Genomic DNA, 72089 nt, shown 5'->3' on the forward strand with positions numbered 1-72089 from the left:
ATTTTGGTGTGCTTAAATGCGAAGCTAACAAGACTCATTATTCTTGGTGATATATAAGGGTCAAACAAAAGGAATTAGGAGTTATGACTAATCTTTCAATCCAGCAAAATCCTTTTTAGAAAAAGAACTTAATTACTACATGACACCTTCATTACCTATACATCAATCTTATTTGTCTCTTCACCAATTTTATTTTTCCACATGTTCATGTGTAGCAAAACTCACCCTTGTTGGGAATTATTGTAGTTACACCAAAATTCATTTATTCTTACTTATTTATTTATTAAAAATTTTATTGAATTAATTGTTCTATCTTCATACTCTTATTGCTATTTGTGATTTGATCACTATTATGGACTTCCTTTTAGGCTTGTCATGTGGTTCATGGCTTGTGATAAAGTTTAACAAATATTATATAAGGCATTTCATGACTATAGGTGTATAATTAACTATGCTTATTTTTTAAATTATCTTCTACACCCATTCATTTAAGTGTCAAAGTATTTGTGTATGTGTTTGTAGATTTCGTTGTTGCTCATTGAAGGTCGATGTTGTTTACTAGAGCCTTGTTGACCACGAGAAAAATTCACCACATTTAAAGGTACTAAAAATACATTCAAACAACAAGGAAATTACTATAAAAAATGATGGAAATTTTTTTGGTTAATTTTTCCTTTAAGAATTACCAGGTCAGTCCCATTTTGTGGTTAAGTTATACAACTAATTGGGACTTCATATATAAGATAATGATTAAATCTCGATCTTTAATTAATGAACACATGTATTGAACATTCAATAGTGATGAAATAAGTTGAGAAAGTATAATATTACTAATAGGAGACAAATTACCATTTACCTTTTTATTTATACCAATATATAAAGGGACTATCCCTCTTTTTAATCATTTTTTGTCTTTACTTTTAGTTAGACCATTACACTCTTCAATTGCTAAGAAAAAATTAGAAAATTGTACTGTGGTGGTCTCTTACCGACCAAGAGGTCTCCCAGGCGAATGTCGAGAACTATATATAGAGGATAATCGATCACTTAGACTTTTCACACTCTCACGCTCGAGCCTATAGAGCTATGTGTGATGCTAATCTTCTACCGACCAAGAGGTCTTCCAGGTGAATGCCAAGGACTATGTACGGAGGATAACCAATCACTTATACTCTTTGCACTCTTATGCTCGAACCTGGAAGGTTATGTACCATGCTAGTCTTCTACAAACCGAGAGGTCTCCCAAGCGAATGTCAAGGATTATGTATGGAGGATAACCAATCACTTATACTCTTTGCACTCTCATGCTCAAGCCTAGAGGGCTATGTACCATGCTAGTCTTCTACTGATCAAGAGGTCTCCCAAGTGAATAAAGAGAACTATGTACAAAGGAAACTAATCACTTAGACTCTTCACACTCTTGTGCTCGAGCCTAAAGGGCTATGTATCGTGCTAGTCTTCTACTGATCAAGAGGTCTCCTAAGTGAATGTTGAGGACTATGTTGAAGGATAATCGATCACTTAAACTCTTTGCACTATTGTGCTCAAGCTTGGAGGACTATGTACTGAGCTAGTAATCAAGAGGTCTCCTAGGGGAATGTCAAGGACTATGTATGAATATAACCAATCACTTATACTTTTTGCACTCTCATGCTCAAGCCTGGAGGACTATCTACTATGCTAGTCTTTTATTGGTCGAGAGGTCTCCCAAGTGATTATCGAGGACTATGTATGAAGGATAACTGATCACTTAGACTCTTCGCACTTTTGTGCTCAAGCCTAGAGGACTATGTACCGTGCTAAGCTCCCATATGTCAACTATTCATGCTAGTCTCCCATATGTCGATTATATCTAACAACCATTAATTGAGTCTCCAAAAGATCGATCTATACCTCAATCTTTCATAGGCCAACTATCTCTCACGCACTTGATGATCGAGAATTTGAGCGACCAATAATAAGATCTCATGATCCTTAGAACGAACAAGATAATGACCATAAATATCAAGATTTATGAGAATATTAATGACAATAATATTATTGCATGATTTGTGGGATTGTAGCAAGAAACATATGATTTGTGTCTATAACATCACATTAGTATAAATAAAGACGATTAGATCTAGGAAAAGCAATTTGGATACTCACTAATGTTCTGGATCTAGGCCGTAACTAAAGTCTTTTAGTAGTTGTCCTCCATACCAAAACAAAAATTAGGTGTTTTTAATTATTTTTCTCACAAAATTAGTAATTTTCTCACACTCGTTTAATAACTATTCACTTCATTATTTATTTTTTTTTAAATTCTAACCAATATATACCCACTTCATTAATATTATTTTTTTTTTTAAATTGAGACACTAAGTACATTTTCCCTGGTTACTAAGTACAGTAGTAATTACGTTATTATGGTTAATTCAATTTTAAAATTCATAAAATAAAAAATTTGTGGCATTTTTTTTTAACAATCTCATGTTGTATCTTGAATTTAAATTCCGGATGGCGGAATAAATGCAAATATTGTCATGATCAATAAACTTTTGATTGGAGTTTCGCTTAATAAAAAACAAAAAAAGGAATAATTATTGAAAACTATTCCTCTCGCAATATAATATGAAGCGGTAGTTTCATAGCAATACCTACAAAGACGAAACATTGAATCAAAGACTTAAAAATAAAAACAGTCATTTTTTTAGACCAAAATAAAAGTCAGATACAATGAATTTGTGGTCCAAATATATTCATAGAGTAATTCTTAGTTGTTCTTATCTATCTATATATATAATTTGAGTATTTCATCAAATTTTGTATTTACTTCATGTCATCGTCAGTTTATTTTAAACATAACATTTATATCAGCATAGAATATCATTTATTAAAGGAAATAATACCGAACGTTATGATTGTTTTCGTTAATATAACTTTTTAACAAAATTAAATTATTAAAATAAATATTTTGCATTTATACTAATATTATAATATGTTATATTTTTTAAACAATACTATAATGTTATATTAACTAGATAGGCACCCGTATCATGCATAAATTATTTTGATAATTCGTATAATATATATATATATATATATATATATATATATATATATATATACGAAAATAACAACTATAGTAGGGTTAAATTAATAAATATTTAAATAATTCTAATTAATTATCTTATCATTACATACTTAAAAAAAACAACTCTTCTTATTCTTATACCACATTCAAAAGTTTTTTCATTAAAAAGTAATATCTCGATATCGAAACAATTGTTAGAATTGTTGTAGTTGTAAAAATAGAAAAATACTTACTTTTTGTTATAAAAGAAAGTAAAATAGAAAGAATAAAGAAGACAATGTGAGATGGAGAAAAGAATCTGACTGGTGTATTATCTTTGGGAGAAGAGTAACCTATTTATAAGTACATGTGGTAACTGAACAATTACACAATAAAGAGAATAATACATAACAGAAATATAAATGGTAATGATTGATAATGAATATTGACATCTACTAATTAAGTCACTAATTATTATTCATAAAACTCCCCCTTGATGTCCAATATTTAGAATGTGCCTCGTTAAAACCTTACTAAGAAAAACCTTGTTGGATAAAAACCTAGTGAAGGAAAAAGAGTACATCATTCATAAATATTTATTTTTTCCCCTCATGCATACAATCTTTAAGACGACGGAGTCCAATCTTGTGTATCAATTGCTCAAAAACTTTTCTTGGAAGTGACTTTGTAAAGAGATCTGCTAGGTTGTCACTTAAGCGGACTTGTTGAATATTTATATCACCATTCTTTTGAAGATCATGAGTAAAAAAGAATTTTGGTAGAATATGCTTTGTTCTATCTCCCTTTATGTATCCATTTTTCAATTGTGCAATACATGCAGTATTATCTTCATATATAACTGTCGATGTCATTTTGCCAGAAGATAAATCACAAGTTTCCCGTATGTGTTGAATCACAGATCTTAGCCAAACACATTCACGACTTGCCTCATGTAATGCTAAAATTTTAGCATGATTAGATGAAGTGACTGATATGGTTTATTTTACAGATCGCCATGAAATGGTTGTACCACCATTTGTAAACAAATATCTTGTTTGTGATTTACCATTATGAGGATCTGACAAATAACCTGCATCTGCATAACCATTTAGTTCTGGTTTGGGAACATTTGAATATAATAACCCCATATCCATTGTACCTCTAAGATAACGACGGGTTTGTTTAACTCCATTTCAATGTCTTTGTGTAGGTGAAGAACTATATCTTGCTAACAAATTAACAGCAACTGCTATATCAAGTCGTGTATAATTAGCAAGGTACATTAGTGATCTTATAACACTAAGATATGGTACTTCGGGACCAAGTATTTCTTCATCCTTTTTCTTGGGGTCTAAATGGATCTTTGTTAACATCTAAAGATCTTACAACCATGGGAGAGAACAATGGATGTGATTTGTCCATATAAAACCTTTTAAGCACCTTTGTGATATAAACTTCTTGATGCACAAGAATTCCACTTTCTAAGTATTCAACTATTGCAGTCCTAGACAAAACTTTGTCATTCCTAGATCTTTCATTTCAAATTCTTTCTTTAAGCAATCTATTGCTTTTGAAAGCTCTTCAGGAGTTTCAATAATGTTTATGTCATCTACATAAACTACAATTATGGCAAATCCATTTTCAAATCTTTTTATAAATATACACAGACAAATTGGATCATTTTATATCCTTCTTGTAACAAGTATTCACTTATTCGATTATACCACATACGACCTGATTGCTTTCGCCCATATAGGGACTTATTCAATTTGATCGAATAATCTTCTCTAGAAATTGCATCGTTAGGCAAATTAAATCCTTCTAAGAGTTTCATATAAATGTCAGCATCAAGAGAGCCATATAAATATGTTGTAACTACATCCATTAGATGTAAATTAAGTTTTTTCATGTACAACCAAACTAATTAAATATCAAAAAGTGTTTACATCCACTACTGGTGAATATGTCTCTTCAAAATCAATACTAGGTCTTTGAGAAAAATCTTGAGCAACTAGTCTTGCTTTGTATCTCACAATTTCACCATTTTCATTTCGTTTTTGCACAAAAACTCATTTGTATCCAATTAGTTTTACACTTTTTGATGTACGAAGTACTGGTCCAAAAACTTTTCGCTTAGCAAGCAAGTCTAATTCTGCCTCAATTGCATCTTTCCATTTTGGCCAATCATTTCTTTGTCGACAATCGTTGATGGACTTTGATTCTTGATCCTCAATATCATTTATTTCATTTAGCGCTATATTATATGCAAACACCATCAATATTGACATTGTTTCGATTCCATCATATTTCATTCATGACATAATTTATTGAGATCTCTTCATTTTCAATAATTTCAGGTACCTGAGTTTCTTCTAGAACTGGAATATTAATTATGTCAGAGGAATCTTTTTGAGTTTTTACATCCTCAATTTGGTCATTTTGCTCTTTAGCTCCCTTTTTTATTCGAGGATTCTTATCCTTGGAATCAATTGGTCTACCACGCTTCAGGCGTATTTGTGACTCGTTTGTAGTATTAAATTATCCAACAGGGACTTCGACTCTTATTGGAGCATTAGCCGCTGGTACATATGACTTAGTCACCCTTTTTGGATCTGTGAATATATTTGGTAATTGGTTGACTAGATTTTGCAAATGAATTATCTTTTGAACTTATAATTCACATTGTTTTGTACGAGGATCAAAATGAGATAGTAATATTTCAACTAATATCTTTTTCTAGTTATTTGTGTTCTCCCCCAATGTTGGAAAAATCAACTCATTAAAAGAATGAGATGTGAATTCACCAGCATTATCTAAAAAAACTAATTAATTGAGCTGATAATCTCGCAAACGTCTGGTTGCGAATTGATAATAAACAAACATGTGACCATCTTGTTGATGCATCAATTAAAATCATAAAATATCTAAATGGTCGACATGGGGGGTGTATTGGTCCACAAATATCACCTTGTATCCGTTCTAAAAATAAGATAGATTCATCCCCAATTTTTGTTGGTGATGATCTGATTATTAACTTCCTTTGGGAACAAGCAGTACATGAGAAAATATTTAATTGAAGAATCTCCTGGTTCTTCAATAAATGTCCACATGAATTTTTAATTATTTTTCGCATCATAATAGTCTTAGGGTGACCCAACCGGTCATGCCAAACCTCAAATTTATTTTGATTTGTAAACTTCTGGTTTACAATAGTATGTGTTTCAACTATATTAATATACGTGTAATACAGTCCAGAGGAAAAAAAATCAATAATTTTTCCAATACTTCCTTTTTATTCAAGTGGAGTTTCGTGATATAAAGTTATTTTACATTTTTTTCATTGTTTGTTTCAATATGAATCTCATTTAAACGAATATCCTTGAAATTAAATAAGTTTCTGTAAGACTTAAAAAAATATAATGCATTTTTAATATGCAACTTCGTGTCTTTCAGTGATAATATATTAGCTCTTTTGAAGCCTTCAATTATATTTGTTGTATCATATAACATTAATTTCTCGCATTATTGAATATGAGAAGACAAAAATTAATACATTAAAACATTCACTTCAGGGAATGAAATAATGCTAGTTAAAATGGTCTCTTGCATAAAAAAATCTCAATATTTTGTTTTAGTCTTCAAGAGACAATAAACCAACTAAGAATATTTCTTAATCCTTTTTTATATATATATATATATAAATATTGCTACTTTTGGAGCAAAATAGATGTATGAAAAATATAATACATTTTTCAAATTGAGAAATCATTATAAAAATGACATTCTTGTTATGTATCTTTAGACATCAATTTAATATCAAAATCTACATTAATTTTTTTTTATATCATCTCATGTATATTATCTACAAATAAATGCTTCATACAAAATTAAATTTAAAAAAAAATCTCACTAACACTTTATTTTAGGAAATAAATGATACAACACAATCATATATTCATTTGAAAAAAAAATCATAACTTGTTTATGTCTTTCGTTATAAAAAAATGAATCTTTCTCAATATACTTATTAAAAAAAATCATTTAATAAAAGTATATTTATGTCATTGCTAGGTTGACTTTAAGGAGATAAAAAAAAATAATGCTAAAAATTAGGGAAATGATTCTCCTTATAAATGTTGTATCGAAAAATTAAGGAAATAAACATTGATCATAATTTCATTAAATTCTATATTTATGTACAAATCACAATCAAATTATAATTCAATGATATCTCCATTAATTAAAATAATAGACTCATAACATTATCAAAACAAATAATATCAATAGGATTTGAAACCAAACTCTTTAAAATTCAATAACGTAACACATGAGTTGAATTACATGAAAATTTGATTATTTTAATCAATTTAATCATGAACAATATCAAATTACAAATGTAGGAAAACTCATAATCCTTTCAAGAAATCACACAAAACCTAAATAGACTTAAGGACACGCTTCATTAGTCATAATATTTATAAGTGCCTCAAATATCATTCAATATTATAATTATGACATTTACAAAATTATTCCACTTCCGGTGATGACCTCATTTATATCAAAGGATCAAATACAATGTAATATATTTATATGAAAATTTTCACTTCTGGTGAAATTTATTTTATTTTTCGCTTTTCATATTATTTTCTCACTTCTAGTGAGAAAATTTATTCCTTCAATTTCATTTTTTTCCATCATTTTCCCACTTCTGGTGAGAAAAAAAACTAACAAAGTAAAAGAGGTTAAACATTCTTCTTTGATATTGTCTTCTAGACAGATTTCAAAAATGTATGAAAAATTTCTTTATTTAATAGTGTCTTCAGGACTACTATAATGTCTTCAAGAGTACTTTAATTCGTAACAATGTAAACAATACAAATATTTGATAAAATTATTATTGTGAAAAATGAATAGCTAACCTTGAAATATTTGTCTTGAAAAATATGACTTTCTTCAAGAAAATTCTTCACAGCTTTGTCTTGTAGTTGCAACACTAATAGATAAAAGATTATCGTGCTGATAACGTGTTATAAAAGAAAGTAAAATAGAGAGAACAAAGAAAACAATGTGAGATGGAAAAAAGAATCTGACTAGTGTATTATCTTTGGGAGAAAAATAACCTATTTATAAGTACATGTGGTAACTAAACAATTACACAATAAAGGGTATAATACATAACGGAAATATAAATGGTAATGATTGATAATGAATATTGGCATCCACTAAATAAGCCACTAATTATTATTCATAACACTTTTGTTTATATAAATAAAAAATAATAGAGACAACCATCATAAAATCAAAGGAAACCGAAAATGGAAGAATATAAATATGCTACAAAGGAAAATATATACCTATAGTATTAGACGAAATAATATATATATATATATATATATATATATATATATATATATATATATATAATTGAGTTTAGTTAAATAAGGGATTTGAAGAGGCTGAAATCATTGTTAGATTATAAAATTTTATAATAAAAAATAATATATTTTTTGACCTCATTAATTTTGTTGCTATATTAATATACTTTTTTAATATATCAATATATTCACATTATAATTAAGTAATTGCTTAATATAATAGTACAAAAAAATTGTTATGTAGTGATATACCTATAGTGAGACAATATTTGTCATTAAAAATTATTTTTACCTACATTATAAATTAATATATGTTGGTATATTATTAAAAAAATATAAGTATAAGATATAGTAATACACAATATATATTATTGGATCTTATTCAAAATCAATACTAAAATTGTTTGTAGTTATATGTCAAATTAATTTATACATACATATATCATATTTATAGTAATACTTTTGTATGTAATTTTATTAATAATTTTATAATATATTTTTATTTAGATTTTTTTACGGAATTTTTATTTAAAATTTAAATATAGTATTATTAGTAATTAATATTATGAGTATCAATAACTATTAGTTAATGAAAGTTAAATGTAGCAGTTATTAGTAATTATTACCATTAATTTATTTCAATTTTAAATTTAGTAGTTATTAATTAATATATTTTATTAATTTGTTTGGTTCATTTGTTAATAGGTTTTATATTTTCAGATGTTTGTTTAGTTTTAATAATTATTTAGTATCAACTTATTTTATAATAATATTTGTATATAAAAAGTTGGAGGAAAAATATACTGTAGAAGTTTTTTCGTTTATATTATTTATATAAAAATCTATTTTATAATAATATTTATATATAAAAATATTTAAGAGAGAATTATGGGAGGAAAGTTTTGAAGGGAAAAGAATTATTGGGAAATTTTTTCGAAGTGAATGAGTTATTCTCTTTATATATATATATATTATAGATTTTTTTTATCAATAATAAATTAATTTTTATCCAGTAAAATAAATTTCCTTTTATACTTTATATCATTTTAATAGATGATGCAATTATATAAACTTAATATCAAAAATTGAATTTGGTATAATATGTGCAAAATGTAGTAGTTATTAGTACTGATTTTATATGTTTTTGGGTAAATTGATTATTTTCCATATTATTTTATTTTATTTTTATAAAAAAACATTTATATAATTACATTTATATATATATATATATATATAAAAGTTTTGTTGGAGGAAGTTTTAGAGGAGAAAAAGTTGTTTCAAAACCTCTTTCTTTTATATTATTAATAATAAATTAATTTTTATCTAACAAAATAAATTTATTTTTATATTTTATATCAATTTTAATAGATGATGCAATCATATAAACTTAATAGCAAAAATTGTATTTGGTATAATATGTACAAAATGCAGTAGTTATTAGTATTGATTTTATATATTTTTGGATAAATTGATTATTTTTTATATTAGTTTATTTTATTTTTATAAACAAAACATTTATATAATTATATATATATATATATATATATATATATATATATATATATATATTTAGCCTGGAGAAAGTTTTTGAGGGAAGGGAGTTGAGAGTTATGACGAGAAAAAATTTGTTTCAGAAAAAAATTTGTTTCAGAAATTCTTCCCTTTATATTATTAATATATATATATATATGAATTTAATTTACTAAAATTGTTAGCACATGCGCCATTTGTGTTTTTTAAATAAAGAATATGATTTGATTTTTGTCTTGGACACAAAGCCCCCCCCCCCCCCCCACACACACACAAAAGAATTTTGAGTAAAAAACGACACCATTTTGCAAGGTTAGAAAATATCATCAATTTTAATAAATTTTTTTGATAAAATTTATACATTGTCTATGAACAATATACATCATGTAATTAATATAGATTTATAATATTTATACTAACAATTTATAATTTCGCCAAACAAATATAATATTGATGAAAGAGTGCATTGAAAAAATTTAAGTCTCACATTGATTAGACATTAGACAAAATATATAAATGGAGACAATTCTAACCTTACAAGCTAGTAAAGGCTAATTTTATATGTTGAATTAGGTCATAATCCACATTCTAAGAGTTAGCCTATTCAAGTGTGTGCTTTGTCTCCCTCCAAGATGTCATGAAGAGGGCTAGTCCTTCTACCAAGAGTTAGTTAGTTGCAATTGACCTTTGAAGAAATATCTTATCATCATCATTACCATATTTGTCATATTTCTTAGGTCAAGCTTGATAATCAAATTTAACCAACAAGCTTGCCCATAAAAGGTCGATTCTAGATCAATCTAAGGAAGTTGGTTTTAACTTGACCAAAAGGAGTTGACTTAAGTTTGATATATATATATAAGAACTTAACCTAAAACCTCAAAGTATACAACCCTCCATCCTCAAGCCAAATGGACGAATGAAGCAAAAAATCAAGTTACTGTATAGATAAAGGTCAACCTAAAAACTTAAAGAATACACAAATTTTCAATCTTAAGCCAAATAGACAAATGAGTAAAATTTAAGTTATTGTTAAGATGAAAATCAACTTAATTAAAGACTTTGTAGAGTGCACAACCCTCCAACCTTGAGACAAACAAGTGAATAAAACTAAAATTTGAGTCATTGTTATGATGAAAATTAACCTAAAGACTTGATGTTGACGTTTATATTTGACGAGAGATATAATTTAAACCTACACTCAAATATATTCATTGTAAATGTTTCAAGGAAGCAAACATTCTCATTTGATGAAATGTAATTTAATTCCTTCACTTAGATACTTTCACTACAAATGTTTCAAAGAGGTCTTATGATATAATATTAGAGTTGTCTTTGTACACATTTTTTTAATTGTGATTTGATATAAAAAAAATCAAATTTCTTTAAAATATTTGTTTTGTATACCTTTTCTTTAAAATATTAATAACCACATTTTTTAATAGTCATTATATTAGTATGTTAAATAGTCACATTTCATTTAATGGAAGAGATTAAACATACTTAAATTCAATTATATTTGAGATAAATTATATGTTAAAATAAAAACTCAAAACTAAGTTGATTCTTAATTTATGTTTTACATAGAAAACTTCTTTTCAAAATTGAATTAATTTTCATCTCCTACATCTTAACATAAATAAATATTTTTAACAGTGTTATAAAACTCAATTCAAATTGGTTGATTCAATCGATTGATCTAAGAACCTACCATTTAATTGGTTCAAGCTAGTCAATGGATTAGAGATGCTTTCAACTCGGTGCAATTTGGTTTGACTTAGTGGATATGACAAAAAACTGACGACATGATAGGTTTGATCGACCTAACTAAGTTAATGCATTTTTTATTTTTTATGTTAACAGTACAATGTTCGCAACTCTCCTATATTTGTTCATTTCCTTCGTTCATTGCTCTTCTTTGTCACATTGATCTAATTGTATTGCACAACATTTATCGTCTCTCCTCTCTCACAATCGCACACTCCGACAATAATGTTGCAACTTTGCTAGTGTGGTGAATTCATCATCTCATCACGTACAATGACATAACCTTCAACATTTGTCATTATTCATCATCTATACTCACCATACAATAATGTGCATCTGCTCATTATATGACAACACAATCTTGTTCTAGTGTGTAAGTCGTTAACTACATTTTTTTTCTTGTGTTTACTAGTTGGACTAGGTGGAGGTTGCTCCATTTCTACTTGTTTGTGCACGAGTTTTTAATATTTTTTTAAAATTTTGTTTATCATGTTACTTAATTACCCTCATTTTAATTTGATGAATGTCTATAATCTTAAAAATTTTAATATTTCTATTCCCGAAAACTTTATAATATGTTTTGAAGTATAAATCTTACATATTGTGAATTATTTATAATTTTTTATTATAAATGAAATCATGCAAGTTAATCGACAACTTAATGGTTCAAATTTCATCTATTGACTTAGTACATGATAGAGTCCTGTGTACAGTCAAGTACGATAACATTCATTTTAAATGAAAGCCACACTTATCAACGACTTACGAAATAGTAGTCGTATACAAATTAAAACAGGGGTAGGTTAAAAAAAAAAAAAGTCAGCAACAAGATAAGGTATATATGAGCATATATTTTCTTCTGTTTTTTTTTTTTTTTAAGTTTGTACGACAAGTAAGACTATGAGTGAGAGTACGGTTCTACTATTATTTAATTTTTTGGGTGTTCTTGTAAGAGAGTAAAGTACCTACTTTACTCGGAGTCGGAGAAGAACCTTCTATTAAATTCGACATGCTATTCAATTCCATACATATCTTTCTGGTGGCTGTTGTTAACCCTGAAACCGAGTGGCACTGTTACATGCAGGTCCCACGTAAGGGTCATCATGTAATTATAACCATTTCATAGGGTCAATTCTCACCATGCATTTGTTTATTATAAATATATGTCATATGGTGATATGATGTAATATTAATGAAACATTAAAAATCAGAACAACGCTCACTGGTTACCAATCTATCGTTTTTGGACTCTGCATTCGTTCTGCAAAACCGCTCTCTTCCTTCCCACCAATCTCTGCCACACAACACATAACTCAACCTATGAATCTGAGCCTCACCCTCTACAAAAGGTATGTTCTGTCGTTTAAGGTTCATGAGATGGGTCATGAGAGGTTTTGTGTTGTTTGAAGACCATGTTTGACTAGAATTTATCTGGGTTTGTGTTAGAAACTTCAGTTTCTATTTTCATAAAAGGTCAAAATTTTCGGGTCTGATTTGTTGCGTGAAGATAGCTTTCCGTTTCTCAAGCTTGTTGGTTCCATTTCTTGGACATAAGAGTTGGTGGGGGTGCTTGGACCGTGTTTGGATTGGTGTTGTTCTAGCATCTGGCTTTTAGAGCATTGTTATCTGTGTTTGAGTATTTTACGGTTCTTTCTTGCCGACTTTGTTAAAGAAAAACTACTTTATTTTGGCAGTTACTTAACTTTTTCCGAAAACGTTCTAGAATTTGCATTTTTTTCGGAATATATGATTTTCTTAATTCATCTCTAGCAATAATTATGCTTGTCTAGCATTTCCTTTGTTTCTTTTTTACTGGTCATTTTCTTTAGGCTTTCAATTTTGAGTCTTTCCCCTCAGTAAAATGGATTATGTGCTATGCTAGCTAGCCTATTTGTTGAATAGTAATTTCTCAGGAGTGAGGAATCAATATTTGTTTTTGCTCCTTGCTTTGTAATCTGTTCTTTTGGTTGCCAAGGTCCTCTCTGATCTCTATTTAGATAAACTATTATTAGTTTTACTAGTGGATGATTTTTTTAAAAAGTATTGCTGATTTAAATCTTTAAGTTATTAGAGGTTTGACAACACCACCTTCCTGTTTCATGAAAGAAATCCTAATTTGAGTGCGTATCTGCTTGTTCTTATCTTTCCCCTTTCTTTTGACCCTTTCTAAATTTGACTCTTATTGTGTTTGCATCTCGTGATTTCTAGAGCAATTGAATGTTCTTTTTCTTGCCCTTTTTAATTCTATTTGCCTTGTGGTAGAGAACTTCTAAAACAAATAAAATATAGTCTTTTTTTTTTTTTCTTATACACCTATATGGAAATTGGGCTCCCTTCCAAGTCACCATGATCATCATGCTGGGATATGTTGCCTGCATAGTATAATTGCTATCTTGTGGTGTATTGTATAACATGATTCTTTACAAACAAACATATCTTTTCATTCTAGTGTTCTATTTCTGCCTTAAGGGTTGGTGCTGGTGGATCCTAGCATGATTTTAATTTTTTTCTCTACATGGAAACATTTACATTAGAACCTCCTCAGTGACCTGAAATCTTTGTGTTATAGATTGCATCAGCATCATATTTCCAAGTTTTAATGTGCTTTTCTTTAGTACATCGTCATTTTATCATATCTTGCTTTGGCAAGCTGTTAAAATTGATTTCTTGCTTTACTTAATCAACATTGAACTTCCTTTGACACTTACCTCATTATGCAGGTTTTGACTCTTTTAGCATATTGGTGAACGGTTGTCGACAACAATTTTTGCTGATATTTAAAGCGTCTAGCAGTTTATCAAAATGAAGATTGACCATCAAGCAAAACGGTATTATGGAGCTTTGTGCATTTGATGAACGGGTGATCTGGAACAGTTAGGAAGGATTTGTACAATTACAGAGTTTCACCACTCATTATTGTGATCACTTTCTCTCTTCCGAGTAAATATTTTCTTTCTAGATGCAAACGTCCCAGAAACACTCAACTTCAGCTGGTATCCATTTATACCACCAGCCTGTGCAAGACATTGATCCCTACACTCATTACCAAATATTACAAAGCAATTCATGCCATGAAATCCATGATAGCAGCAGCCAGGGAACCACAATTTCTTTTGAACCCTGCAAGGAGCAATACTTTACCCTTGAATCATCCCCAGCAATCAATGACCTCATAGGTTGTGATTCTCCTTCATATGCTAGCGAATCATCCAATTCCAATAGAAGGAGTCATTTTTCTCCACAGGCTTCTCATTCATACCACTCAGACCAGCATCAGTCTTCTGACAACACTTATGAATCACCAACAAGTGTGCACTCTAGTGCTGATGATAGCTACGAATTGAAGCACAAGCTTAGAGAACTGGAGATTTCATTGTTGGGGACTGATTCAGATATTGTTGACAGTTGTCACTGCTGCTACAAGGGTGGCCATCACGGAGCACCTCCAATGGCTAAATATGATTGGGATCAGATTGTGGAAATGATTCCAAAATTAGACTTGAAAGAAGTCCTAATTCGGTGTGCACAAGCTGTGTCTGATGATGATATTGAAACAGCAGTGGGATTTATGAATAATGTTTTGCCAAAGATGGTATCAGTTGTGGGTGATCCGAGCCAGAGGTTAGGTGCTTATATGTTGGAGGGTCTAAGAGCAAGGTTGGGGTCTTCAGGGAGCCACATCTACAAAGCATTGAAATGTGAACAACCAGCAAGCAAAGATCTCATGAGTTACATGCACATTCTGTATCAGATTTGCCCATATTGGAAGTTTGCTTACATATCTGCAAATGTTGTCATTGGAGAAGCAATGCTAAATGAATCAAGAATTCACATAATTGACTTCCAAATTGCACAGGGAACTCAGTGGATGTTGCTTATTCAAGCTCTTGCATGTCGTCCTGGAGGACCACCTTTCATTCGTGTAACTGGTGTTGATGATTCCCAATCATTTCATGCAAGGGGTGGAGGACTTCACATTGTAGGGAAACGGCTCTCAGATTATGCCAAGTCATGTGGAGTTCCATTTGAGTTCCACAGTGCTGCAATGTCTGGATCTGAGGTTGAACTAGAAAACCTTGTGATTCAACCAGGGGAAGCTCTGGCTGTGAACTTCCCTTATATTTTGCACCACATGCCAGATGAGAGTGTGAGCACTGAGAACCATAGGGACAGGCTATTAAGATTGGTGAAGAGCTTGTCACCCAAGGTTGTGACCCTTGTTGAGCAAGAATCCAACACCAACACTTCTCCCTTTTTCCAAAGGTTTGTTGAGACCTTCAGTTATTACACTGCTATGTTTGAGTCAATAGATGTGGCCCTCCCCAGAGATGATAAGCAAAGGATCAGTGCAGAACAACATTGTGTTGCTCGTGACATTGTCAACATGATAGCTTGTGAGGGGGCTGAGAGGGTGGAAAGGCATGAACCCTGGGGGAAGTGGAGGTCAAGATTTTCAATGGCTGGTTTTGCACCATGCCCTTTGAGTTCCTCAGTCATGAGTGCAGTTAGAGGTATGTTAAATGAATTCAACGAAAATTATAGGCTTGAACATAGAGAAGGTGCTCTCTTTCTAGGATGGAAGAACAGAGCTATGTTCACCTCTTCTGCTTGGAGATGTTATTGATCACTTGCTGTCATAGGAGAAATTATCAAATAGTTGAGGACCACCAAATGTCCATAGTCTCGCCAATCTTTATATGTCATATATTTAAAATTTTCAATTTACAAGAAAAATTTAATAGTACTTAATTATATGTCATGTAAAGAGTAGTTATGGAACATGTCTCCTCTCATAGATGTATGTATATTTTCCCCTTGTTCCTTTTTTTTTTGACATTTGGTCATCGTTTAGGATCGTATCTGTAGTTTCTCAACAGGACTAGAGACTTAAGCTCTCTTGCAACCTTTATCCTTTTACCTTTTGTGGGTCATACAGCTGTCTTTGAACTTGTTGTACATGTCAATACTAGAAAGAACGAAAGAGAAACCTCATAGTTATTGACGTGCCCTCTTTAGCAGTTTTTTTAGAGTTTAATATATAGTAGTTACTTTGAGATGAGTTGGTTGCTTCTTTTACTCACGACTTTATTTCCTTTTCCTTCGTTTATATCTTTAGAAGCTAAAGTTTTTAATTCATGCACATGCATGGACCAGAAGGGTTTGGTCTACTATTTTTCTTTCTATTTTGAAATCAAAAGACAGCGGGTATAATATAATTGGGTTCCATGTGAGATAATCCCTTCATTTTATTTTGTTTGATGTTTTGATAACTTTTGTATGATTGAATTTGATTGTGGTTTTATAATATCAATGTAACATTAAATTTTTTTTTCTTTCTATTGTAGCATTAACTATTATTAATGTATTCTTTAATTAATGTATTTTTTCTTTTCAATGGTGTGAATCCAAAAGGATATATAATTCTTTAATTAATGTATTTTTCAATACCTATTTTAATTAATGTATATTTGAAAGTTATATAACTTTTTTTTTTGTCAGGTATATTAATTATATTTCTTAAATTTTATGTCAAAATTTTAAACGTGAAATAAAATAGAATGAATGGAGTATTAATAAATGAAGTATTCATTAATGTACTGGTTACAATAATGTAAATTGTCCTCAATATATGTTGAAAAACATGACATTGTCAGATTCCAAAGAGAAAATGTATATTAAGAGATATTGAGAAAAGTCGGTAATTTCTATTATCGATTGAAATGATAAAAAAAAAAAAATGAAAGATGAGTACGAGGCTAGATTAACCTTATATACAAGGTGTAAGTCTAAAATCAACCAATTTTTTAATCTTCTAATTTTTGTAATTTTTGTAAGAAGATACTCGTGTGGAAAACTTGTCAGATTCGGGGGAAAACATTTTCACAATAGTTCTTAATTCCTATATGCAAAGGCAAAACTCATGAAAAGCTAGTTAATATCATAAGTCGTGCGTGATATACTACCTCAAGATAATAATATACCTAACCTAACTTTTCCACAGTTTTAACAATTTTCATTTTATTATATATTAGTAAGATCAAGGCACTTCATGTCTCTATTAAAAATTAAATAAAAATAAAAATTAAATAATAAAAATATGTTGTTATATAATTAATATTTTTTCTATTTTTTTAAATGATATAATGATAAAAAAAAAATAGAGACCAAGTAATTACTGAAAAAGATATCCTCTTTATATATTAATATAGACAAGATAATATTCTTTCAGGAAAAAATACATTAAATAATAACCGATGATAAATAACTTCATGCAAAAAATGTAAAAGATGTCGTTATTCGTTTCGTGCAATGTAAAACGATTTTAAATAATCTCCCTCTTTTTTCGAGATTGCTACTAAATTTAAACAAATAACAGTCGCATTGATTACAAGTTAAGAGAGGCATGTTGGACCTTGTATATAGTTTCAGATTCAGGTTTAGATGTCAATCACTGATTTGGAAAACTCCATTGAACGGTTATTATGGGATTCAGAAGCAAGGGAGGTCCACGAACCTTGTCATGCAAATCTCAAGCAAAAAAAAAAAACAAGAAGAAATTTTTTTAAAAATATTTTTATCATTCATATCCCATGTTTCATTTCATTTTAATGCCTTATACGTACACATGCAGATTGCTTCGCTGTGTCTCCTCAGTATTCATATTCGCAGTGGCAGGTAAAATGTCTTGCGTCCCAATCTACATTGTCAAGTATATTATTTATTAACCTTTAAGAAAATAATCCTTGAAACTTCATTGTTAAATTTTCATGGATGAACCTCTTGTTATTTCATATGTGATGGTATCAATTTTAGTTTAATCATCATGATTAATTGATTATCATCCATGACTTTTGCCAGATTTCCATGAATTCTATTTTTATTAGATATGGATGCCATCCATGTGAAATATGCATGCATCATACATATAATATAAGTTTCATCTAGATTCAAAATTCTTGTTTCTTGTTTTTTGGTTAGGGAAATACATTACCATCAATGATTTGCTGAGGATCAACCCTTGTTACTTATCCAAAAAGAGAAAAGAAAAATATGTGGGGTGCTAAGAAGAGTGATAATTATAAGGGTGAGTGAGCATATATGGAGTTTCCAGAGAGAGGAGATTTAAGAAGAATGCAGAGAGAGCAAGAGAGGGAGAGGAGGCGCATCCGTGACAGGCAGAGGAGACAATCAATGACTCAAGAACAAAGGGAAAGACATCTTGCAAGACGCCGCAGAAACTATCAGCTAAGAAGACAGAGAGCTGCAAATGCTCATGCTCCATATACTCCTTTTCCACATCTTCAACCTCTAGAATCAAGTGCAGGTGAAGCTAGTACTAGTGATGAGTTTCAAGGTGTCACTTCTACCTTTCTAGACTATGGAGTCCTCTCCCAAGGCATTGTTTTCCCTCATCATGGCCTCAACCAAGGACAAGAAACATTAAATTTTGGAGCCAAAGTTGGTGAAGGTATTCTTATTTTTATTCGTACACTAACTCCTCTTAACTGTTTAGAAGATATAACACTGACATTGTTTAAGCATTACATTAATTCTCCTTAATTGTTTTAAAAGCATTGCAATGTATTTCCTATTAAGAAAGTTGTTGTAAACATTAAAAGACAGAAAAAATATGTCAATTTCACAAAATCTCAGGAGTATTATTATAATTTACTAATTCTAATTATGTCCACAATCATAACACAATACATTCCTTATTTATTTAAAAATGAAACAAATTTATGGTTCATTTTCTTTTATGCTGTAATTTAACCAGTAGGATCATCAGTTCCCTTGGAAACTCTAGTTTATAAACCAGCAAATTCAACGCGGAGGATGCGTCTGAATCATATTAAATGTCTTGCGAGAAGCCTGACACATTCGATAGTTGACCCTGCTGGTACTCACCAGGTTGCAGCAGAGTTGATAGCTAAGGAACAACAAGATGTCTCAATTGGTAATTTTGGTGAGATGTTATTTGATTAAAGAGAAATGGCTAAACAAAAATGTTTTTAGTGTCTTTCGTTATTATTAGTTTGGTTGTTCTAAAAAATTTCAGGTAGCACAACAAAATCATTGCGTTTGAATTGTGTGAAACGCCTTGCCAGATCAAAAACTTCTCCCATAGAGAGTGCAGGTCAAAAGGACCTTAAATTGCAACCAGAAGAGATTCAATTACTAGGAAATGAGAGCTTCATAGCCTCTAGCTAACTTTCTGAGATAAAAGCAAATAGTGAACTCAAAGGTAAATAAATTACAAACAATTGCATATCTATGAATGTAATTGATACATAGTTAAAGTAGTTACCTTTGTGGATTAAGTAATGTTTAGTTCTTGTTAAAATTATAATATAATGGATTTCAGGTAAAAGTTTATCATTTCCTTTGAGGAGAGAATGCGGTAGCAATTCTCAGTTGACACTAACATATTCTTATTTAATAAATGTGAGTTTGCATTGAGCTAATATTTTTTTTTTCTTTTCTGATTTATCTCCATTTTTATTATGATATTGAATGAATTTTGTGGTTGATTTTGATAGCATACACACAAAGTTGACATTGGAAGGAATTGACTGCAGCATGGTGGAGAGAATAGTGATAATCAACGTCATTCTTTTATATTTTATTGGTCTAGCTGGTAGATGGTGATAGATCTTGGTAGACTGATTTTTTCTTTTTCTTTACATGTTAGTATAATATTGGATAAGTATATGATGAATTGCTTTCTTTGTATTTTCTTTTTACTTTTCCTTTTTCATAAAGTTGAGATTGATTCGAATTCTCGTGTTCACGGTGAAGAATTTCACCAATTGAACAAATTAACATCTTTTCACATTATTATATAAATATACTTTACACCCTGTTAATGTTATGAATCTTATTCTTTTTCTCTTTTTTTCAGTTACGTACTATCCAGCAATTGCATTATGCATGTATTTACCTAGTTCTTACTACATTTTTGTCCCTAATGAATAAAATGAAAAAGGCAAATGGGTAGCAATAAGAGCTTGAAAATTGATTTGTTGAAGAATAATACCTGGTGAACGGGATGGGAAAGCAATTTTTCTAACACTTAGTCTAAAAATAGCCTATAACTAAGATCTTAAAATACATAGTTTAACTTTAACAGCAAAATCTAATTATTTATTTATATGCTAAAATTTCTATTTCTATTTCTCAATCTAATATTTCATTTTACTGTCTATTTGTTTTTTCCTCATTTTGTTGTACAGGACTATAGTTAATGATTTGTTGTTATTTTTTTATAATTAGTAACGTGAAAATAGTTAGATATAAGTAACAATTCTTTGTTTCATTTGTTGTTTAAGTCGTTATATAAAAAATAAAAATTTTACAACTTCTAATACAAATTACATAAACTTTATTAAAAGTGGTCGGTTAAAGATTTAAATAAAAATTTATTCATTAATAAAATGAGTCGATTACTACTAACAAGGAAAAAAAATTATTAAGTCTTAAAACTATTTAAATTTGACCTATATATCATAAACTTTGTTTCAAGATTTCTCCTAGTGGGTATTAAAAAAATTAAAAGTCTTCATAAATAAAAGTTATAGTTTTAAACCTATAATTTTTTTCCCAACATATATTATCTAGGTTAACGTAACTCTCCTTCTTCTCCTGGATGAAAGTTTGATTCACTTAACACCACTAAAATTTTGAACAACTATGAGTCACCGTAAGTGCAATTGCTTTGTTTGAGTTTGAATTTTGTGAGTGACAAAAATATAATTGAGAAAAAAGATTCATTAAAGGTCTAGATTTTTAATAGATATTAATTATGAGTAAAGTTACATACAACAACTTCAATAATATTATTTTTAAGTCTATTTTTTTATCACTTCATTTATTATAATTAAAGAGATATATTATTAATGATGAAGAGATAGACACAAAAGTGATGTTGAACAAATTTTGTTGTATGCGTAACATTCTTCATTAATTATTGAGAAAGTTAAAGATAGTATTGTATAAGCACTATATTTTCTTTATATTCATCATTAATTTGTTGTAGTAATCTATAAATTTAAATAATTATTGTAATATTTTGAATTTTTTACTAATATAATTGTTTAACTATTATTTATTTTTATGTTTATTAAGATTATTTTTTTATAATTGTTTTAATTAATTAAAAGAGCTTTATAAAATATTTTATAGACTTTTAATAATTATGAGTGTTTTTAATAAATGTTTGCAAAATTATTTTGTATGATATTTATTAGATATATATATATATATATATGATTTTGTTATTGGAGAAAAATATGTATTTTTATTATAATTATAGTTGTTTTATGTAATTTATTTTAATTATAATTTTGTGGGGAAAAATATATTTAATTTATATATTAGTTATAAGTTTTAATAATTGGGAGAAGGGAAGTGTAACCATGGTTAAAATATTTTTCTAAAAGTTTGTTAGAATAACTTGTTTAGGAAACTTCTTAATATTTAAATGTTTTGTTGTACTTTTTTATTGTATTTTCCTTAATGCTATAGCTTAGGCTTTTTAGCCACTTTAGTTTTTTTGTATTTTTTGAACAACATCTCTATTTATAATAGAAATATGTATGAGAGATACTGTTTTACCAATCTCCTTCAATATTCAAGTAGCTTAAACGTGAATTAGGAAGTTTTTAAAAGAGAAGCTTTAAGAGTGGGGAGTCTTCTCCATTCTTTTTTACACTTCGTGTTCTAAAGAACGGGGAGAAAAACCAAAGATCGTTGGAGATTATTCTAGAGATTTGTACCCTTTGTCTAGCCTTCATCGAAGTAAGGGAGAGTGAATATTTTCACTTTGGACGTAACATGTATGTTGGATAGTAGGATTGATCTCCAATCATGTTTCTTTATTGTATGTTTATGTATGAAAGGGGTTTTCTCAAATATTTTTTGCTCTTGAATTTTAGTCTCCCTTATGATTATCTATGGTTAATTTTGTGTAGTGATACTTGTTATACATTTGGGTAAATTGTATGAGGAGATGTTATGAGTATTCAAATATGGAAAATTGAGATTGAATTTGAGTAACCAATGGTATAATAAAGTAATATTAGACTTTATGATTTTACCAATTAGATCGAGAGAATAGAGTTTGGATGTAAATTGTGTTTGATTCTGAAAATTCAGGTATGAATATACATTGGTATTTATGTGATTTTTCTGTGTGTGATTAATGAAATTGAGTTCTAATTGTTGGGTTAGAAAGTAGATATTTAGAGCTACAATTTAAACCTAAGAATCATATAAAAATATTAAGGAATGACTGAGTTATGTGAGTTAAAAGATAAATTTCATGTTTTGTGCATGAATGTAGTAGGCGTACGTTGTAAGCCTTTCGAGTAGACTTAAATGTCAAATTAGGTTTTGTAATCTTCATAAAGGTTGTAGTCATGGATGTTAACTTTCAAATCTCGTTGGAATCACCTAAAAAGAAGGTTTAGAATAATAAATGGTATAACTAACTCTTGAGGTCAATATAGAAGTTAGAGATAATTATCATGGTTTTCTAAGAAAATTAAGATCAACTTGATAATATAGTTATAACTCTTGATAAGGTGTTTGGACTACTCGATGTCTTAAAATATTGTTATGAAAATGTAGTTTGTGGATGGTGATGATGAATAATTTTACCCTCTAAGTGTTTGATCTTATGATTACTTTGAGGTATCTATATTAGTAATTAGGAAGGAGAAATCATGAGAAAGGACAATTGAAAATATGTTATGATATGAGTTAATTATTAACAACATGAAGTGTTTTGGTGATAGCATTGCCAAAAGACTTAATGTGTGATAGTGACAAAGTTGTGAGACTAGTTAAGTTATTGATTTAAATTCTTAGTGACATTGATCTCTTAGTGACTATGGTTGAAGTGCTAACATATGATTAGACAATCTCATAATGATTCATTCTTGACATGTATTGGATGATGTTATGTAATCATTGTACTACTGAATGTTGATCTCTGGTTGTAGTGTGTGAGCATGTCATTGATATGATTATTGTGTTGCATATGAGTTGATTGATATGCTTTGACATCGATACAATTAATGTGTATAAATCCTGTGAGAGTCATATGATGAGAAGTCTAAGCAAGACTTACCATGATATGATATGATAAGACGTGTGATATATGAATTAATGAGAACATATTAAAGGTTATGCATAGAGTCTATTTGACATGCATTATATGCATAAAAGTATTTTAAGGATACAATATGATAAGACATGTGATATGTGAATTAATGAGATTACGTGAAATATTATGCACAAAGTCTGTTTAACATGTATCACATGCATGCATAAAAGGGTTTTTAAGGATACGATATGGAATACACCACCAGGGAGGTTCCCTTGTGTAACAACTTGTGGATCAATTCTTGGGGATAACTTGGTTTGAAAGTTTCAATCTCGCCCATTGTGTACATGAAATGCATCTTGTGTGACTCAACTATTCCGATCAAACCCTGGTAGTATATTCTCTTAGTGAGAGTACATTGAAGGTGTGATCCGACATATACTCCTAAGAAACTCTACGTGTATTGTTAGCAGTGATGCACAAGTGTGATGTGTGATATTTTTACTGGCACTACATGCATGATAACACGTAATCTGTGTCCACTGCATAATGCATCTTCATGTTATGTGGTATTTAATTGTTACATTGTGAATGAATGAAATATGTTATATGATCGATAAACTTATACTATGTTGATATATGTTTTGTTTGTGTTTGATTGTCCAACTACATTTTTTATTGTGCGTTTGAGTGAGATATTTCTCTCTCCCCTTGTCTTGTGTTGTTCTTCTTATATGTTGTTGCAAGTGATCTTCAACATAATTTTGAGGATGTCGATGACGAGGATTAGTCATCATAGAAGGGTTATGCTCTGATATAATGTGACATTGAAACTTAGTTAGGAATTGCCTTTTTTTATTATGTTTTGAGATAATTGATAATTTTCTTGTATTAGTTATTATTTGATTTTGATTTTGTTAAAAATGTGGTACCTTCTATATTGAACATATTAGATTTTATTTAGGAAAGACTTCTCTATTCAATTTTATTTATTCTAGTACTTATACTATGTAAGGTAGAGGATGTTACACCTATAAATTTATTTTTTATATAATTAATGTGGGAGTTATTTTTTCCTTTATGATGAAAGAAATATGTTTTTAAAATAAAAACAATTTATTACAAAATACAATATAAAATGGTTGTATTATTAATATTTGTTACTAAAACCATGAATATATCTTAATTATATTCAAATGCAAATATATTTATACAGATAATTTTAAAAAATAGACATGTATATAAATCAAAACAATATAGAACTTATTTGAATATATATTAATATTTATAACTATGTAAATATATTTATACTTGTATAAAATTCATAAATACATTAAAAACTTACGATGGTATAAAAATTTGAAGGTGAATCACAATCAAATTAAGAATTCAAGTAAAATATGTAGTTTTCTTTTTGTATGCTTAGATAATTTTTCTTTGGGAAAGGTACTTTTATAAAAAAATAATAATAATAAACATGATTTCAATCCCTTAAATTTAGAATAAATTTATTTTTGTCTTTCAAATTTAAAATTATTTCTTTTAATTTTCTAATTTTTTAAAAAATTATTTTAGTCTCTTAATTATATAAGTAACAAATTCAGATAGTTATATAACATCAACGAAATTTAATATAATACTTTTATTAGCTAGGACACTAATAGATCGATTTTGTGTAATAATCATTGATAAATTCTAAAAAAATGAGTATAAGAATTAAATTTTTTTTTTAAAATTAAAGACTAAACAGACCAATTTTAAATTTGAAAAATTAAAAATAAATATACTTTAAATAAATCTAAAATGATTTGATACTTCATTTTTATAAAACAAAATTGACGTAATATATACATTTTAAATATAATAAAATATGAACACTTTGATTACCTTCGAGTTGTTGTTCAATTTTAATAAAATTTAATATACAGATATAAAGTGATATGAACTTTCAATCTAATGGTTGAATTTATAAAATTCATTTAATATAAAGTTATTAAACGGTGTAATACTTAGTAAAAATTACACCAATATCATTTGAACCCTCCTCATATATGAAAGTGAAAAATTCAAATAATTATATAACATGAACAAAATTTAATATAATATTTTTAATAACTAAGACACTAATAGATCGATTTGTATAATAATTATTGATAAATTCTATAAAAAAATGAGTATAAAAATTAAAATAATTTTTAGAAAAAATTAAAGACTAAACAAATCAATTTTAAATTTGAGAAATTAAAAATAAATTTAGAGATTAAAAACACAAGGAAAAAAATAAAATTACATTTGTAAGTTTTTTATTTTATTATTATATGATCTTCATTGAACAGATCAAAGGAACAAACAAGGAGGCCCATAGGCCCAAATCGGCAAATACGCATAGCAAGAGAAACCCTATTTTAAATGACATTAATAGCTTATAAATAAACCTCCCTCTCTTCCCCTAAACTTATAAACACTCTGTCAACCTAAACCTAGTTTTCTCTTTGGCGCCGCTTCTCTGTTCTCAAATCCTTCCTTTGTTTCTGTGTATTTCTGAAATCAAAATTAAGCCAATGATGATATCAGTTACCAAATACCATCTTTCGGGACTGAATGGCTTCTTTTGCCTTGCTGTTATTCTGCAATTCTGAGGCTGCTTATTATTGTTTCATTATATGTTAGTATTTGATGTTGTGAAAATGACTGCTTTTGATTTGTGACTGAAATGGTTCTGAATTTTGTTGAAAGCAAACTTAATTGAAATTGTTTGTCATTTGACTTAGATGCTGTTATGAGGATGCTACATGTACCAAGGGAAGGATGTTGGCAAAAAAAAAAAAGCTATATCCTTCATCTTGAATGTGCCATAGCGGCTGTAGCTATAGCAATTCCGTTTGAGAAGCTATCTGGCCGGTTGTTGTGATCTCTGTCAACTAATCTGCTTACCGAGCTTTTCACATTTTCTGTCTATTTTATAAAGTTTAATTTTTTATTTTTTGTTTGACCATTCTGGAATTGTCATGAGAAGGGGAGAAGAGGAAAATTAGCATGATTTAGCTTTTTTCCGAGGACCCTTCTATCACGTTGAACACTTAAGGGTCACTTTCTAGGCATTTTGTTTTGATTTTCTCGAACATACTGTTTTATGTTTTCCTCTATAAAATTGAATTTTCCTGTGATTGCTTCATTATGTTGCAATGTGTAATAACAATAAGATCGCTTTTGGTTGCAAATACATTGTCTGAAACAAAGGGATCTCGCTACTTTTTTCTTTTGCTCTTCAAAACTTACTGTTTAAGCTGTGTCAGATGGTTAGGGACGGATGACCTAAAATATGGCATTTGTTGTAAGCTTTATTTTCTTGATTGGAATTTGGTAGTATGCATTTGTTTGCTTCTACTTTTAACTTGTCGATCCTAATTACGGTATAGCCACCAACCGATGAGGATATCATTTACCAAACACACCATCTTTCGGGACTGAATGGCTTTGTTAGGCCTTGATGTTAATTCTGCAATTCTGAGGCCGTGGCTATACAGTTTAATTTTATTTTAGTTCTCCCTCTTGTGCCATTTTATTTACAAAGATTGTTATTTTTGTTAAGGTATGAAGATTCCTCGAGATATCATTTTTATTTTTGTTTGCATAATATTGTATTATGTATGCATATGTGGTTTGCCATGATAGGAGGTGCCTCGAGAATGTATGGAAGGGAAAGGAAGAAAAGCTAATTTTATTTTTAAATTAAGAGAATAACATATGCAAAATAAATACATTAAAATGTAAGATGTTACATTATATGGATGCTTTCATATCCGGCAAAATTAATATTGGTGAAAAAATTTATGAACCTTAAAATGAACTGACGATAAAAAAAAAAAACATGAAATCAAACTTAAATTAGAGACAAAAACATTTCTGTATTCAAAGCGTTTCTCGCTCAAACCTTTTAAAGTCTCTTAATAGTGTTGAACAGTTATCTTGAAATCTGACAGTCGGGCAGAGAAGACGCTGAAACGACATAGAACACTATGTCCTTGTTTGTTCACCCTGTTTATTTCTTGCACTTTTAATTTAATTTAATACAAACAAGCCCCAAAAAATGATACTCAAATAGTGGTTAGCAAAACAAACTACTATTGGCAACATTGAAGACGTTATACTAATGGTTTAATTCATGCTTGTAAATAAATAATCTAACATTCTCAAATAGAGTTTTTTTTTCTTCTTTTTTTAGATTTGCAGTTCTTTCTCAACGTGTACAAAAAACCAGCATATCAATGACTTCTTCCAAGCATGAACTGATTCAGAGAAGACCTGTTATCTTCCTTGAACTTATTTCTTCGGCAAATCTCGGATGGTACAAGAAACGAGAAAAGGCACCTTCATGTTTCCAAGAAAGCCATACAAAAGTGATTCAATCAAATACTGAAAATCAAAACAATTAATTCTTTTTTATTTTATAGTTTTATTTAATTATTGATTACCATACCAATGTCAGCACCCCCTTCCCCTCCTCGCATTGTCTTATCCAATTATGTTGGACTATTTTAATTTCAAACGTTAATCTATATTTATCTCATTTTTCTACATTACTTTTTTATTTATTTACACTCAGATAACAAGTTTATATCTAAATTGAGATAAAATTAAGTATATTGCATGTTTTAAAAGATAAAAATAGGTCAATTTTTCAACAAAAAAAAAGATTTAATCCAAACTAAATCAACCTATTATCGATTGAGTTGACCTAATTTGGATTGCAGATTTTTTTATATTTATAAATCCAATCCAAATCAAATCAAATAAAATTGGTTTGTTCAAATATTATTTTATCATAAATTCGAACTAAGCTGGTCCACAAAACACCATAACAAATGCAGCAATATAGTCATAGATGGCAATGTCAAATTGGAAACTTGGCTAGCAGTAGCAATTGAGTGGCAGAGCATAATCTCGATTGCTAACTCATGAATTCGCAAGCTCTTTTTCACAAATAGGTGCGTCATGAATTAACTGGAATCGGATTAATCTTGCAAAGCTTATTGACAACGCCATTATATAAAAACACCATTATAATTAGTATATTCAGGGTGGGTAATCCACTTTTATATGGTCCCAAGCTGCACCAATCTCAATCTAAACACAACATATATGAATGGTTTTATCTTAAAATTATAACGGTGTAGAAGGATTATACTCCACGGACTCCCCTCTTCTCTGTACTGTTTGAAAGTCTAGTCCATATAAGATGAAGCAAATTCAATAGTAACTTTCCATTTAGAATAAAACGTTGAAACTATATTGACAAGCTTACTTGAAAAAAGAACCTACACAACAGTTCCTAACAATATGTAGATATGGCACAACCACGATTAAATTAAACACTAAGCAGCCATGCAACCGTTAAGAAATGTAGAACAATTTATGTATGGGAACCACATTCAACCTTCTGAGATTCAAGGACAAGTCTTGCAGTTTCCATGGCTACCTGGCCACTGACATAGTGCTGCCGACACACTGGCATGTAGACATCAACTCCCCCAATCAACTCAATCTGTGTCTCTTGTGTCTTCCTCAGGGTAAAGGAAGCACGCTTCGCACAGATTTCACATCTAGCAGTTAACTTGGTAACAGAGTCGGCAAGGGGAATTATATCAAGGACAGAACCAAAGCTCCTCCTGCCAGTAAATGTAGAAAGCCATCAACATGGACTTGACAGTTAAAATTCAACCATAAACTACTGATAAAACACCTAGTAACACAAGTTGTGTTGAATACACGTACAAACCAACAGAACTTATATTGAACAACATCAACTTGCTCTTTAATAGGAACCCAGCTTAAGAGAAGAAAACTAATTAATATTACCTCAAATAGTTACCATCTAGTCCTGCAACTATTACTGTCTTTCCATCATTATCAGCAGCTTGACGGCAGAATTCATAAAGGTCGTCAAAAAATTGAGCTTCATCGATACCAATCACATCCAACTGTCATCATCTATCAGTTGTGAGAGTAAAACAAAATGCAGACAGTAAACTATGATACATGGAAGGGAAGGGAGAAAAGTAACAACAGCCATGCAACTCACTAACCAAACCAATCATATAATTATCAATTAGAATCCATGTACACAACTACACATTGAATTTTCTGCTGTATAAATAATTAGATACATGTTACAGAACTTCAAACTATGATACCTGCTCATAAGCATCAACTCCAAACTTCTGCTTGAACAATGATAAGTTTGACAGTGCCCAACATGGTAACTTTGCACCATCATGTGTAACAATTGAGTCTAACCCGTATCTTGTATCTTTGCTTGACTTAATTATTGCCACATTTCTGCATCAAAGAAACATAAAATTTAAATATGTACCTCATGAATCATGTTATTGTTAAGCCATTCAATGAGTTTCCTGAAAGACAAATGAGTATAACAATGAGGAACTTGCTATACATCCAGAGTCATCACAGCAACATAAGCTTCACATATTATTTTATCAGTGTTACCATCCAGAATCAACTTCCCTTTCTTTCCAAAAAGATGAAACTATGAAACCATTTTGTTTCCGACCACTTGGCTCAATTGGAAAATTGAACTCAAGGTAAGTAGACTTTAGATACAGTGTAGGAATTCAAAATCCACCCAAGCATTTTATGCTCAGAACCAAGCCATCATTCCTATGCTCAAGACGAGATTAGACTCGTACCCAAAGGAAGTGAGAGGGCCCCATTGTCTTCCCCAAAAAACAAAAACTTTTTTCCACAAGGGAAACTATATCCAGGGACTCCATTTTTGTGGGAGGGAAGCAGCAAAAGCAACCATGACAATGAGGTTCACCATTCATGTAAATATAGGATACAGAAAATCTTTTATAAAAGTCAAAATTTTGATAAAAAGCCATATTAAAGGATTTAAAAAGAAAATTGTAGATAATCTAGCAAAAATTAGGTCAACAATCAAATCAATGCCCAACCTTCAACGGGAAAATGTTGTTTTTGTAAAAAAGAAGGCTAGCAACACTCTCATGATTTAGTGATGAGACTCACCAAAATTTGTGGTTTCCCATAAATTTCAACTAATAATAGAATGTTAGAGAGAGTATCGCTAGTATTCCTCTTTTGTAAAATATAACATTTGACAAATATCATACAATGAATCTTAAAAATGTCTGCTTAAAAAATAGTGGGTGTTTGGGACATAAAATCTGAATTTTGTGATAGAATGGAAAATTTAAGAAAACAAAGGGAATTTTGGCTAGACATCATATGATATTAACTTCCCTTTATTTGAACTTGCAATATTTATTACAAATGTTCAAGGATGATAAATGCAATATATATATATATATATATATATATATATATATATATATATATATATATATATATATATATATATATATATATATTTTACTCCAGGAGTAAGTCTATCTAGAAAATTTGAAAATCATTTGATACTTCGTTTCATTAATTTGAATCAACGTATAAAATGACTTTATGATTATCCGTCAATTTGAATTAATGAAACGAAGTATCAAATGATTTTCAAATTTTTTAAAAATTTGCAGATTTGATCTATGCATTAAGAACTTTAAATTGAACAGTTGGATCGTTGAAATTTGGTGTAGAACATGAGTTATTGAACGGAGTAAGTTTAGGTAGACTTACTCCTAAAGTAAAAGGATTCCTCCTCTCTCTCTCTCTCTCTATATATATATATATATATAGAGGAGGATTATATATATATATACAACTTGAAGGTAATCAAAGTGTTCATATTTTAGTATATTTTGAAATGTATATATGACGTCAATTTTATTTTATGAGAATGAAGTATCAAATCATCTTAGATTAATGTAAAATTTGGTATGTATGATCTAAGAGATATTAACTTTTAATCTAACGGTTGAATTTTCAAAATTCACATTTAATATAAAGTTATTGAACGGTGTAAAACTTAGTAAAAGTTACACTGGTGTCGTTTGAACCATCTTCATATATATATATATATATATATAATGGAAGATTGTACTTTTTCAACAGGTATGAAAACAGGTAATTATATTTGACACGGTTATGTTATATTTGTATACTCACCTGATAGTTGACACCTTGTTTTATACTGTCAATTTTTAGTTATAAATACTACCAAAATTAAAGTAGTTTTATTACAGATTGACAGAATGATCTTGAGAGGGGAAGAGAGAGAGAGAGAGAGAGCAAATTATTGATGATGAGTAATAAACTATCTCAAACATTTACATAATCATTCTCTTGCATGTTTAATTTATTTTTCCCTTTCAAGCAGGGGAAATAGCATAGAAGCATGAAAGATAAAACACTAGACCATCAAAAAGAGAGTATAAAATGATTATGATCTGATAAATATGGAGAACTTTGAGCATAAAGAACTGGATCATGCTACTGGCATGCATACCCTAGATCTATTCATAAATTTTGCGTACTGATTCTTAGGAGAGAAAAAATAACAAGTTGGCTATCACCTAACAGTTTGCCAAATCCTAACATTGGAGGCAAATTGTTCCTATGTTACTGAAGAATGTATGTACTAGTATAGCTCAAAGTCCCATAGGTTTCACTGTTCCACTTCAAATCTACAACCTATAAATCAGAAGCTTTCCTTGCACAGAACTCTCAAGACCTTACTCAAGTTTTGCCAGGCTTGACCTCAAAGCTGAGAATTTCTGACCAGTGATCATTGAAACCAATATGGCATTCCAAAAAACAAGTCTCCCCCATTCAAGTACAAAACACGCAAAGACTTTGGACATCAAAACTTTTGTACCACTAGTTGCAAGCATGATACACCTATACGGCTATAACTGTAAATGAAGATAGCCATGACAAACTACATTCAAAAATCAATAATTCAAGCAGAGAAACAAAGATAAACAATAAAGAAACAAACAAAAAAAAAATTAATAATGAAACTAAAGACAGAGAGGAGATGAGTTGACCTGCCGTTGGCGGTTTCCGATTGAATCCGACGAAGGAGCGAAGTGGTTTTTCCGGCGAACATGGGGCCCACTATGACGTGAATCTCGCCGGAGCGAGGTGGCGAGGGCTCCGTTTGCAAGTTTGGATCTTGAGAGGTGCAAATGAAATTATTAAACGAAAAGGGAGGTGGGTTGAGGCGGAGACGATGATTGGGGATTCGAGGGCGAAAAGAGAAACTAGTTGTCGATTGAGAAGGCAGTGAGAAAAGAGCGAAAGGAGAGGCTTTGGGAGAAAAAGGTGAGAACTTGGGGTTGAGGAGGGACTTCATAGCGTGCAAGGGTTTAAGGGTTTTGCAACTGTGAACACAGATTTCGCATTTTATGCACTTTGAGTTGTGGAGGGAAATCTCAGGGCAGGCAGAATAGTTATCAAAATATAAGAATAAAGCACTTAGATTCTAAGGAAAGTGATAACATGTTCTTGAAAGTCCTCCCAGCGATAACTCACCCTAAAATTTAATGCGGCTGCATACACAAGACAAGATTCGAATCTCTAATCTTACTTAAACATGGATCAACCGTTATCGTTGAACCACACGCTTGAAATTATATTTCTTAGGTTTTAATTTCAAAGCAAATAGAATTTGTTTGTAAATTAGATTAAAGAAAATGTTATAATTCATTTCACTAATTTTCCTTTCATGCATCTACTAATTATTCAAATTTAATATTATATTATTGTTAATCTAATAAGTCACGAATATATTATAGCCCTAATCTATTATATGAGAAATTTTAAACTTTTAAACTAAAGTTTCAATTTCTTGATAAAGTTAATTAAGTGAATTTCATTAAAATTTGGGATTTTAACATTAACTAATAATTTTGATATTATTCTTAACAATAAGTGTTATTAGGGCTCCTTTTCTAGGTTGTAATTTCAAAAGTGTTTTCTAATATCAATCAATTCTACAAGATCATGCATTGGACAATCAAGTCAAAACAAACATTAAGAGTATGAAAGAAAGCAACTAACTAAAGAAAACACTTTATCAAATAATATGAAAGTTTACATGGAGTAGAGTCAACTACATCAATCTCCAACATGGGTGAATTAGTTGCTCATGGATAATTTAACAAATAGAAAAATGGAAAAAAGGTCCTTGAGAAAACTTTCATATGTTCTTCAAGGTAGACCTAATTTTCTCTCTCTATAAGTTATGAATAAAAATTTATTTTGGGGCCTTTTATATGTCCTAAGACATGGGCCTCTAAGCGTTACTCACTTAAGCAACAAAAAATGACTGATAAGTGTCTAATTAGTTTGATGAAATTTAAATTTGAGACACTTATCTAGCACACTTTTTGTATATATTGATATAATTTTGGCAAATACATTAAGAATCAAAGAGGGGCTCTTAATTTACATTATTACATGGAGTGATGAGTTTTTTATCAGATTTTCCTCTTATTTTGTAGTTTTTGAAATCTGGAGGCAAACGGCTGAGCGCCTTGAAACGGCTGAGCGCTTTCAAGGTTAAAATCAAGTTTTTGAAATCTGGAGGCAAACGGCTGAGCGCCTTGAAACGGCTGAGCGCTTTCAAGCTAGAGAGCTCAACAAATGCAGCAAAGGAGAGGCGCTCAGCCACTCTAAGGCGCTGAGCGAATTTGGCCCTGGAAGAAGGAGTGCTCTCTGTCTCCTAGGCGCTCATCGGATATGAAGCACCCAGCCCCTTGTCCTTGCTTAACAGTGAAGAATCTCCAAGGCGCTCAGCAGATTTGAACGGCTCAGCCCTTTAGGTTACTTCATGGTGAAGGATTCTTCAATCCGCTCAGCCGTTTCAAGGCGCTGAGCGGATTCATCTCTTTCCTGTTCACTCTGTTTTAATTTTATCACATATATAAGGGCAGAGGAGAGAGAAAAGACGAGCATCTGGAGCTGTACGAAGAGGAAACAGAGAAAGGGGAGAAACAAAGCACTTTGGAGCTCGTGGGGACGCGATTCTTCGAAGGATTTCTTTCTTCTTCCACCTTTCATCTTGTTATTGGGTGATTTCTTGTATTATGGAGAGCTAAGCTCTAGGGTTGGGATTGATGTAATCGTCGAACTCCTTTGTATTCCTTTTTGATTCATATATATATCATCTATTACTCTATGTCATTGATTTGTTTCTGTTCTTAATGCTTTGATAAACTGATCACTTATCTCTGATTTTGAGTTTAGAATTTGGTTGGGAAACGTTTTCTAACTCTAGACTTGGAACGAATCACCTATTAGTTTTGAGAGCCAGGGATGGTCTTGAAATTAATAGTTGCAACAAGTTCTGATTCTTAATGCAGGATATTGAACTGAATGAAGTGAGGAATCATTCATTGAGTTAAATATCTCATAATTTCTTATGCCAAGGGATTGGGTTTGAATGAAAATAAAGAACTCAATGGCAATGAGTAATGGAATCTTTAGAAAGAATCAATAGGAATGCATAGGAGGGAGATTGATGAAGTCAATTCCCGACTGTTTCTCATATCTGTTTTTCCACAAATTAAATTATCTTTTGGTTACTTAAGTTGATCAATCATCCATATCAAAATTGAATATGTGTAATTATCCAAGTTTTACATTCATAAGCATCAATTATTATAATAGAAGTCATATCTTATTACACAAGTCCCTGAGGTTCGACAACCTTTAAATTATACTACAGAGACTTGGGTGCGCTTGCCTATAAAATCAACAATGACTTGCTTAAGCTAGCCTTCATATTTTATCATAAAAGCTCTTCGATCACTCTCACTTAGACAAAAGGTGTGGCTCGCTTCAAGCGAGCTATTCACAAATTTTATAGAGCTTTTGATCTTGCTCACTTAAGTGAGAAGATAACCTTGCTTAAGTGAGCCTTCATTGTGTGGTTTGGTATGCTCTTTGTCAGGTGAAACATAGACTGGTAGCCTTCATTCTTCACTAGCATAACAATGTTAATATTAATTTTTAAGGATAAAATATTGAGTAAATATCAAACTTGGTCCTTGAAAGATGGTAGAGGTGGCCAATAGGTCCTTGAAAAATTTTGTGACATCTAGGTCCTTAAATTTTAATTTCATTATGCATGTTAGTCCTTCTATTATACTTAGTTACTAACTTTGTTAATTTTCTTGAACAGTCAGTTAAGTATTAAGTTGGTTCCTATTATCTCTTCCAGTTGGTTGTTCTCTTTTCTAATCACCTAATATAAACCATTATGTAATGTTTTAATACTTCCTAATCAACAACAAATACTTTGTGGTATTTAAATATTCTAGCTATGAGTGCTTTAGTTAAAATGGTAGGTTAAGTTTTGTAGAGTTTTCTATAGTTGAATTTTCTTGTAGGGTTTAGGATTTTAACTTGCATAACAAAGTTAAAATTTAGGAACTTATATGGTATAAAAAAACATTTTAAGGGCCTATTAGGCACGTACACCATCTTTTAGAGACCAAATTGGATGCTTACTCATAAAATTTTATAATCTTTATCATGAAGTTGGTGTGAAAATTCTACAAGTGTATAAATTTCGTCGAGTTCTAAAATTATTGAATTCATAGGAGCTACGTCTTTGGCTTATGTATTATCGCTATTTAAATAAAAATTAAAAAATTGAGAAAAGGATAATTCAAAATTAAATTTTTAACACAACTAAAGAAGATAATTCAAGAAAGTAATTAAAAATAATTCAAGATCAAGAAAAAAAGATTTAGATAATATTTTTAAGATATTCCATGACTTAAACTGGCATAGTAGTTATGTTCAATTAGACTCATTCAATTTTATCCTTTTTACCCTCTTAGAATTAATTCTACTATCGTGAATTAAATTAAGACTTGGATTCCTTAATTATATGACCAGCATGTTAGGTTCTCCTTTCAATTCTTCCTTATACATTTCTAACTATGTTAAATGGTAGCTAATCGTTAACATATATAAAGTAATAATGAAAAATCAAGGATACGCTAAAGAACCTCAAAAAAACTTAAATTAAAATAATCATTGTCAATGACTAAGACCCAATCCTACAATAAAGAACTATTCACACATGTTCATGAGCAATTCTCACAAAATACATAAAAAAAAGAAAGTAAACAAATTAGGAGAGAGAAAGACAAAAATGAATCATAGGCTACTCCAAATCTCAAACATAAATGGCTTGATGGCTTTTTCAGCCTTTATGTTTAAAACTTAGGAACTACTAAAATTTAGTGAAAAGATAGAAACATTAAAATTTGAAAATTAGAAACAAGCTAATTGGCATGCCCATGCCATTTGCAGCATTGGGTTCCTCTTATAAATCGATCTGCATGCTTGTGTTATTTGCCTTTAGTATAATATTTCTATTTTTCATTTGGGATTGAAATCACTTGTCCCATTTTCCTATCTTTAACCTTATCTCCCCAATCAAATTATGACAAATCAATTAAAATGTCTAACTCCTGTGAAAAAAATTTAACTGAATATTATCCTCATTAGGGTAACATCCTTTCATAGCTTTCTATATTCTCTCTGCATGTTGAAAGACTTGATTTATCATCTTATGTTTGCTTTTCATGAAATAATACCAATGAAAGTGGAGGGTTTCTTCAAACAACAAGGAGTTTGGTCAATTATTCAATCAAATGATATTAAGCATGTTTCCCATCTCTTCTTGAGAAGTAAGCGGGCTATTTCTTTGCAAAATTGTGCTCAATTTCATATGTGGCAATTTTGTCAAGATCTCTTCGTTAGTTGGGGAAAGAATTCGCACGAATCGAATTTTTTTGAGGAATATGTCAGGGATAAGTGGATTTGGTTAAACAATGTGTGGTTGATAAACAAGGATCAGCTCCACCATTAACATGTTATCAATCTCATACACCACACTAGAGTACTCATCTATGAATCAGAGATAGTTAATATTCATCAATATTCATATTATTCCTATTTTGCTTCCTATTTTTGTTGTTTAACATTTCACCATACCACTTTTGAAATTACTAGGATAGTCAGATGACATGACAAAGTGGAGCATGATGAATTCTCTATACTTTAATTTCGCATTTCAATTTCTTACAATGTTAACTCAAAATTGCAATTATTTCTTGGGTTTTATTGTTGATAAATATGGTTATCTATTGGATTTTCATTAATGTCTAAGATTTTGGATATTATGGTGTCACTATTTGTTTGGAAATTTCCTAGTGGATAATCAGGTTTGGCATGTGGGTGCATTCTGGTGTGACACATGATATCAAGAATATGTTATGGTGGAGAAGGTGACAATAGGAGGAAAACGAAGAAGTTACACAAACTATGCATTAATTTTTAGTAAATTATTTTCACACATGAGCTGAATATTTTAATTGATGTGTCATAATTTTATTGAGGGACAAGGTTAGAGATAGAAAAATGAGACAGGTGATTTGAATTCGCTTTCAAATAAGTCTCAAAGGTTAATATGCACTAAAAAAACACCATTTAGTACCAACATCAACCATTATAACATATGCACATAAAAAATACTTATGACATTAAAAGTTCAACAAAAGAGAAATATGCAATGAAAAGAATCAAAATAAAGACCTAAGCAATTATTTGTGTAAGTAGGTCTAATTAAAATGCTTTCTAATTATCAACTAAATATAATTCATTATAAGTTGTGAGCTTTTTATTTGAAGAGTCAAATTTTAGTTTATTTATGGTTAAACTACTTTTTAGTTTCTCAATTTATTTTATTTATTCAATTTGGTTTATCTATTGTTAAAAGAATCTAATTTGGTCCCTTAATTTTTTTAAAATAATGCAATGTGATCATTTTTATTGATATGAGACTAATAATGTTAAATTTTTATACATGTAGTGATATGTATTATTTCCTTATTGTACCACATGTACAAGAAGTTAGCACCATTAAAATTAATTAAACAAAAAAAATCACATTACACTATTTTAAAAAATTAAAAGATCAAATTGAATATTTTAATAATAAAAGAAATATATTAAACAAATTACATAAAATAAAGGAAGAAATGAGTAATTTAACCTTTATTTATCTTTTTTAAGATGTTGCTCTTACATCCTTTCCGAGTATTTATTATTGGTTGTTTCTATTAGTGATCTCCACTTTTTTTTTTTGTTTTGGTTGTGACAACTATTATACACAAAGAACAGAAGGAAAAGAAAAAAAAAGGAGTTGAATTTATTGACTGGTATCCGGAATAAAAATGATTGATTTTTATCATAGTTTAACTGGACTTGGGCCAAGCATATAAATCAAATCAAATTGATTTGAATTGACTTATTAAACTCATTGAATTGGTTTCATAAACAATGATCCTACTTACAAAGTTATCTTTTCTAAAAGAGAAGTGATAGCTACACCGTCTCAATTATACATTATACATTATATATTATCTTCTGACGTTTAAATTAACGATAATATCAAATTAATTTTTTTTAATATTAAATCAATCTATACAAATATAACTTTCAATGTTTTGAGGATTTTTCAGACCATCACTTTCGAAGGATTAAGCATTTTCCTTTCTAAACACACAACAACAAATCAAGCAAATTGTTTTTTTTTATTTCTTCATATGGAACAATGAGGCACAGCTCCTTAAAAATTCGGCTATTTTTTTTATTTTTTATTTTAAAACCATTCAAGTGGTAGGACCAAACTTTTTTATTAAAGTTCAAATTCAATTTTTTTGTCTAATTGTGTATAAATGTAAGTAATTTTGCTAGGTAATAAACTGTTTTTTTTTTTGTGTGTGTATATATATATATATATTTGTCTAAACATTTTTTATTTTTTGAAAATTGTAGAATGTTTTTTTGACAGGAAAAAAAAATCAAATCAAATAATAATAGTTAAATTTGCTCTTTTAGTAATTAAAAGTCAAATACATTTTTACTGTGTTTTTTTTTTATAAATAGTAAAAAAGGATGAAGAAAAAGTGTCTTTCATTTTACTACCAAGGAAAATCACTAGTCATATAGTAATGATGAATAAAATGCAGAATAAGAAAACTAAGCTAATATTATTTATCTATATAATTGGATGCTGAAGAAGTATATAAAGTAATAAATGTTTGATAATGGAGAGAGAAAAATAATAGTAGACCGAAACTAAATAGAATGGAGCAGAGTTGTTTTAATAACAGCATTTATGCTATGCACAAGTAACGTTATCTCTAACTTTTGCTGAGTTAATGGGATGGATTGTCATCATAGTTGGCTTATGGCTGTTTCCAATCATTTAGCCCATATTATAATCACTCTAACCACAATTTTTGTTATTCTTATTTAATTTGGTTAACATAACATTCATATATGCCTAAACTAAGCACCATCTTATCACAAAGCTAGGAATCCAGGAAACATTTGACCCCATCACACATTATTACCGGCACGTGGGAATCAATTATGCAAAAACCTCTATAGCTGGAAAAAAGAAACCAATTATGCAAAAATTAAAAATAAAAAATTTGAATCCAAACCATAGCAACCACCCATTTTACCAAGGCAGTTATCTATTCACGAGGTAAGCTTCAACATCAATTTCACCAATTAACTCCCCTCATGCTTTGCCTTGAAAGGAACTCCTTTGTCACCTTCCACTGATTTTTATTTTATTATTTTTCAATTATAATATTAATATAAAACATTCACAATTAAAAATGATGATTAGTTTTTGTTAAAAATAAATAAATATTCTCTATCTTAACATAATTTATTTCATATATAAAATTAAGGTTTGAATTCTAAATAATTTAGTTAAGAGATAGCATCAATGATCACTTTTGGATAATGGGAGTGTGAAAATTAAGATTACAACCGCAGTGTGTTGTTGTGTTGTATGTAACTTTACTGCATCTCTCACCACTCACCACTCACCACTCACCATTGACCAACCTTCCTTACCCACAAGGGATTGCTTGTCTTTGGTGTGCCAGTGGTGCAATATCCTTTATCCGCATAGTTTGTGGAAGCAACAAATTACCAAATAAGTTTTAGTTTTTTTATTCGGGAAGAACAAGCAGAACGGACCAACATTATAAAATGTAAAAAAGAAGAAAATAATAATAATAAAATAAAGATCATAGAAGGGGGGGATTTCTCTTACCTTATCAACTTGGGTACCATGATTGTAAATTTTAATGGTTGACGTTTGATGCGTGTTCCTCTGCAACTTGTCTACTACCCTTACCTTACCCATTTTGGGTGCAAATCAAAGCACTAAGCAAACACACAAGGGCTTCAGGTTGAAATTTGGACCCGGTTGGTGTTGTGTTAGCTAGGAGAGTTGCCCTAAATCACACTCAATCATATATATTCATTGTTTTCTTTTGATCTATTTGCTTGGTTCATTTGAATAACGAGACTTCAATTTCTTGTTTGTGTTTAAAACTTGTTCGTTTATATGTAAAATAAAGCAAAAGTGGTCATTTTACTTTGTTCTTTAGGTTAAAAAAAACATATGCAAGAGAGATAAAAGTGAAGGACGATTTGGAAAGTCAAAATATGTTGCCAATTTTTAAAAGACAAGACTGAGATGTGTCGTAAATTTAAGACTTACCCTTTCGCAATTCGTAAAAGTCTAACCTATTCCACAACCTTTTTTTTTTTTTTTTCTTCTTCTTCTCTCTCTTAATTAAAGTATACACTATCCAGGCTATCCACAAATAACCTAATTCGTTGGGGAAATGTTGTTACTAGAATGCACCAAATCCTTCCTTCAATTTCGCAAATTGTTTTCTGGTTAATCTTTTTTTCCTTTTATTACAATTATTGTTCAATTTTCTGACACTGTTAAAAGAAACAGGACCAGTGAAAGAACCATGTTCTGGGTAGTGGGGAACAACATCTTTTATTATTATTATTTTTTTCACCATAATCATAATTTATCATTTTAAATTTTAGTCCTTATTTCAGTTGAGATTCTTTTGAGGATAAGTTTAGTTTTGAGACTGTCTCCTTTGATTTTTTATTTTTTTTATAATTATAATTTATTTCATACTTTAGATAATTTAGTTAAAAGACATAGGTTATTAACACTTGTGTCATGTTAGTAATCGAATATATTTTTTCACACAAAATCTAACCTCTATAATTTGTTAAAATATAAGAGGAGCCAAATAAATTCTATTGCCAATGAAAAGAAAAGGTGAATAAACAAATGAGAAGAATCATATGAGAGTTAAAGATGTGTCCATGAATTTGTAAAGCTAGCAATGCCAATGAGGTTATGCACATGATGCATTGTGCACAAATGTATGTTCCTCTTCATCTACCTATTGTATTCTTCGGATGAGTGGGTGCACAAGCAATCCCTTCTGTCATTGGCACATAACCCTGCTTATTTTTTCATTTTTATATTTTAAAGTTGATGGAAAGGTGATTATTTTGTACAGCAACCACTCTTATTTTATATTAATATTTGTGCATATTCCTCCTAGTTGCTTGATTTTGCCGGTTCACCTCGAAACTCATGACACTTCCAAATTTCTTCCAATTTATCATCATCTAATTGCTCATTTTATTACATTCTATCACCATCGTCCAATTCATATGATCTTTGGTTTCTTTGACCCCAAGCAATGGTTACAGAATATCTGTTTCATTGTTTGGTTCCAAGTTCCAACCCACTTTACCTCATTTTATCAGCATTGCCATTAGAGAGAAACAACAAGTATTAGAAATAAAAAAAAAAATTAAACAAAGCATAAAACGCTGACCTTTTTTTATTTTTGGATCGGAGAATATTTATTATAATGTAACATATCATTTGAAGCATATATTATATGGATGATTCACATTGATGAGAAACTCACAAGAATGTCACTATATAAGTCTTTTAGTTTAATTTATATGCACTTTTAATAAATAAAAAAACTTGTATATAAAAAATCTAATTACCCTATCATATTAGCTAATAAATTGGATTACTAAACATACATATCAATTGATATAGAATTATTTAAGTTTGATTAGTAATATCGAACTCATGTATTAAATACATAATTATATTAAATGTTTTAAAAAAAAATCACACGTAGTAATCTTGTTTTTTTACACCACTCGTAATAATCTTATCTCAATTATATAAAATTACCTTTAGAAAAGAATACCAATAATTAAATAATCAAATCTAAGATATCTAACTAAAAAAAAAAATTACACTCAAAATATATGTTGACATAAAGTTTTGAATTGTCGAAATGGGTCAATTGGGATTGGAGAAACATCCCAAAACAATAGGGTGTGGGAGACTATCAATCATTTTCTGAAAACAAAAGGGTAAAAGAAATTTTCTTTTTTCTCTGATTTTAAAAACTTAAACTTGGAAAATGGCCAATGGGCAGTCACCGTCTTCTCTCTCCTTTGGTGTAACTTTCATACACACAAGAGGATAGATAGGAGAACCTCTCTCTCTCTGTTTCTCTCTCTAAATAAATATAAAAATAAAAAAAATGTGTATATAATTATATATACCTTGCCTGATGCAAATTCCTTTTTCTCATACACATCCATCGCTCTGTGTGATACACAACTTTCCTTCATTATATATATTTATCTGTTTGAATCAACCATAATTGTAAAGACAAAAGAAACAAAGGGAACCAAAAAAAAAAAAAAAAGAGGGCCTCTCGCCCTCTCTGCTTATTATGCCTTCTCTCAGATCTTAGATTTCATCAATTTCTCATCTGGGTTGTTGTCTTCATTTGGTAAGTTTTCTCTTCCAATGCTTTTTTGCTTTTCTTCTCCAATGACTTTCCTGCTCACTGCACTCCTTCCATGTTGATTGAAGTTTGATACTTTTTGCAATTTTGGATTATGGGTTGATCCACTTTGGATTCATTTCAGCTCCCATCCTATTAGAATTGTCTCTTTCTCACGTCTCCAACGTCATGGTTTTCTGTGAAGCCATCTGAAAAACGTAGATTTACTTTTCTGCATGTTCTGTTCCAATCAGCATTATGATGATGTGTTGTGATGTTTATTGTTTCATTGAATTATGTGTCCTATTGCTGATTAAGAAACGGGTACGAGGTTTTGTGTTGTGCTGTTCACTTGTGCCTGTGGAGATTGTTTGACAACGTGAGTTACTGATTGGATCCGATGTGTTTCTTTTTTCTGTTTCTACTTTTGGTGTATGTTTCAACGGTTGTTGGAGAAGAATTGTGCAGTTTTGAGATTTATGTTTTGGATTAAACTAAATTGTGGTTGGAAATAGGATTGATTGGAGTGTGGGGAAGTGCGGAATGGAAATGGACCCTGGCAAGCTTTTCATTGGCGGGATTTCATGGGACACAAATGAAGACCGACTCAGACAGTATTTCCAGAATTTTGGAGATGTAGTTGAAGCTGTGATCATGAAGGATCGCATCACGGGGCGTGCCCGTGGATTCGGATTTATTGTTTTTGCTGATCCTTCTGTTGCTGAGCGAGTTGTTATGGAGAAGCATGTCATAGATGGTAGAACTGTAAGTTTGTCTATAATTCTTTATGTTTATATTTCTTTGAGATATCCATGCTAGACCCTCAATCAAGAGCACTGTTCCCCAACAAAAAAGATTGAAGCAAGTGAATTCAGAAGCGTTTTGTTGTAATCTTTGCTGCATTATGTTGCAACTTTAGTTTTAGAATTAGGGACACCAATGGTTACAAATACAACATTGATTTGGCTCGGTAGAACTTTCATTACTCTCGGTTTTGGTTTACTTGCATGTTACAATTGAGTTTTAAAACTTATGGATGAGATTCAATGTAATGTGTTCTGGTGATGCAAGTTTGAGTCGTTGAGGCAACTTAAAGGTTAGTTGGAATGATAGCAATGGTTAGACAAATATGTTAGACACGAATAATTGATGCCAGAAGTTTATGGGCTTATGCAGTACGTGGCACTTCATTCTTTGAAGAGCACAAATATCATAGTTGCAAAAACCAGAGAAGTAAGAAATTTTGACCAGATACAAACTACAATTGTTATTTCAAATCACTAAGAGATTGTAATGGAAAATATGTGTTGTGGCGCATTTGGACAAGGGAAGTCTTTATTTACGGTATTATGTTTCTGTAAGCTGACAGCTACACCAAAGTCTTTATTGAAGACATACTTCCCTTGTGATTCCTAATCAAGGGTCACCAGATATTTGAGCTGCTGAATCATTTTGTGAGAAATTTTAGGGCGAAAATAGTGGAATTAATAGGAAAGGAGATAATGAAGAAATTGTGAAATTTTTTTCTCCTTCCCTTTCTTCTCCACTTCAAAAGATCAATACTTACAAGTAGAACAGAAGTAGCCTGTTAGCTTAATTTCGGGGTATAGGGATTAATATGATGAAGAAACATGGAAAAGAATATAATTTGAGTCTCAACTCTCTAATAGTGAAGTTGTTAACAAAATGTTGTGTATATGTGTTGTCCTAAGACAATATTTTTACTAAGTGATCATTCTCTTTCATAGACTGAATTTTGTTTCTGTAGTGCCCTACTTATTTATAATTTAGTCCAAGGTGTTAGCTGAGTTTTATTGCATGTGTTCCCCGTGCAGGTTGAAGCAAAGAAGGCTGTCCCTAGAGATGATCAGAATGTTCTGAACAGAAGCAACAGCAGCAGTCATGGGTCACCTGGTCCGACTCCTACCCGCACAAAGAAAATATTTGTTGGAGGTCTGGCATCCACAGTTACTGAGAGTGACTTTAAGAAGTACTTTGATCAATTTGGAACGATTACAGATGTTGTTGTGATGTATGATCATAACACTCAAAGGCCTAGAGGTTTTGGATTCATCACATACGATTCTGAGGAAGGAGTTGAGAAAGTGCTGCATAAAACTTTCCATGAACTGAATGGTAAAATGGTTGAGGTTAAGAGGGCCATTCCGAAGGAATTATCTCCAGGTCCAAGTAGAGGACAATTAGGTGGATATGTTTATGGTATAAGTAGAGTTAGTAACTTTCCTAATGGTTGCATTCAAGGATATAATCCAAACCTTGTTGGTGGGAATGGACTAAGAATAGACGGTAAGATGAGTCCCGTTACTGTTGGCCGTAGTGGATATCCTCTTTTGAGTCCTACTTATGCGACAGGACTCAACTTTGAGCCACAATTGAGCCAAAATGAAAGTGCAAACTTCACATCTAACTTTGTCTTAGGACGGGCATTGAACTCTTATAGTGCAAGTCCAAGCAGGTACAATAATGCCATAGGTTATGCTGGTTCAAGTGTTGGCAACAATTCAACCATAAGTTCTACAAATCAAAATTTGTGGGGGAATGGAAACCTTAATTATGCTACTAACCCTACAAGCTCTGATGCTTTTGTTGGTTATGGAGGTGAAAATTCAAGCATGGGTTCTTTTGGTAGTATTGGATCACTTTGGAGTTCCTCACTTGGTACTGATCAAGCTGGAACTATTGGCTCTGGATTTGGTAGGAGCAGTCTTAGTTATAGGTCTGGAGATATGATTTTAGGGTCAAAAACAGTAGGTTATGGAAAAGGCAGTGAAAGCATTGCTGCATCAGCTTCATCATTTGCTTTATCAAATGGCAGTTATGATGAAGCATACAAAGATTCTTATGAAACTGGACCATTTTATCAGGACCACACTTGGAGATCATCAGCTTCAGAACTAGAGGATTCTGACTCTCTTGGTTTTGGCCTTGAAAATGTTGTTTCAGATTTAATGAGCAAAAGCTCTGGTGACCACATTAGGGCTTACGCTGTTGCTGCTAATAGACAATCAAATAGAGGTAGAATGCATCACTTTTATCATAATTTTAAAACAAAAGAATTATTGTTTAAGGTTCTATACCCACCTTGGCAGAGCTAAATTAATTCAAGTTTAGATTTAAATTTGATTTAGGCTCAAATCAGTAAGATTACAAATGAAGATCCAGATTCTTTATTTTATATGTTTAAAAGATGATGGTTCTGTGAACTGTGGAAGAGATATTTGGCTATGCTAGCATTATAGTTAATTGTTGTTGAATTAGATTTCTTAGGGTGTGCTTCAGATTGCAATATGTAAATATAAGCCCCTAAGTTTCTTGAACTTTCAAAATGCAGTGAGATAAACTATAAGATATAACTTACCACAAAAGGGAGGGCTTGTGGGGGGGGGGGGGTGCTGACTTCCTATCATTTCGAATTACTTTATTGGATGCTTAATTAAATATATATGTTCTTTTATTTGAATCAGAAGTTATTGCAATACCAAGCTTGCACGTATTAATCCGCTGTTAAACATGTTTTTCTTCAGGAATTGCTGCCTAGGAAGATTATGCTGTGGATGTTCTAATGTTTCAGTGACGCATGTCTGGTGCAGAACATGAATGAATGTGGAAAGCAGAATTTTTATTGTTTCAAGATTGGAGATACTTTAGTGCTTCAAAAATTTCGTTAGAGCTAGTTGGTTTGGTTGTGTTCAATAACTTACAAATGCATAGAGCACTTACAAAGGCCTTTTACAAGGGTTGATTGAGCTTGAGTGAAATATAGGTTCTCTTTCTTTGTGATTTTGAGACTTGTAATCAGGTTATGGAGTTTGTCAGAAATGTCATATGATGTACACCTCCCATGACAGAACAATACACAAAAACAAGCAAACCTCCCCCTTTTTTTTTTTGTTATTTTCTTTTCCCTTTTCAAACTGTTCTTAGTCCCCTTATCATGGCAGCTGGGTTGGATCACAATGCCAGTGTCTTCTATTAATTATCCCTTGTTGTTCAGAATTTTGATTTTTCAGAACTTGTAAGAATACATGGTTGATATCTCTGTGATATCATATTATCATGGAATTCTCATCTGGGTTCCATAAAATAAGAGCTAATCCATCTCCTACACAAGGCAGTTTATTTCTTTTATTGTACAGGTATAAGCTTCCTTTAGGCATATATGATTGATGATTGATTCTCCAACTTCTGTTTTAGTAATACATGTGAATGAATGGGTACAGTTATTTCAAAAGTGAATTTTAACTTGTATCCGAACAGATTTATATGTTTTATTTAGGTCTCGCAACTTATAAATAGCTTATTTTAACTTATGTTATAAGTTTTATGACTGTTTGAGAAAATTTATAAAAATATCTTATAATAAAATGTTTTTAGTTTATTTTTATAAGTTTCCTAATATAGATGACAAGAATAGCTGATGGGAGCTTATGAAAAAACCCATTTCAAATACTAGTACTACCAGGCAAAAAATATAAAGCATGCAAGTTTTGTTTTTACCACGAGTTAAATATTTCATTTTTCCGTTTCTTCACTCATCGATGTAAATATTAACTTCTATGCAAAACAAATTATAATTATTCCTTAGTAATAAGTCTATTTATTTTTACATGTTTCCTACTTGTTCACTAAAAATATACTAACAATAAATAAAAGAACATTCTTTATGTTGCTAGTAATTTATTTTATATGTTGTTAGTAATTAATTTTTTATTTGTTTTCTTTTGTGTAGAGATGAAATTTTTATGATGATATCACATTTTTATATATTTATATTTATTTACACGTGAATGGTGAATTTTTTAAACTTATATAATTTATTTATAATATATATATATATATATGATTTTAATTTTAAAACGTTAATTTATTTTTAATTGTATTTAGATTTGTAAATACTTTAATTTTTTAAATTAGTGATAAATTTATTTTTTTTGTGGGTGGCACATATTTTTTCTTTAATTTATGATACTTAAATTTATGGTCTTAAAAGCAAAAAATAAGTAAGTTGTGACCGGTAATTTTTGTTTTAATATTTTTGTGATATATATTATGTAAGTAAATTATTTACTTAGTTTTTAAATATTAAATTTATTTTTAAATGATGGTTTAATTTTTTAAAATAAGACATCTTAAGCACTTATGTAACATTATATTCAAAAACTTAAAATTTGTGTAAACACTTAACAACATATATATTTAAATGCAAATAACTTATACAATTTTAAGCACTTACAATATAAATTCTTATATGCTCTTTTATAATAAGAACTTAATGAAAAATTCTTAAAGTTGTATGTTTAAATGAGTCTTTAGTATTTTTTTTATTATAAAAATACAAATTGAACAAGTCTTATACAGTTATACTACCTGAATCTTATGATATTGTTTTACAATTATGCATGCAAATTTCAAATAAATTATAAGTTATTTATTTATATTTTAAAAATAAATAATGTTAATATTATGAAATAGTTTTCATGAAACAAAAAAAAAGTATTTCTTTTTTCTTTTCTGAAACATTTTTTCTCTAGTAGAAATTTTATTCCTCTTATATATATTAGTGTATAAAAGGTATTTTGTGTTCCTGTGAATTATTTTAAAAAAAATTATATAATAATGGGTGATTATTAAAAGTACATACATAAAATTTACAAGAAAAAGAAAATAATTTACGAAAGAATAATTATAAAAATAAATTTTTCTAAAAATATGAATATCAAATGAAAAAAATTTCCTTTATTAATAGTACGTATTGATACTTGTTTTTGTTTTATTAGTTTGATTTGATAATTTCATGATACTTTTCACATGAAATTATTCATATCAAACAATAGTGTTCCAAAAATATATTATGCATTAAAATAAAAATTAAATAATTAATAGTTTATAATTTAAATTAATAAAATCTTATAAACTATTTAATGAGATTTTCGGATCCATTGGTGTATGAGAAGAATTTATGCTTATGAAATAAGTGATGGATAAAATATAACCCAAAACACCATCAAATGTCAAGATGGCCGAGTTGGTCTAAGGCGCCAGTTTCAGGTACTGGTCCGAAAGGGCATGGGTTCGAATCCCATTCTTGACAATATAAGTTAATGCATTTTCAATTTGAAAATAAAATTTTTCTCCTGCATTTTTGTATTCTTTTTATTTCTTTACCTTATTTTATGGACGGAGGTTCAAATCCGATCCCATTCTTGACAATGCTGTGTATTTTTAGTTCAATAAACAAAAGTTCGCTCCTACACTTTTGTGATATATATATTTTTTACCCTTTTTTTTCAAACAAAAATGGTTAGTAATACATTTAAGAGTTAATCACTTATACACTGTCAGTGTAAAGTTTTTTTTTTATACTAATAATCAATTATATCTTTTAATTTGTTATGTCATTGTTAAAAGTAAATATGTTTATATTGACATAACACAATTAAAAGATATAATTAGTTTTTGTGTAAAAAAACTTTACACTGACAGTGTATAAGTGATTAACTCTTCGTTTAATAGTATGGCAAACACAATGTCATTGCCCAGCTGTGTATTTTTAGTTCAAGTAAATGAAAATTCTCTTATTTTTTGCCTTTGTTTTATTATTTAGTGACTTGTCTTATTTGTAGCAAAAATTCATGTCTAAAAAGAAAGAAGTTTTTATGTTAGAAGTCCAGTTATTATGTATGACTGCTTCATTTTTTGATATATTGTCATAGTTTAACTTTTCAAATATATAGTTAATTGAGAAATACAATATTATCTATGTTGCATGATTTCAATTATTTTATATGATGTTATATATGCTTCAATTAAATGATTTTGACTAAAGATAGAATGACCAATTTTTGTGATATTACAATAATTAATAAATATGAATTTTATTTGTATCTAATATAAAATTAACAATGTATTTTTTTTGTGCACATTTTTATTTATTATTTTATTATAATTTAATACAGAGTTGCTTAAATAATGATATTTCACAAATAATTAAGAGAAAAATCACCCGTGCATGTGCACGGTTACTTACTAGTTTTGAGAGAAAAGTTTACATAATGAATATCAAACAAAAAATACTAAACATCCTAAAATACCACAAAAAAAAAAAAAAAAAACTAAAAGAAAGTTGTCGTTCAAGAAAATTAATCATTATCGTACATCCCCCTTGGTATATGTAAGCGGAATTAGTGGAAAACTTATTCAATATATATATGATCATAAATTGAAATAATTCATGAGTAATATTAAGTGTATGAATCTTATAGACAACTCCCCCAAAAGACAGATTGGTAGGGATTAAATTATTGTTTTAGCAGTTCAATACTGTCTAGATACAGATAGTTTGATTCTGTTTTATCTACTAGATTTTATTTTTCATTTTCTCTTGAGATGACGTAGATTTAAAAAATTAATTCGTTTGAAAGCAACTTTGAGTAGAAGTTTTGCAAGATACTTAGAGTTGATAGGCAGTAGCTTAGTGACAGAAAACGTGATAATTCAACAACTATAGTAGTGAGATCTCCTACGTTCCAAGATGCTTCAAAGTTTCGCTCAAAATAAACCAGTGCCATCTCACCAACAGATTCGCCTTTTGATGATGCAAGCAATGAACCTAATAATATATATAAAACTCAGCCCATACTTTTAAATGAAAGAAAAAAAAAAAGAGAACACCGACAACCGGTTATTCAAAACCTCAATATTTTGAAAGTGCTACCATCCAAACAAACGGCAGGACAAAACATACCTGCTCTGCCAGCTAATTGGCGATTATTAAAAGCGACAAGAAGATTTGAAAGGGGAAAAGGAAATAAAATTGAAGATGCTAGATGAGGAAAAATTGTACTGCTAAAATGATGCAATTTGTGGTGGAATTGAATTGCCATACAGATGTAACATGGAATGGAACTTCATATGGTAGCATGCAGCGGGTAAGCCGCTTCACAACAAGGACAAGTAGCCCAAGGGGACCTACACCATCCCCACCATCCCATTCATTCATGTAAACATACATGTACACAATTTTTCACTTCTCTCCTTCTGAGTTAAGATCTTCCACTAAGATAAAGCTACCCTCTAAACGGTCCTTCAACAGCTCAGATAAAGCTAACTAATCTTAAAAGGCTCATCTTAGCTGAATTTATCAGAGGCGTGCTTTACACTTTTCAGAACATAGATTAAAAAAGTTTTCCTAGAGTAAAGATCCCTCTGTCTTATTTAGAATTTTCAGTTTTATGCTGAGAAATTGTTTGCAAATCACCACAGACTTGGTCCTTACTCCTTACAGAGAATTCTCGATGCTATGCAGCTTGCTGCTTTACCGGCTTTTAGCCAAGAACATATATTTTGTTTCTGAACTCCCAAGCCAAGCATATTCCAAAAATTCATGGCAAAAAAGCATGAAATAAGGAATCAAGCGTTGCGTATGAAAAATATGTATCCATTTTCAGTGGAAACAGACGAAGTTGATCTAGCCTATGCAATACAACACTCAGCCGTATTAAATAAAACGAAACTCATGCGCTGTGTTGACCTAAAAGAAATTATGGACACAGAACATTCCTGGATTAGCAGTACAAGCTCCGTACTTTTCAACAGGAGCGCGCAAAATTAATTACCATACAATAATACAATCAGAAACCCCTTTTCACAAAACTAGGGTCATCTAAACAAAAGAAACCTAATCAACCCAAAAAAGACAATCATGTAACTCCAGGAAACACGACCAATTTGAAACGAGGGAAAGCAAACTCCCAAACCTGGCTATATCCAAACATCTAAAGGGTCAGTCTATAGCTCGCTAGAAACACGGTTCCAATTCCAACTATCACGGCCACACTGTACAAACCATCAAAAACACTATATATACAATAATAACCAATTACATTGTATAATTACCACTTTCCCAAGTAGCAATGTTATATCACTTATCTAAGAACTCGAAGTAGATGCCTCTTGTCTTGATTCCCTCAAATATCGAAGAAGCGTTTCAGCCTGCAAAACAAACAAGCCAGAAACATTAATATCCAGATCCATTCTTTAACAAACCATTAGTGCCCATATACAATTAAAAAAATACTTACATGGAATACATAATAATGCTTAAGAAAAAACTCTTGGATACAAGTTTAGAAGCTCTTTAGAAAAAGCTTTCAAATGTTCTTCTAAACTTGCAGTCAAATAGACTTACAATCAAATTAGTATTTAGTATGTGTCTGAGTGAGCATTTGCTAAAATGATTTTAAACGAAATTCCACTTGTAAAATTGATTTTGTAGTAAAACCATCTATGTTTGGATTTTTTATTCTAAAAGCAATTTAGTAGTAAATCTCAATTTCTTTTATGCAATAAAAAATCTAGTTAAAGTACTTCAACTCAAAATCAACTTTAAACCCAGAACTAACTTTTAGACTTGAAACCAAACATGTTAAAACTTACCTAAAATGTTTCAACATGATAACTCAATGTGAAACCAAAAACCCACTTAATGCAAACAAAGATTAATTGAAGTTTGATAGTATGATCGAAGAGGAGTTTAATTTGATTTGACTGACCTTGTGCTTAGCTCGAACACTTCCCGTCTGAGAAAGAGCAACGAGAGGAGGAATCCCACCCTCTCTAACAAGAAACCCTCTGTTTGAGACACTGTCAGAACAGAGCTGAAGAAGGGTCAAAACCGCAAACTCCTTCCCCTTCACAGACCCATCTTCAATAGCCTCCACAAGAGCCGCAATTCCACCTTCTTCCACAATCGCCTCCTTCCCTTCCTGAATCCCCGCCAAGCTGTTCAGCACCACCATGGCCTTCTCCGCCATGCCGCTCCCCTGCTCCGCCACCAGATCCACCAGCGGCTTCACCGCGCCGGCACTCACCGCCCTCTCCTTGTTCTGCTTCACCGAACACAGCTTATAAAGAGTTGTCAGCGCGTCCTTCTTCCCTCTGTTCGAACCGTTCAGAAGCAGCGAAACCAGCGGCGGAATCGCCCCCGACGCGCCGATCGAGCTCTTGTTCTCTTCCACCAGCGCCAGACTCAGAAGCGCGCACGCCGCGTTCTGTTTCGAAGTTTCCGTTCCTGTTTTCAGCACATAAATGAGAGACTTCACCGCTCCGGCATTGGTTATCAGCATCTTGTTGTCCTCGTGGAGAGAGAGGTTCAGCAGCGCCGTCACCGCGTGCTCCTGCGTCCACGGATCGCTGCACCGGAGCAGCGGAACGAGGACCGGCACCGCGCCGGACTCCGCGATCAGGACGCGGTTGTCGGCGCGGTTCTTCGCCAGCAGCCTCAGCTTCGCCGCCGCCGAGCGCTTCACCGCCACCGACTGCGACTGGAGGCCGTCGATGCAAATCTTCACCGTCGGCTGGAGATCCTCCGGCGAAATGCTCTCGATAATCTCCGTGGAGAAGCTCTCCCTCTGCAGGAACCCCATGCAGGGCTCGGGCTCCAGCTCCGGCGCCTCCTCGCCGCCGGCGTCGCTCTTCTGCGGCGACGGAAGCGTGGCGAGGCGCTGCAGCTCGCCGGAGATGTCGCTGCTGCAAGCGGAGAAGTCGCTGAAGGCCTGCGAGAGGTCGAGGAGGTCCTCCTCCGCCGGCGAGGATTTCCCCGATTTAGTGTTACGCGATGCGAGCTCGCCGAGGCGGAGGTCGACGACGGAGTCGGTGAGATTCTCCGACAGACACGTGGATTTCTCGGTGAAGGAGCAGGTGCTGCTGTTGTCGTCTTGGAAGAAATTGGAGCGTATTGTGCGCATGGACCTTCCGATGTGACGCTGCGATTTGGAGGAAACCGAAGAGTGATACTGATAAGCCCTCGGCAAGGGAAAACGGCTCGAATTGGAGCGAGATTCCTCCAGCGAAACCATTGTCGAAGCTTCCACGCACACAAATTTGGGATTTAGGGTTTTGTGTTTCGTGATTTTTCAGAAGTTTAGAGCTTCATAGTGGGAAAAGTAAGTGAAGGCTGCGCCAGGTTGAGGACGACGAATAATAAGGAGAAGGGGAATAACTGTTATTTTTATTTGGTATCCTGGGAGGGCTATTCTCACTGGGCGTTCAGATTTGTTGTGTGACAGTCGGTGGTGATGAGGTGGGACCCTTTTAATCGACGGTTATTGAGGCGTGGGAAGTGAGGTAGTAATAGTATGATGTGGGATCGTCGGCGTCGACCTTTTTTAACTAGAGTTCATGTGTGGTGAAATGACTGAAATGTCCTTGTGTGTTGTTTGAGTTTGGTGGCATGGGAAGATTCTGGTGCTGGGAGCTGTACGAAAAGAGTCAAATACAGTTGTCAAGTCGAAGGAACGAGTGGCACGTGTTTGCATCATGAAGCCAGGGGTTTGCACTTTACCGTGTGATCTGTATTATCTGAGTTATTTATTGCAAGTCAAAGTGGTTTTTATGGGACGTAACCGGGATATCTTGTATGGGACTGTTCCTTTACCTTATTTAACTATGACATTGTCATACATGCATTGCCAGTATACTATAATACTAATGCTATTGCATGCCCTTGCCTTCGCATCCCACATTTTTTTAAAATAAATTATGAATTATGGATTTAGATCTTTATTTATTACATTTTTAAATAGATTATTTTATTTACCCGCTTTCAAATTCATTTTTTATTGTAATTTCTTTTCAGGCTACAACTGTATCTCTCTCCACGGATAGTCCAGTGAACTCTCACTTCTATGGTGGTCCTCCTCCGTATACAGCCTTAAAATCAATGTGTTAAAAACATTAGACAATATTGGCCAAATGACAGTGTTCGGGTACCAACCACTCAATTTCTCAAGCATAGTACATGGTAAAAATTTATTCTTTACAGTAAATTAATATGTAAAGGCAAAAATTAAACAACTATTTAATGTTCATTTTAATTAAAATATTTTATACTTTTTTTATTTTTAAAAGACTTAAATCCTGAATATTGTCAAACAACTATTGAATCGATAATATGTAATTTAATTTGATGAGAAAATTAAAAAAAAAATATCTTAACTAGTAATGAATTCTAATAATATACACATTTTTCTAAAACTAAGTCTTTAATTTAATTTTAACGTAAAATAAAAAAACTAAATAAAATGTTTGAGTTTGAGTGTTATTTTAGTAGACTAAAAACAAGTGGCCAATAAACAAATGGATAAATATTCAATTGGAAATGCCTGTGCCTATGGGTGCTGCGATGGCAAATGGTTCTACTCAGTGTTTTAAAACCGGGACCGACCCGGCCGGTCGGACCGGTTGGACCGGGAACCGGTGGTCCAACCGGTTCAAATCTGAAGTTGGATCGGTTATACAGTCGACCCGTTTTAAACCGGATTGAACTGGTCAATTTTCCGGTTCAACCGGTGAACCGGTAGGTCAAACCGGTTCAACCACTTTTTTTTTCTTATTTTTTTTAAATTTTTTTAAGGGACCATAAATCACAAAAATAATAATGAAAATTGAATCTCTTAATGAAAAAGCAAGGAGTCTTATTAAATATAACAATGAGTACTTGTTCTAATATATTTGTTTGCAATATATACAACTTAAATAACTTTTATATTATATTATTAATTTTAAATTATATATTTAATAATGCAATATTTATGTAAATATTACATATATTATTTTGTGATATTAATTGCAAGCATATTATATATGTACATATTATTTATATTTTTAATTTGTATTAATATACCATTTAACATGTAATTTTTTTATGTATTTTTTTACAAAATAAAAATAAAAATAATTTTAAATAAGATAGAAAAATTGAAATTTAAAATAAGATATGAATTTATTAAAATTTATAAGTATAAAATATATTTAATATAAATATTTTTTAATAAAAATCAAGTCATGCGGTTCAACTAATGACCCGTCGGTTCAACCTTTGACCCACTGATCCAGTACCTTAACCAGTTCGATGACCGGTCCGGTTTTTAAAACTATGGTTCTACTTACCCAAATTTGGTGGGCGCTTCAAGATATTGTGGTACGAAAATTATTTCTAGATATTGTCCATATTTACCGCAAGAGTGGTATACTCGAATGATCGAATGATTATGTGGTATAGATAAAAAGAAAATATATCTTTAATTTTGAGAATAAATTTATCTTGATCTTTAAGATTTTAAATTAATAATTTTAATTTTTGTAATTTAAATAATTTTTTTTTAAATCACCTATTGACCTACAAAAGTAATATCATTGATGAAGTTTCTTGACATAGTGGTTATAAAGTCTATCCTAAAATATGTAAAGTTGACTTGGTGTTCTCAATTTTTTGATTTTGATTTATATTAAAAAAATATGTGGTCAAGAAGTCATATCTTGCATGTACATATTAGTCTTTAATTATCAATTTTAGACACTTCGTGAGCTATGTTCATAAGAAGAAAAAAAGTTATGTAATATTTAAACTAATAACAATAATATAATTGGTGGATTTTGTGAGTAGATTAGTTTTGTATTAGTAGATAGATTTAATGTTAGTATAATGTAATATTTTCACTAACAATAATGACTTTATGACATTAAGCTTAAAAAAATATTATCACAAATTATTTACATATATTTCAAATATTAGATGAAAATATAATTAAAAAAGGTCCACAAATAGGAGATCCATCAATATAGTAGAAGACACACATAAGTTATACTTTCATTAACCAAACACATTATAATAACTTATATTGTCCATATTCTCGAGATTATAACCTTAACCAAAACTTTAGATGGATTAATCTAATAGCACACAGTAAGTTTTGAAATCTTCTTTAGAAAAAGAAATCCCTTAACTCGGTGCATTCAAACATACAACCATCTCTTGTAAGTAGGAAATCACATGCAAAAATTAAAAATATTTATCAAATTACAGGAAAAAAAAAGATCACATGGACAAATATACTTGTCGACCACTGATAAGCGTCAAGTTCATCTAATGGAAATATTGAAATAGGACACTTATCTAGCACAATTTTTTTGAATATAATGATAAAAGTATGGCAAATATAAATGGAATCAAAAAGGAGTCTTAATTGAAGTTATTTTATGGAGTGATGGATTCTCTGATAAAAAATTACTTTTGTTTTGTAGATTTTTTTGAAGAATTGGACAAGGAGGAGCTTCAGGAAACAAACGGCCTAGCCCTTTTAAAGGGTTGAGCGCTTTCAAGTCAGAGAGCATCTCAAGTATAGCAGAGGAGAGGCGCTCAGCCGTTCTAAGGCGCTGAACGGTTTTGTTACTGGAAGAATGAGCACTCTCTGCCTCTTAGGCGCTCAGCGGTTTTAAAGCGCTCAACCTCTTTGATTACTTAATGATGAAGAATTTTCTCAAGCGCTCAGCAAATTTCAAGGGCTCAGCCCTTTAGGTTTCTTCATTATGAAGTATCCTCCAAATCGCTCAGCCGTTTTGAGGCACTAAGCAGTTCCTTCTCTTTCTTGCTTGCTCTGTTTTGATTTCAGCACATATAAAAGGGCATAGGAGAGAGAAAATCAGAGGAGAGAGTGGCACGAACAGAAAAACAAAGAGGAGAAACGAAACAGAGCACCTTGAAGCTCGTGAGAACGCAGTTCTTAGGATCAATCTTTCTTCTTCTACCTTTCTTCTAGTCATTTTCATCTTGTGATTTCATTTATGGAGAGCTAAATCTCTTGGGTTGGGATTGATGTAATCATCAAACTCTTGTGTATTCCTTTTTTATTTATATATATATATATATCATTTATTATTCAATGCTAATGATTTGTATTCTGTTCTTAATGCTTGGATAAATTGATCATTTATCTTTGTTATTGGATTTAGAATTTGGTTGGAAAACGTTTTTCTAAATCTATATTTGAAATAAATCACCTATTAGTTTTGAAAGCTAGGAATGGTTTTGAAACTAATAGTTGTAACAAGTTATAGTTCTTAGTGCGAGATGTTTAACTGGATGAAGTGAGGAATCATTCATTGAGTTAAATATCTTAGAACTTCTACTGTCAAGGAATTGACTTTGAATGAATATAAAGAACTCAATGACAATGAGTAATAGAAGGCCATCATCAACCAACTCTTACAAAACTTAACCTATAATATGAGCTAAAAATACGGTGTTCGGTTATATTTATGAGAACTAGTGGCCCAGACCGCCAACAAATAAAAATATTGGGAAAATAAATCTTTTCTAAAATAGTAAAAGTTAAGAAGTTATTAAAAATATAATTCTCATTGATTATTAATTTTCTCGCTTGTCCATTCAATAATTTATAATTACCTTGTTCTTTCTATCTCTTTATCTCCAATATATTTGCAATAAAAAAGAATTAGGTAGACACATCTAGCTTCAATAATTATCTCTCAACTTAAAATTTTGGGTCATAAACACCGCCAAAAATGAAATAGAAACTTGTAATCCTACACTAGTTTTTATTTATTATTTATTATTTATTTAATTTAGAAAATAAAAGAAAATCTTACCATCTAGACTGTCTTGCCCCCACCCATTACAAGCCCCATTTTTAATGAGTTGAACTTTGAAGTTAAAACAAGGCATGCCAATGGATTAAATATCTCTCTCATCCACTCTTTCTTAAAAAACCAAAAAAAAGTTAAGCCAGCTAACCAATGATTAAAATTTGATTTTGTTGCCCATAATAAATGCACTTGAGTTAATTAGTATAAAGTCTTAATTGCTTTATTTATGTGAAGTGTTCTAAGCAATCTCTATAAATAAGTTAGGTATCAAGACATTAGACTTGACCACAAATAAATTTGAAACAATACTTATTAAATTATTATCGAAAAAAAAATATAGCAACATGCCAAAACCTTGTTGTATAAAATTGAAGATTTATAGTACTCATTATAATGTATAAAATTTCAAAGTGACATAAAAAAAAAAACACCCGACGAAAATACAAAATCAATAAAAATAAATCCGGACAACAGTTACTTATAATAACTTGGATTAATAATAAATAAAATCTTTATATATATATATATATATATATATATATATATAGATCTTGTAAATATATATTGTAAATTAAATATTCGCAGTGCGTATTGCATATCCTTCAAGAATTAAATTAAATGTAATAATATTAATTTTATTGTTATGTAATGATGTAACATTCTGAGTTGTCCACAACCGTAGTTGTATTTTAATATTGATCTAGATAGAGAATATTGATTTCGTTCATATTAATTTCTTCTGAAAATTGTGATTAATTATGCAACGGAGGTTAAGACAACTCTATTAATTATTACTGAAAATTAGTGAAGAAAAGGAAATTGATTACCTAAGATTTAACAAGTTGCCGAAAATGAAATAATAATTTCAGCATGCAGTGTGAAAGTTGAATGTGTAAGCCAACATTTTGACGAGTATCGGCAATGGCAGGAACATACAATATTTTGCAGTTTGCACTATTAAATATTAACATACACGATCGTTTTTATACGGGAAAGCGATTACGTAGAACACATTCTATCCATCTCTTGGTAACTATGAAAGTCGATCGAGACATGTTCATTATCCAATATGTTGTGCACTTGTCTCATAAGTTCTATCTGGTGAATATCTATTTGAACTGGTTAAGGTGGCCTCACATTTTCAATTGCAAGAGATAGTTGAAATACTCGAGTCGTTTACATATTCGACCTAGTTGTGATGGATTTACACTCTCGACCATCGATATAGTACCAAAGTAGTTGATATGATCCAGATAACCATTGAATGTGAATTATATAACTAGTGAGGAAAATAGGTAAAGTCAAAAAAGTTAATATATTATTAACAATTGAATTACTTAATTGATAATTAAAGAAGAATTAAAATTTATAAGATTCGAGTCCATTCTAGCAAATATAAATAGTCACATAAATAAGATAAAATTATTATTTATTTATTAATCATCTAGATTTTATGTCGAACCCTGACTTGAATATTAGAATATCTCTTGCAAGTATTTCATCCTTTAAATTTGTTGGTCATCTTAGACTTTGAAAACCTCATACATATGATCAATGTATTTTTAAATGGGTGCAATTTTTATATTAATAATCTTTTATTTTATTTTCAATGATGTCTGCACTATATTATTATAAAAACATGTGCAGCTGTGAGATTTAACATACAAATAAAATTCGATAATCAACTAGTAGTTAAACATCTTGTACTTAATTACATATTATAAAAATGATTTATTTAATAAAAAAGTTTACATGTGAAAATTCTTTAAACTAACGACAATATTATTACGGCAAGGAGAATTAGTCACTACCCAGCAAGTTGAGAATACTCGTGGTATGGTGATATAGGACGGAGAAAATGTTAGTAAGTATATAAAGTGAAAATACATCACCTTATTGATTTCAATAAATTACCTTGAAATCTTAATTATTGTTAAACCAACGGTGAATGCATCCTCACTTTTTTTTTCTTCCATTTATACATTTGGTGTTCACTTAATAAGAATTAAATCTAGTTGTAACTCATTTTATTAATCACTACAAGAAAATTGTTATATAATAACACATATCTTATAATAACATAACATGTGTCATTAAAAACTACTTTTACCTACATATTAAATATAATATATGTTGGTATATTGTTAAAAAGTGTGGGTATAAATTATAGTCACACACAAAATATGTTGTTAAATCTCGTTCAAAATCAATACTAAAATTGTATATAACTATATACCAAATAGATATATACTTACATATATTATACTTATAATGATATTTTTTATATGTCACTATATGTAACATTTATTGTAGTGAATATAAAAAAAAAATCCATTTGTGCCAGTATAACAATATGCCATGTTAATTCATAAGTGTGTCAATAACATTGTAAAAATAAAATTTAATACATTTTACTAAATGTTTTAAAATTTTTAACAAAATAAATACACACACATATTCTTACTTATATTAATTAATGTTAAATAAATTTGATTCTTTGAGAGTATATATATAAGAAACCTTATTAAAAGAGTTTTTCTTTTAAAAAAAACTAGTATATATATATATATAGACATATATATATATATATTTGTATCGAAAAAACAGCCTCTCACTCTTTAACTGCAACCATAAAAGGAAAAAAAATACATATTCATATGAAGTAAAAAGAAATTTAATAAAAATATAATTTATTTAATATCTACTATGTATTAAAAATGTAATAAATAGTTCTTAAACAATACTGTGGCACTTGTTTTTTTTTTTTCTTAATGACGTTAAGACACATTTGTTATTGCAATTTGTTACAAGGAAATGGTACAGTAGTTTCTTAAGCTCTAATTAAAAGATTTAAAACGTACAAAAGAGACGTAATGATGGTAACTGATACTTGAAAAAAGAACACTATTAACATATTTGAGTTTAATTAGTTGAACTAACGAATGTCGTCCACGATAACGCGTATTTGACCCAAAAAAAACAAATATATGAGAAAGCCACACCGAGTGATGAAATAAGATGAATAAGTGCAAAGTGTTGGTTAGGGAATTGGGTACTTAAACACGCAAAGAAGTGAGATCACGAAGAGTGGGGTTCACAGGAAGATGATCATTAAGAAACCAAAGATTATTTTGTATTCACATTAACAAAGTTACTTTTTGATCTTTTATCTCTCTTTATCACACTAATCATGACTCCGCACGCTTACTTATTTGTGCTCGCACTTTTGTAAATATGTGTGTCAAGGAAAAACAATACCAATCTCCTATTGCTGGTCTTAATCACTACATGTGCAATGCCATTCAACTACATTTTCTACCCTATGAATCTCGAATGTTCCATTTATACAAAACCAATTTTCAAATACTGTATTATGAATTTTTATTTTAAAATTCATGCACCATCTAGGTTTAGCTTGCCGCTAGAAACTTGGAGATTTTGGATGGTGAAAATAAGGTAATATCTTTTACTTTATATGTATATAAAAAAAATGAATTGCAAGAGTAAAGTCAAAGTCAATAAAACTCAAATGGAAACATAATGATGTAATAATACAAAAGAATTTTGAAATTGAATGAAAATATACTAAAAGTAATTCAATTAGTTATTTAATTTTAATGGCGAAAAATTATTTTTTTCTCTTACTAATTCTAGGATCCCTAAATTTTAGAGAGAAATTTTTTAAAGGTTGTGTACAAATTTTTCTAATATATCTTCGTATTACTTAATGTATGTTTATCTTTGCCTTAATTTGAAGTTGAAATAATGCAACATAACTCCAATGTCAAGTTACACCATATTGGAACATGTCAAACTACTTAAATGATTCTTTTGGAATTTAATTAAAATAGTTGGGAAAACGATAAAGTTGATGACGCATTAAAAAAGATAAAAATTAAGGACAAAATTATAAATATTTTTAATTAAAACTAAATTTCACATGATAATTTGTTTTAAAATTAATACAATTTTTTAAAAAATAATTCAGTTTTAACTTTAACTATTCTTGTATTACTAAAGCCCTTATTCTATCGGTTACTATTGAATTAGGATAAGTGATTGTATTTTAAAAATAATTAATATAAGAAAGAATTTAAATTAATTCTTATAAAAAATCAATGTTTTTGAGTTGGATATTACAAAACTTAAATTTTGTGGTATTACTGATGGGTAAGATGAATGTGGCATTTGGTGTGTTGACCTCACATTATTACGTGCTTATCTAGAAATTAATGACCCTACAATGTTATTCTGAATCTCTTATAAATCACCCACGTGGGAGCAGCCTATCCATTATCCAACAGCAAGAGCTTCATTTTTTCAATGAATCCCTCTCTGCCATTATGCATACAAGTGATGAATCCCAACATGTTGTTCTCATTCTCCTTCATTACTGTTCTTTTCACCATTAATTAGTAGAGCCTTCTACATTCAAACAATTTTAATAAAGTTATGCTACTGTCACTTTTAGCTTGGTGCATAATTTCTTAACAAATTTAATGTTATTAAATAAATTAACTTTTTTATTTTAATTTCTGCAAATGAATTAAAATATAGTGTTATATTCAGGAACGAATTAAAATAGTGTTATTTAAAGATTGCCTTGGTCTGTGCAATTTATCTGAGAAGGAATTTAAAATAGTGCTCATCTTTGGGTTTTTGTCAGTCTTGCACGCACTCTATCTGTCTGTTCTTCCTTTTCTACTTCCCAAATCCAATTATATTTAATGAATTCAAAATATTAAACATAAAATTGAACTTTCTGATGAATATATTATTGTTTATTGTAACTTGTGGTAATCTAGTTCACTTTCACATCACTGGTGAGATAGGGAAATATACCATATTATTCTGTAGAAAGAATGTAAGATTTATTGCAATCAATTCCGTACAACTGTATGAGGGTATCGACCGTGTTCAAGACAAAAATCCTTCGCTTATTTTTATATCTACCGACACTTCACTTATCTCGACCTACAACTAAAATAGATGAAACTATACACTTCTGTAAATTGGTGATTACCATTTTATTTTTTCAACTTATAAGAGAATCTTAAAATAATTTTAAATTATTAAAATTGAAAATAGAATTATACAGTCTCAATCAAGTTAGGCCAATTATCACTACAGTCAATTAACAGTTTAATGTCAGACTCCCTAATTAATTAACATGCTATATTAAGTGCTTTTTTGGTGTCTTCTTGTCCCATACATGAAAAGGAATAACATTTTCAATTTTGAAATTGTAAGGCACTATTTTTTATTTCTTTAAATTACTTTGTTATTTCTCTCCTTGTCCCATCCCATTCTCTAACTAAAAAAGATGTGATCATGATTTTTTTTTTATAAAAAAAATCCAAAGGTTTTCAAAGCAGTTTTTCTTTTTTATTTATGGAATGATACTTAATTTTATTTTTTTCAATGCTTATTTAATTTTATCTTAATCATCTAGGGAATTAGGATAATCTAGTTTCAAAGTTCTTGACTTTTTATATGATAAAATTTAAATTTGGCAAAATTTTTTAAAATTAACAAAATGTAATTCAACTCTTTTCTTCTTTTTTTTGTGAATTTTTTTTTTAGAAGAATTGGATCTCAAAATTAGAGTTAAGACAGATTTCAAAAGTTTGTAAATATTTATAGAGGTATTTATAGATTATCCACCAAGATCTTTATATTAATAATAAAAATTAAATTTATGTTTTTTTAAAATATAAGTCTGTTCCTTAATAATTAGATCAACCATAACACAATTCTTTTCTTATAATTTATAACATTTTTTTGTTTTTGAATTTTTATTATTATTCTTTTTTACCTTATTCATACCATTGAGTTATCCACTGGTCATATTCATTAATTTTGTCGAACCATATTTCATCATAAAACATTTATACATTAATATTTTCCTTTTATTTGAGTAATTAAATATTATATTTCCCGATTCTGATTTTACAAACTTTCTTATTTATTTATTTATTTTCCATTTATATATAAGTGTTATTTTATGTATTGTGTAAAATTTAGAAAATAAATTTATTCGATTTAACTATTTTAAAATGCATAAAGATAAATTAAATAATATTAATTATTGATGATAAAATTATTCAAACAAATCAAATCATTATGATTAGTCTAATAATAGAGATTGAAGTAGGTGTATAAAAATTAAGTTTGACATCGTTGATTATAATCTTTCTTATAAATAAAAATAAAATATATTTAAACACATTTATGTTTTGAAATATGTATGCAATGTTTCATCATAAATCGAGGTGGGATGACAATATGTGCATAATATATGAACTATTAATTTTTTATAAAGAGAAATGTTACAACTTTTGAAATATAAAGGCCGAATAATCCTTGGAAGCATTAAAAGTGGCACTTGTCAACTAATTTAACATTAAAATACTTATTTAATAATGTAAAATTTAGGCCCTTTCCAAACTTACCCTTACTCACATGATCACACCCCTTAAAACTCTACCTTGACTTCCAATTGAAGCAATTAATGTTGCATAGAGCGGCTTGAGCTCAAGGCCTGCACAATACTTCAAAAGTGTCAAAAGTGTTGATCAAGAGCCCTATGTGATACTTCAGAAAAAAGATAGTGGTGGAGATGTGAGAAAATTGTAAGTGTGAATATCTCTGGACAATAAATATCGAATCCACGTGGAAGGGTATGCTTGACTTTGTAATTATCACTAATTGATTAAATTAAACAAACAAAGTTCGATTGTTTTTTGAATTGGGTTGAGAAATATTCAAGAACTAATTAAAAATAATGATTGATTAAGAAATAAAAAGTAATTAGACTTAAAAAGAAAATTAATAATAAAAATATTTTTAAGATTAGAATTTGCTCAATGATCAAGTTTCAAATTGCTCAATATTTATCAAATTTCATGCTAATTATGAACAATTAAACATATTGTGTTTTTTTATTAATTTATTGAATCTACGAAGAATTAAACTTACTTTCATTGATTCAAACCTAAATCTAAACCTTATGATTTTAATATTTAGGTTTAACTTTCGGTGCTTTCATAAATATCTAAGATTACAAAAAATGTTGATTAAGTACATCACATAGATAAAACAACATATTGAGATCAAGAGAAGAACACAAATAAATAATTGACGTAATTCAACTAAAGCAAATAAGTTCTTAGGGGTTAGACCATAATACTAAAAAAATGGAGTTTATACACACATAGTCATATGATAATAATCAAATATGTAAACATTTTTATCCAATTTAGACAATTAATAGATATGTCATATGCTTTAGTGTGTCCTTTTTTTTTTTTTTTTTACCACAAATATGTAGGCAAAGTTAATTTTATTTTAAAGGATGGAATTGTTTAACCTTAGGCCTTTTTAATAGTTTTCTTTGTTAAGATGTAGATAGAGAAAAGGGAACTTGAAGCTATAGAAGTCTCAAAAATCAACCCAGGACTGCTCCAAGCCAACTAACTAGGCACTCTAGGCAAATCTTGCCAAAAGAATTCACTTAAAATGATCAACAACTTGCTTTGGAGTGTGTTTGGATGAGAAATTTAAATGAAGTAATTCATTTATTTGAAGAATTTCAAATTTTTTGAGATGAAATACTTTGTTTGGATAGAGAATTTACAAAGAATTTGAAATTCAAGCATTTGTGAAATTCCTTGAAATAGTAGAATTTCAAATTCTCCCAAAAAAGTAAGAATTTGAAATTCCTCATATTTTTTTTTTCTTATTTCACTTATATATTTTATCTTATCTCTTCATATTTTTAATTATTGAATATTCAAAAATATTTTTAAAATTATTAAATATTATCTAATATTAATTTTTAAAATTATTAAATATTTAAAAATTGACTAATATTTATTTTTATAAAATTTTAGTTAAAAATCTCAACATACAAATATATTTTTAAAATCAATTTTACCATGGTAGAATCAAATTATCATATCCAAACTAACAATTTAAAATTTAAGAAATTTAAATTGACTTATCCAAACAAAACATTTTAAGAATGATAGAAATTGAAATCAAAGTAATTCAAATACCAAGAATTTCAAAATCCTTGAATTTGTAAAATTCCTCATACAAACACACCATTTAGGAATTTCACATAGAGATTGACCCTAGAAGCACATATTGACTCGCTTAAGTAAATGACTTGCTCATTCTAAACGAGCTAGAATTTGCTTAGAACGACCATGACGAACACTTTGAGTGAGGTAAGTCAGAGACAAACCTCTAAAAAATTTGGATAGCTCGCTTAAGTGAACCATTTGGGTGCTCTAAGTGAGCATGCATGAACAAAAGCCCATTTAAATGATTACGAATAAGGATTTTCACTATAGACTTGATATCTTAATTTTTACAATCACAATTTCAATAGATTAGAGAGAGTTTTTGTGAGAATAATCTTATAATCACAAATCACTCAAAAATTTATTTCTTTCTTGTATGAAATCTTTAGTCATGAGCGGCTAAGTCTTCAATGTTAGATATTCATGTAACTATTATACACATATAACCTTTTTTTGTTCTCATTAAATAAATGTCTTTAATGCTTGTTGTTACCTAATCAACCATTGCACGATTCAATAATTTTATCTTGAGGTTGAAAAACCATTTTATCTGAGATTAAAAAACTATTTTAGAATTATGATATAGGTAAAATATTAATAAAACTTATTATTAGAAATACGATAAATCTTATTTATCAGATTTTAGATCCTTGACCTTAATGCGAGTTGTTTAACAAACTTGTCAAGGAATTTAAATAACTCAAGATTTTTCACTTAAAATATTAAGATTTAAATATTTAATGGCTATTGAATTAACTATTTAAATCCTGAAATTAAATAAAAATTTGGAAGAATTTTCATGAAAAGATTTATGTGACCATTTTTATTATCTACATTTAAATTCTTAATTAATTTGTTATATGTTTCTTAAATTAAATAATTATTCCACAAGTCTTTATAAATTAAAAAATTGTACGTCTATCTAATTTACGATAATCAATATATTTGTGAAACGTGTAACAAGATCTCAAAAGAAAAAAAGTAGGAAAAGAGAGATAAACATAAGAATCAATGGAGCAAGAGTCAATCTTCAGTTATTTATTGCGACTTTGAAAGCATAAAAGTCCATCCAAAGATTCACCAATGTCTATTTAAATAAATGGGTTAAAAACATGTGAGGCCTAATTAAACAAAATAACAAAATGAAAGAAAAAAGTTTGCAGGAATCGGGTCCTGCTCATGACAATTCGTCACGGTCTTGACACGTTGTGTTCCAACTATAGTTTAATTAAGTAGTAGCTTCTGTCAGGCGTGTGGCAATTCTTTCACAGTCATCGTAAAATACTTAGCAAAAGTGTAACAAGTTCCAAACAAAAGTAGATCTTTATTATAAAAAAACATAGGAAAGCTAATCTTAAATGTATTTTTCTTAAGATAAGGTTTTTACTCAAAAAACCTTATCTTATTTAGAATAAAATAATTCCATATCCTAAATCAAATTGTTAATTTATGTACGGAGCATAAATAGAGCGTAAATAGATACACCTATAGCATTTGTTCCTTAGCAATTTGGTGGAGACAGAAGAATAAGAAAAAAGTCTAAAACGACAGATGCATCATTCGTGCAAAACAGAATCTACAACCCATGAGGAACAGTTGATGTATGTATGGGCCTTATTCCTGAGGTAGAAATAAAACAAATAGAGATTTTATTCCTATTCGATTCTACGAATCTCATTGTAAAGATAGTGGGATAAAAAAATATGACAATTGATGTGAGATTTTTGTGCATGAATCCATTGTTTAACAGAGGCCCATTGGAATCACAGTGTAGTAGGATGCATGATGCATCGTAATCATAGAGTGAGTGGTTGAAAAATCATTCCTACAAAATATAGCACCGTCCCCTATATCTACAATTAATCTACCCCTTCAAAATGCAAATCATAATGATTGATGCCTTGCAAATCTAAAACTTCTTTTAACAACTCTGAAATATTTAATAGTTTTCCTTAAATAATTGCAAATTTCATTAAGAAGGATACAAAGAAAAGTTGCGAGAGAAATGAAGATCTATTTATTATAAGATATTTTGAATTCTACACAACACTTCAAATTTTATTTTGATAAACAAATACAAAATATACTTATTTTACTATTTAAAAACTTTTATACTCGAAATATTTTGAACTTTTTTACATAGCTTTTGAAAATCTAAATGTTTTTATATTAACTTTGAAAATATAAATATATTTGTAAATTTTAATCTTACAAAATATAACAAGTCATATAGATATAGTTAATGCATACAGATTTAATAATTAGATGAATTCATTTTATTTCATTTTTTTTATTAATGATATTCATGCACACTTTCTATTTGTGTGTATAAAGTAATTGACGATCTATGATCGAATAATAACGTAATTTTTATATTATATTAATATGTTTTAATTAAATCCAAATACATAATATCATTAAACATTTAAAAACAATTTATAATAATCAATATTTTTTATAGAATATAATAATTAAAACTTAAATATTATCACTAATGGCTAATTAAGTCAATTTTTATTTTTATATTTGTAGAATTAGATGTAGATATAGACATATAATGATTTCCTCAGGAGTTAGGGTTAGCCACCATTAAATGCTATGCTCTGGCCCCAACTTTAGTTCTAACGTATTAAAAAATGCTGTGTTGGTCCCTGCACCACTTTTTGAATCTATTTTTTAATTAAAAATTCATATTTAAAAATATAATTTTATGTAAAATTAGAGTCAATTATTAATATTTACAATGAAATTATAAACCAGTTATCTACATTTTAACACAAGTCGTGGTTAGTAGAAATGATAAAATTTAACCTACTGTGATATTCTTGTAGAATCTATTTTAATTTGAAGGATGAAAATTAAAAAAGACGAGGCTGAGCCTTCTCATGGAACGTCGTAGTCCTAGGGTCCTAGAAGTACTATAATGTTGCTTAGAAGTGAACTGTCACTACTCACTGGACCAAAATAAAAAGAGTAATGAACTATGCATCGCAGAAAAGGCCCATGGGTTTCTCACGAAATTTGGAGGTGGTCCAAAGTGAGAGTATACACCACTTTCCACTTTCCCACTTTTGTCATAGGAGGGCTAGGCCTGCTTGATTTATGCGGGCCGCGATTTTTAACTCCTAGGCCCACTTATATTCATTTCTCTTATTAAGTATCTATGTTTAATAAGACTTTGCTACGGGAACTTTAGCTTATTAACCACCTTTCAAGCACCAGAGGATAAATACACCTCCATTTTTTCTCTCTCTCAATAACATCACAATAGTATTAAAAGAATAACCAATAAAAATCGACATGATTAAATGTAAGAATTTTAGATTATTTTGTTTCATTTAGCCAGTAAACATTTTAAGTTTACTAAATTGGAGATGAAACTTGTTTAAGTTGTAAAAAGACAAAATTAATGATACGCAATAGTACAACTACAACTGATTTAAGATAAGTAAAAAGTAATAAAAAAAAGGTAGTATATTAAAATAGAGATGCTCTAACATCACTTCACACTGGAATACTTGTTAATTATTAGATAATAAGTTTCATACGTGAGTTAAAAAAATTTAAAAAAGATATATTATATATAAATTTTTAAAATCAAGACATTTAGATAAATAAATCACCAGAACTAAAAGCCTGCTATACTTTAGATATGGTTTGCACACTAATTTGAATGTGGTATTGAGTTAATATCTATTAGAAGACATGCCTAAAACCCAAAATTATAGCTTGTGCAAACTTAATATGTAAAATTAATTTGATCCACATTTCAGAGAAACAAATAATTGTAGCTTGTGAATCTTGTGCCAGCTTTGTCGCGGCTTTTAGCTTTAACGTACTTCCGAAACATCATTCCAAATATGAAGTAACTCTACAATGCGGTTAAGTTGTTTTTTTTTTTTTTTTTTTTTTTAAATGATCAAATAAAATTATATTGTGGCACTAAGGGTGCCATAATCCCATATTTACAAGGTACTGGTTAGGGGTAATTTAGATTAACTACCTAAATTACCTACTAACCAAACAAAATTGCTTGATCAAAAATTCATGGTGGGCTATGAGCCCGTACGAAGTCAACCCAAAATCTTACTATTCTACCAAAAAGTAAATTTGACTCAAAATTATAATGAATCGTGAATCTACCCTTAAATAAGAGTGGTTGTCATCCACTTTCATTTGTTTTCTACCGATCAGTTAATGTCCTTGTATAGAACCTTTTTTTATACTCAACCACTCAGATTATTATTACATCTTATGTTGCCCCTGATGTCCCCTTGTAAGTCTTCCCATCATTATCCTTCATCTTCTATAATGCATAACCCTAGTGTTGTCTCCTATTGCACATAGTTATATGGAAAATCTTTATCCATTTTCATCCATGACCAAGTTATAAATATGATTTTCTACTCCAATTGTTGTATATCGATTCCTTGCCCTCTAAAGATATTATTGTTTCTTGTCATCCAAATATTGTAGACAGTTGCCATCCACATTATTTTCCATCTTGATGCTTGCTTATTTTTGTAGCTATGTCTTGGAAGTTGTTGGAAGTATTGGATTGCAGTTGCCGGTAATATCGTATTAAAATTGGCCCACTTGTAACATAATTTCCAGACTTGATCAACCTTACTATAGTGAAAAAATAAGTGTGTTGTTGTTTCTGTTTCCTCAAGACAAAATCTACATCTTTACTCATTCTGAGCTATCTATATGTTCCTCTTTTTCAAGTTATCTATAGTTGGTAGGCCCTCAAAGTACATTCTCCATGTTAGTATTTTTGCCTTAGGGGGGATTTTAAGTGACCACAACTCTTTTAGGAAAGATACCTCTTCTGACCCAACTTTCCAAGATAGTAATTCACCATAGGTGGACTTCACAGTATATCCTTGAATATTCCCTGACAACCATTTCCAATAGTCCTTTTTATAACTATCAAATCGTAACCCCTGTAGTCTCCTTTGTAGATCTTCCCACTGCTCAAAGTCCTTCCCTAACCAGTTTCTTCTCCACTTGAAGTCC

At 30.1% G+C, this 72089-nt stretch overlaps 5 protein-coding genes, 1 long non-coding RNA gene and 4 other non-coding genes across 13 annotated transcripts; 8 read left to right on the forward strand and 2 right to left on the reverse strand.

Moving 5' to 3' along the window:
* The first annotated feature begins 12903 nt into the window (after positions 1–12903).
* On the forward strand, positions 12904–16786 carry LOC109803594 (scarecrow-like protein 13). Its single transcript, XM_029272454.2, has 2 exons — positions 12904–13076; positions 14448–16786. Exon 2 carries the CDS (start codon positions 14687–14689, stop codon positions 16349–16351), a length of 1665 nt encoding a protein of 554 aa, XP_029128287.1. The 5' UTR covers positions 12904–13076; positions 14448–14686; the 3' UTR covers positions 16352–16786.
* Positions 16787–16941: 155 nt separating this feature from the next.
* Positions 16942–20614, forward strand: LOC109803825 (uncharacterized). 3 transcript variants are annotated; one of them, XM_020365498.3, is made up of 6 exons: positions 16942–18402; positions 18706–19195; positions 19502–19690; positions 19784–19969; positions 20090–20169; positions 20265–20614. In XM_020365498.3, exons 2-4 carry the CDS (start codon positions 18826–18828, stop codon positions 19933–19935), a joined length of 711 nt encoding a protein of 236 aa, XP_020221087.1. In that variant the 5' UTR covers positions 16942–18402; positions 18706–18825; the 3' UTR covers positions 19936–19969; positions 20090–20169; positions 20265–20614. The 3 variants fall into 3 exon arrangements, with proteins under 3 accessions (XP_020221087.1, XP_029128447.1, XP_029128446.1); XM_029272614.2 differs by having other exon boundaries at positions 19502–19681; XM_029272613.2 differs by having other exon boundaries at positions 19505–19690.
* Positions 20615–25730: 5116 nt separating this feature from the next.
* On the forward strand, positions 25731–28413 carry LOC145952239 (uncharacterized). Its single transcript, XR_014429923.1, has 2 exons — positions 25731–27422; positions 28056–28413. It is a non-coding gene; the product is annotated as an uncharacterized LOC145952239 (long non-coding RNA).
* On the forward strand, positions 26386–26474 carry LOC114916251 (small nucleolar RNA SNORD96 family). The gene has a single exon (XR_003804642.1). It is a non-coding gene; the product is annotated as a small nucleolar RNA SNORD96 family (small nucleolar RNA).
* Positions 26689–26780, forward strand: LOC114916267 (small nucleolar RNA snoR109). Its single transcript, XR_003804658.1, has one exon. It is a non-coding gene; the product is annotated as a small nucleolar RNA snoR109 (small nucleolar RNA).
* LOC114916250 (small nucleolar RNA SNORD96 family) lies at positions 27254–27346 on the forward strand. The gene has a single exon (XR_003804641.1). It is a non-coding gene; the product is annotated as a small nucleolar RNA SNORD96 family (small nucleolar RNA).
* A 657-nt stretch (positions 28414–29070) lies between the features above and the next one.
* LOC109804126 (thymidine kinase a) lies at positions 29071–33250 on the reverse strand. Its single transcript, XM_020365907.3, has 4 exons — positions 32809–33250; positions 30025–30169; positions 29690–29811; positions 29071–29499 (listed from the first exon to the last, which is right to left on the reverse strand). Exons 1-4 carry the CDS (start codon positions 33114–33116, stop codon positions 29244–29246), a joined length of 831 nt encoding a protein of 276 aa, XP_020221496.1. The 5' UTR covers positions 33117–33250; the 3' UTR covers positions 29071–29243.
* Positions 33251–43200: 9950 nt separating this feature from the next.
* Positions 43201–47626, forward strand: LOC109803897 (uncharacterized). Of its 2 annotated transcripts, none has more exons than XM_020365568.3 (4): positions 43201–43524; positions 44034–44283; positions 45354–46554; positions 47064–47626. In XM_020365568.3, exons 2-4 carry the CDS (start codon positions 44062–44064, stop codon positions 47075–47077), a joined length of 1437 nt encoding a protein of 478 aa, XP_020221157.1. In that variant the 5' UTR covers positions 43201–43524; positions 44034–44061; the 3' UTR covers positions 47078–47626. The 2 variants fall into 2 exon arrangements, with proteins under 2 accessions (XP_020221157.1, XP_082920660.1); XM_083064534.1 differs by lacking the exon at positions 43201–43524 and adding an exon at positions 43755–43897.
* Positions 47627–49549: 1923 nt separating this feature from the next.
* TRNAL-CAG (transfer RNA leucine (anticodon CAG)) lies at positions 49550–49630 on the forward strand. Its single transcript has one exon. It is a non-coding gene; the product is annotated as a tRNA-Leu (tRNA).
* A 2406-nt stretch (positions 49631–52036) lies between these two features.
* On the reverse strand, positions 52037–54536 carry LOC109803826 (uncharacterized). Its single transcript, XM_083064535.1, has 2 exons — positions 53091–54536; positions 52037–52530 (listed from the first exon to the last, which is right to left on the reverse strand). The coding sequence occupies exons 1-2, from the start codon at positions 54393–54395 to the stop codon at positions 52468–52470; spliced, it is 1368 nt and encodes a 455-aa protein (XP_082920661.1). The 5' UTR covers positions 54396–54536; the 3' UTR covers positions 52037–52467.
* Between the last annotated feature and the right edge of the window lie 17553 nt (positions 54537–72089).

This window comes from Cajanus cajan, chromosome 1, assembly GCF_000230855.2.
Source record: "Cajanus cajan strain Asha chromosome 1, NIPB_CcT2T_4, whole genome shotgun sequence".
Lineage (NCBI taxonomy): Eukaryota > Viridiplantae > Streptophyta > Magnoliopsida > Fabales > Fabaceae > Cajanus > Cajanus cajan.

Bases quoted from the DNA above. Each gene is read 5' to 3' on its own strand.
- LOC109804126 (XM_020365907.3), bottom strand. From the start codon at position 33,116: ATGAAGTCCCTCCTCAACCCCAAGTTCTCACCTTTTTCTCCCAAAGCC. The intron at 30,170-32,808 runs GTCAACTCATCT...TCTTTGATGCAG, and splicing joins TCGGAAACCGCCAACGGCAG to AAATGTGGCAATAATTAAGT. The intron at 29,812-30,024 runs GTATCATAGTTT...AGATGATGACAG, and splicing joins GAGTTGATGCTTATGAGCAG to TTGGATGTGATTGGTATCGA.
- LOC109803826 (XM_083064535.1), bottom strand. From the start codon at position 54,395: ATGGTTTCGCTGGAGGAATCTCGCTCCAATTCGAGCCGTTTTCCCTTG. The intron at 52,531-53,090 runs GTCAGTCAAATC...TTTGTTTTGCAG, and splicing joins GTGTTCGAGCTAAGCACAAG to GCTGAAACGCTTCTTCGATA.
- LOC109803897 (XM_020365568.3), top strand. From the start codon at position 44,062: ATGGAAATGGACCCTGGCAAGCTTTTCATTGGCGGGATTTCATGGGAC. The intron at 44,284-45,353 runs GTAAGTTTGTCT...TTCCCCGTGCAG, and splicing joins ATGTCATAGATGGTAGAACT to GTTGAAGCAAAGAAGGCTGT.
- LOC109803594 (XM_029272454.2), top strand. From the start codon at position 14,687: ATGCAAACGTCCCAGAAACACTCAACTTCAGCTGGTATCCATTTATAC.
- LOC109803825 (XM_020365498.3), top strand. From the start codon at position 18,826: ATGGAGTTTCCAGAGAGAGGAGATTTAAGAAGAATGCAGAGAGAGCAA. The intron at 19,196-19,501 runs GTATTCTTATTT...TAATTTAACCAG, and splicing joins TGGAGCCAAAGTTGGTGAAG to TAGGATCATCAGTTCCCTTG. The intron at 19,691-19,783 runs GTGAGATGTTAT...AAAAAATTTCAG, and splicing joins TGTCTCAATTGGTAATTTTG to GTAGCACAACAAAATCATTG.